The following is a 72,089-nucleotide window of genomic DNA, read 5'->3' as shown; positions in this document are numbered from 1 at the left end:
AGTCATGTGTATACATGTCAGGACTTGGTCCTCATCAAGAAAAACAAGAAGGCGATCGTCTTGTCACTGATTTTTAGTTCTGCGGTTGTTTCTCCTCTATAAAAAGAGAGAAGAGTCTAAACATTTCTCAAGTCCAGATTAAATTTAAAAATACTTCAAACCAGGCTAGGGAAATGGCTTACTACTAGGCAGCTGATTCCTGCAGCACAGTGCTATCACAGAGTTTGTATCCCACATAACCAATTATGTTGAAAACAATCAAGCATGAGTTTACTTTAAAAGCATTTGCTTTAGAATAATTAGATGCAGCCTATGCCCTCAAAGAATTTGTGCTCTTGTAGAAATAAAACTTAGAAATCATTTGTGCCCAGTAGAAAGTAAGTGTGGTTTGTAGGAAAGTAGGGGACAGGGCAACTTGAAGATAAGTATAAGTACAAGGGGCATGCAAAAAAGGCTGGATGACCCAGGTGGGAGGCTGAACTTGGAGTAAACTTATAGCCCCAGAAGGGTTGGATGGTGCGAAGAGGATAGGCTGTCTCTTAGATGATGTCATTATTTCTCGAAGGTGACTCTTGGGTGCTTGAAAGAAGCTTAGAGTTTTTCCTAGCTTCAGGTTTCATGCAGCTGAAGTGGGATTAACTACTGATTAGCTAGGAATTGCTGGCTAGGATCAGCTCTGTTCGGCAAAATCTCATTCTCCTTCTCACATCCTCATATTCAATTACTCTGACTAAAGTAAGTATTTGGTTTGTGTCTGCCAGATGGTCAGCTTTCATTTCTCTAGGAGAGCTGTTCATTAAAGTGGATTACGGAGAAAAATACTTGGTAGGAAATGTATAAATAAATGAATTACTTATTATATCTTTGTGCTATTATCTGAAGATTCTGTAAAGGAAATAGAAAAATACAGAAATACTGCTTAACTCAGATTCCTGCTGCTCTCTAAGCAGATTAGGATGACAGTCGGCCAGACTGCCTGCCTCTTCTAATGCAGCCCGGTGAGCGTGGCTATAGCACATTATGACTTATTTGGAGTATGGACTTGTTGGTGATTTTTTTTGTCTCTTGTCATAATTCAAATGGGTAGTTTTTTACAAATGTTATCACTCTCATGTGATTTTATAACATGCATTTTGTTTGCATATAATTTTATTTCAATTTTTATTCAATAGAAGACAAAATGACATTTGTATGAAATGCAATGAGAAGAAAAAACTTCTATGATGGAAACGGGTTTAAAAACATTTTCAGAATTCTATTCAAGGTATTGAGTTGAGGCTGCTCTATTATATGCAATTAAAATACAGCTGGTTGTCCAACATAGAAGAGATGGATTTTTCACATTTCCAATTAGTGGAATTGAATTGGTGACAGTTTCATTCAATGAACCAGTTAGGTCTGTGATTAGTGACAAAGAGTAGGAATAGAAAAGTGTCAATACACAAGCATTTGCAAATTAATGCTCACCTTACCAAATCAGTGAATTCAGAGGTACTTGAATTTTCTTTGAGTAGATAATTTTGATTGACCATGTTTACTGGTTCAATTTTTCAGACTTAGCCTTTTAGGTTACATAGAGGTGCAGAATTTGAAACATGGAGGAATAAGATTAGGGATGGAGGTACAGAGCCCAAGGGAGGCAGAACTTTCCAGAGGCTAAAGGTTCAGTTCTGGAAAATGCATTTCTAGATTCAGATCCCAATTCTATCACTTACTGTCTCTGTGCTTTTGGACAAGCTACTTAATTTCCTCATCTTTAAGATGATAATCTAACTCCTAACAATTTTAAAGCAATTACGAGGTGTAATATATGGTTGTAACTACTTTATACAGATTACTTCATTTAATTATTACCAAGAGGAGCAAGTTCATAGAGTTGGGGGAGATGGAAAATGAGATAGTACATTTAAAATTACCCAACAATGTTAGTGGCTGCCGAGTATGGTTCTGATTTGTGTTGACTCCTTACCTCTCATCGATCAGAGTCAGCTTTCATTTCTCTAGGAGAGCTGTTCATTAAAGTGGATTACGGAGAAAAATACTTGGTAGGAAATGTATAAATAAATGAATTACTTATTATATCTTTGTGCTATTATCTGAAGATTCTGTAAAGGAAATAGAAAAATACAGAAATACTGCTTAACTCAGATTCCTGCTGCTCTCTAAGCAGATTAGGATGACAGTCGGCCAGACTGCCTGCCTCTTCTAATGCAGCCCGGTGAGCGTGGCTATAGCACATTATGACTTATTTGGAGTATGGACTTGTTGGTGATTTGTTTTGTCTCTTGTCATAATTTATGGCTATTTATCAAATGGCTATTTATCAAATGGCTATGATAAATGGCTATTTATCAAAGTTAGCAATTTATAAAATGCTGATTGAGAAGCTATTATGTCTGTAATTGGATATATTTGAAAGATGTAAATTATGCTTTTAATTTTTCTGCAGATAGATAACTTAGAATTAAATGCCTCCTGAACTTACCATGTTTTTTCAAAAATAAGACCCAGCTGGATAATCAGCTCCGATACATCTTTTGGAGCATAAATTAATATAAGACCTGGCCTTATAAGATATAAGACCCTATGTTATATTATATTATATTATATTATATTATATTATATTATATTATATTATATTATATTATATTATATTATATTATATTATATTTAAGACCCGGTCTTATATTATAGTAAAATAAGACCGGGTCTTATATTAAGTTTTGCTCCAAAAGACGCATTAGACCTGATTGTACAGCTAGGTCTTATTTTGGGGGGAACATGGTATATAGGCACTTTGTCCAAAATCCTCCCCAAACATCCAGTTTTATTATACATTTTGAGTCCTGATATAATTGTAGAAGTGTTTGACAATTAGTTACTTAGCAAGAAAACATTGTTTTCAAACTAATAGTCATTTGTAAGAACAAAGAAAACTATGGCTCCCTTTACTTCATATAGCATTAATCTATGACAAACAACCTGAATATACATATCTAGCTATCTAAAATAAGCAAACTGTTCTGATTGCACTAAATAATAATGAACAAAATTCACCCATGCACTTAACAAGTATCTACGAGTGCCTCTATATGGCAGGCACGGTTGTAGGTTTTGGGGATAAAGCAATGAACACAGGAAAAAATGCTTCTACTCACAGCACTCAAATTCTACTAGAGGAGACAGACACACAGGTAGTAAATACATGCAGAAATACATACATGTGGTGTGTGTGTGTGTGAAAGATAGAAAAAGAAAGGGAGAGGGCAAAGCTAGAGTTTTAAATAGGATCCCAAAGAGGACCACTCTGGGGGGGTGACATTTGCTCAGTCAGTGGATTGTTAGAGGGAAAGCCTTTGCTCTCTACCAAGATAAATGACACCCAAAGTGTATTTCGTGTGCCCCGAAATATTCAGATATGTATATCTATAACTCAGCAGTAGTGGCAGGCAGCCAGAATGGGACAGTGCTGCTGAATGGGGCTGAGTGTGCCACAGCTTCTCCAGCAAACACTAAAAATTTCAACCACCTAGGAAGAATTCCTTTTTGTTTTTATATCTGCCCTTCTTCCTTCCAAACAGTGTTGGGTTTTCCCAAAGACTTCTTTCTCCCAGATCTTGAACTTGCCTGAAGGCCCTGGCACATCTGCCAGATGGGGTACTAGAACTTTTTTGAGTTTAGAAAGATGGAGCGAAATCACCTGGAAACTCTATCTGGCATTGTGAGCATACATTTTTACCTCCTTAAGGAAGTAATACAAGGTTGCCAGCTGTGTTTAAATTATATACTCATTCTACTTTTTAACCCCATCTTAGTAAACGTTTCATCTTTGTTTTGCTATATTGCATTTTTGGGTGTTTGAAATCAGAGGAAGAAATGCTAACCACTGGTGGATTTTCTGTCTTCATTTTGCAAAAGGAAAAAGGACTCATCTTTTCAGAAAAATATGTTTATTCAATTTTAGTTTTTTAAATTGGAGATAAGGAAAGTCCTGAGGATAAAAGTAAACCTAACTTAGGATAGGGAAAGGGATGGGAGGAAAGGCTGTGGATTCCATCCTTACCGCTTCTCTCACTGTGAGCTACGTGGGAAATTACCTCACAAAAGATTTGCAGTATTTCCAGTTGCTGACCTAACAGTCTCAAAGGGTTAGAGCACTTTACACACACACACACACACACACACACACACACACACACACACACCCCCAAAGCATATTACTTAGGAAGTTTTAAATTATGAGATTAATTTTATTATCTCTTAAATGTTTTCTTAAATGGGAAAACTCATATTTCTAGGAGGGGAAAATGATCAATATAGAAAGTCTCATATTCAGGTTCAACAAATTGTATTCTAGATAATAGAAAATAAAAGACAGTGAGAATTCTTCAAAAAAAAATACCTGTTTTTCCCATTCATCTCAATGTATTTTGTTTTTAAAATAATTAAAATTACAGTAGTCCCTCACCCACAGTTTCAGTTATACACAGTCAACCACAGGCTGAAAACATTAACTGGAAAATTTCAGAAATAAACAATTCCTAAGTTTTAAATTAGGTGTAGCTTGAGGAAATCTCGAGTGACCTGCTCTGTCCCACCCAGGCCGTGAACCATCCCTTTGTCCAGCATCTCCATGCTGTATACCCTCCACCCAACCGTCACTTAGCAGTATTGGTTATCAGATCCACTGTGGAGGTAGTGCAGAGCTTGTGTTTAAGTAACCCTTATTTTACTTAATAATGGCCCCAAAGCGCAGGGGCAGTGATGCTGGCAATTCTGGTATGCCAAAGAGAAGCTGTAAAGTACCTCCTTTAAATGAAAAGGTGAAAGTTCTCTACTTAAGTAAAAAAATTGTGTGTTGGATTTTCTAAGATCCACAATAAGAATGAACCTTCCATCCATGAAATTATGAAGGAGCGGGAGTACAGCACAATATGATATTCTGAGAGAGAGAAACCACATTCACATTACTTTTATGACAGTATATTGTTATAGTTTTTTTAAAGTTATTGTTGTTAATCTCTTACTGTGCCTCTTGCATTGGTATGTATGTACAGTTGACCCTTGAACAGCATGGGTTTGAACTGAGCAGGTCCAGTCATATAGAGATATTTTTCAACATAGTCGGGCCTTGGTATCTGTGGGTTTTGTACCTGTGGCTTCAACAAACCACAGATTGAACACAGTATTTTCACATTCCCAACCACGAATCGAAAATATTGTTTTTGACCTGTGGTTGGTTGAAGCTGCAGTGCCAAAGGGCTGACTGTAGTTAAGTTTTGGGGAGTCAAAAGCTCTATGTGGATTTTCAGCTGCCCAGGGGTCGGTGCCCCTAATCCCTGCATTGTTAAAGGGTCAATTGTATAGGAAAAAAACAGAGGGTTTGGTACTATCTGCAGTTTCAGGTATCCACTGGGGAGTCTTGGAGGATGTAAGGGGACTACTCTACTCTGATATTATTTTCAAATTTTATTTTATTTAGTGCCTTTATGTCTCATTTATTTTCATTTTGTCCCCTTTATTTTTTAAAGTTCTACTGGTAGAATCTGTTTCCAGCTGCTCTTTTTGTATAGAGTTATGAGATTTAAGCATTTTTATCTGTATTGAAAAGATAATAAATGAACCTACACTTCTTTGACATGGGATCCCTTATGTCCAATTGACATCATTTGCTGCCCATTAAAGTCAAAGATATCCTCAGGGGCATCAGGAGGAACTCTGCTCTCCTTCCTCTTCCTGTCCTCACACTGCTCATTCATTTTTGAGGCTCATTCATTTTCGAGTCGACCATCCCGTTTATGTGGGTAACTGACAGATCTTCTCTGGGCCTGCCTTCTCTCCTGAACTCCAATTTCACTTCTCTCTCTCTCCTGATAACTTGGTGTCCTATCCTTACTTTAATTCAGTACATGTAAACCAGAACTCATGTTCTTTCTTGAAGTCCCACTCTAAGTTTCCATATTTCTTTCAGTGTGCCCCCATTCTCACTGCAACTGGAAACTTGTCTGCCTTTATGTCTTCTTTTCCTACCATTCCTTATAGGTAGCAATCATCGAGGGTCCTATCCCATTGACTTCCGTTCTACACCCTTCCCTTCTCATTTGTATTTCCCCACCACCAGCGCCCCAGACCTAGACCCTATTCTCTTCACTTCTGGATTATAGAAAATATTGCTTCACTGATCTCCCCTTTTTGCCTCCCACTCACCTCTCTTATTTTCCATCGAGTTAATATGTGCACTGAGAATGGGGCTATGCCTTAGAACTCTTGTATCCCCGGAAGAGAAATTTCCACAATACAGCATTCAAATTCTCTTTTCTCAAAAGGACAAAAGGTCATTTGTGATATTTGCCATGTGTCCCAGGATAGAAATTTGATACTCAACGTTGTGCAGACTTTATGAAAAAATACTATGCACACACATTTACTTTCTGTGGTTATTAGTTGGCTAGGAGGGTCTCTAAGGTGTTTTTCAACTTTTAAATTTCTCAACTCTAAATTCCCCTGATAATGGTAGTGTCAGGCAGGTTGAACCACCACAATGGGGAAAATGGTAATTTAGGCTGCTAACACACATTTTTTTTTTTTGGAAAATTATTTATTTACATTGAGTAAGAGAATATTTTTGTCTTATTTTTCGTAGTTATTTAAAGATTTTTAATTTACATTGTACATTCAACTATAAAGAGAAAATTAGACTCAATGAACTATCTATATTAAGCAAATATTCAAACTCAAGAAAAAATAATTCAGTCTGCCAAATGGTCTTTTAAAGAAACCTGAGCAGGAATGCTATAAGTTGACCAATCGGGGTTCTTCGTCATTAGAGAATGCAATTCATTTGTTTGGAAAAAAGAGTCATAATTTATTAAACTTTCTCTTTTCAGTGTGAGGAATCTGGGAACATAGCACAGGTATTTTTTTAAATGTTTACCCAGAAATATGACACCTGTGCTTTGGATAGAAAACAGTACTTGTTTTGCTATGCTGCAGTTATAGGTAAACTTTGTTTTAAAACACCACTTTATTTAATAGAAAATAATGACAACAGTAACCAAACAACAAAACCCATCATCACCACCCCAGAAACAACAAAGAAGAAACCTTGTATTTTTCTTACACTAAGTTAGATCCAATGTTTTCTAGTACTGGTCTACTGGAAAAGGGAAGTCAGTGCTATCTTACTTTTTAGCCAATTTCTTTCCTCCATCCAATTCATATGTACATAGCACTCATTGTGAAAGGAGCCTTGAGAAGGCTGCTGGACATATGACTTCAAAGACAATTCATTATTTATTTTTGCACTCTGTGGAAATTTTAATTGCTGCTTCTCTATAGGACATGTGAATCTCATAAGACTGCAGCTTGCTCCAAGAAGGTGAATTCCTATTTCTTTATAGTGGATATCACACATGGTCCTTTGTGTCATGTAACTGAGAAAATCCTCAAGAAACCCAGGCCATCTTAGTGACCTGAATTTACATTCAAAAGCAGAGGAATCGTGTGGTAGAATCGTTTTCTGTCCAACCACTGATGTCTGGTTTGTACATCAATCCCTCCCCTAAAACTTTTTTTACTGAAGTAATCAATAACTTCCCAAATTGCTAAATCCAATGGACATTTTACTCATCTTATGTGAGCTTTCAGTAGTTAACTCTTCCCTCTCTTTGAAAAAAACTACCTCTTGGTTTTCATGATGCCACATTTTTTTCTTTCTTCTCCTTGGACAGCTTTTACTTAGGTTCCTTTGAAGGTATCTCCTTCTCTTACCGGCCAATAATTGTCGCAACTACAAGGCTCAGTCCTGGGCCCTTTTCTGGTCTTACTCTACACTCTTCCTCTAGGCATTTTCATCTACTTCATGGTTTAAATCCCAACTATATATAGACCAATCCCAAATTTCAGAATTCCAGAATCACATATTTGAAAGGATGTTCTAAAATTAATTTCAGTGTACCATTGAAATCACAAACAACCTTTTTCCCAAAGGTGATTTCATCAGTTTCCCGCCTCTCAGTAAATGGCACCCCTATCAAATCACTTGTGGGAGCCAGAAACTAGGAGTCATCTTTGACTTCTTTCAGTCCTTCACTCTCCACATCCTGGTGGCACTTCTAGCATATCTTTAATCTCTCTCTGTCTCTCCATCTTTGCCTTCTCAACCCTGGATCAACTCAAAATCACATTTCTCCTACGTGCTTTCATAGCTTCCTGTCTTGAGCTTCCTAATGTTTTCCTCCTCATCCTAATAGCTCTTCAACTCTTATATCTTTGTCCTCTTACAACCTTTTTCCCCATACTGTATCCAGAATGGTCTTTTACACTTCATGTTGCATTTTACACCCTTATTTGAAATTTACAAAGTCTTCTTATTGCATTTAGAATCAAATACAAACTCAACATTGCTGGTGCATAAGGCACTGTGAGAGCTGACCTCTGCCTACTTTTCTGGCCTCATGTTACTCAGGACAGGTTCTCAGGTCCTACTTGTTCTTTTGTTGTTAATCTCCCCGCCTTGCTTTATTGAAATATAATTGACATGTAACATTCTGTTGGTTTGTGGTGTACAATGTGATGACTTGACAAATGTATAGATCTTGTGAAATGTTTACCACAGTGAGGTGACTTAACATAGCCTTCACGTCTCATAGTTACCTTTGTTTTAAAATTGGGGAATACTGGGGAGCAACCTGTTTCTCCAGGGCCCATCAGCTCCAAGTCATTGTCCTTCAATCTAGTTGTGGAGGGCGCAGCTCAGTTCCAAGTCCAGTTGCTGTTTTCAATTTTTAGATGCAGCGCGCAGCCCACCATCCCATGCGGGAATTGAACTGGCAACCTTATTGTTGAGAGCTTGTGCTCTAACCAACTGAGCCATCCAGATGTCCCTCCGGAAGCTCAGCGGCAGCTCGTTGTTTTCAATCTAGTTGTGGAGGAAGCAACCCACTGTCCCATGTGGGGATCGAACCGGCAACCCTGTTGTTCAGGGCTCATGCTGTAACCAACTGAGCCATCTGGCCACCCCTCATATAGTTACCATTTTTGTTGTTGTTTTGGTGAGATCATTTAAGATCTACTCTCCTGGCAAGTTTCAAGTATATAATAACTATTGTTAACTATAGTCACCGTGCTGTACATGAGAACCCTGGGATTTATTCATCTTATAACTGGAAGTTTGTACCCTATGACCAACATCTTCCCATATTTCCCATCCTTCACCTCCTGGTAACTACCAGTTTACTCTCTCTTTCTATGAGTTTGATGTTTTGAGATTCCACATATAAATGAGATCATACAGTACGTGTCTTTTTCTGTCTGACTTGTTTCACTTAGCATAATGACCTCAGGGGCCATTCATATCAATGCAAGTGGGAGGGTTTCCACATCCTTGCTAGCATTTGTTAAGACTATAAAGATCATTTTATTTAATAGAAATAATACAGTACTGCTGTGTTTTTCATAATAGTCATTTTAGCAGTGTGAGGTGATATATCATTGTGGTTTTGATTTGCATTTCCCTCATGATTAGTGATATTGAATACCTTTTCATGTACTTTGTCCATTTTTAAATTTGATTGTTTTTGCTATTGAATTAAGTTCCTTATATATTTTGTGTATTAACCCCTTATCAGATATGATTTGCAAATATTTTCTCCCATTCCTTGGGTCTCCTTTTAATTTTGTTGATTGTTTCATTTGGTGTGCAGAAGCTTACTGGTTTGATGTAGTCCCACTTGTTGATTTTTGCTGTGTTGCTGGTGATTTTGGTGTCATATCCAAAAAATCATTGTTAAGACTGATGACAAGGAGCTTTTTCCCTATGTTTTTTTCTAGAAGTTTTATGGTTTCAGGTCTTATGTTTAAGTCCTTAATACATTTCAGGTTAATTTTTGAGTGAAACTTGAAACTTGCCAGGAGAGTAGATCTTAAATGATCTCACCAAAACAACAACAAAAATGGTAACTATAATTTTAAGGTAGGGGTCCAATTTCATTCTTTTGAATGTGCATATCCAGTTTTCCCAGAATAATTTATTGAAGAAACTCTTCTTTCCCTATTGAGTATTCTTGGCTCCCTTTTCAAATATGAGTTGACCATATGTGAATGGGTTTATTTTTGGGCTCTCAATTCTGTTCTGTTGGTCTCTGTGTCTGCTTTTCTGCCAGTACCATACTATAGCATTGTAATAGTTTGAAATCAGGAAATAACTCCAGCTTTGTTCTTCTTTTGCAAGATTATTTTGGCTATTCAGGGTCATTTGTAGACCTATGCAAATTTTAGGATTGATTTTTGTTTTTCATTTCTGTGAAAAATACCATTGGAATTTTGATTGGGATATTGAAAAACATGATTTGGGGTAGTGTGGACACTTTAACAGTATTAACTCTGATCTTTTAACAGGTATTACCTTTCCCTTTACTTGTGTCTTCTTCAGTTTCTTTCATCACTGTCTTATACTTTCCAGTGTATAGATCATTTATTTCCTTGATTAATTTATTCCTAAGTAGTTTATTGTTTTTGATGCTATTATAAATGGTATTTGTGGAGAGTGTGTTGTAGGCTGACAGGCACCTGAGGCCTCAGGACTGATGCCTCACCCCAACATCTCACCCCAGAAGAAATTAGATAACACAAATTAGAGTCTATGAGACAGATCCTTTTGGGGACTTTACCTCACCTTTGTGCTTACACCTTATGTCTCCCTGTGGGGCCCCAAAAGATGGTTGGCTAGTCAATGACGGGTAAGATTCCTCAAGAGAGGAGCGACCTAAGCCAGACACAGCCACATAGGGGCCATCTGGAGAACTCGACCCCAAAAAGATGGCTGGTTAGTCAATGACGGGTAAGATTCCTCAAGAAAGGAACGACCTAAGCCAGACACAGCCACATAGGGGCCAGCTGGAGAACTCGACCCCAAAAAGATGGCTGGTTAGTCAATGACGGGTAAAAATAACCTAAGCCAGGCACAGCCGCATAGGGACCATCCAAAAGAACTCGACCCCCAAAAAATGACTGGCTAGTCAATGACGGGTAAGATTCCTCAAGGAAGGAACAACCTAAGACAGACACAGTCACATAGGGGCCATCTAAATACTCATGGGGTTGATAGAGGTAGACATAGGTCCCCACCTTCCCCCTGGCCTAAGAGAGCTTCTGCCTCTATGGCTATATTCAATAATGATGAGTAATTCTTGATGTGATAACATCAGTTCTCCATCTACTCTTTTCAGTAAGTTTCAACATAAGGTTTTGTCCCCTGGAGAGGTACATACAATAATTACCATTTCATTCATGACTCTTTTGTCAGACTAGGGTGATTTAGTATAATTCTATTCTTCTGGATTTATGTATGAGACTCTTAGGCCACAGCTTAAAGCAAAAAGAGAAGCGGGATATATAGGGAGCGGGCTGTGAGCTGACTCTGCCGCAGCCTGCGCAGCCAGGAGGACTTGGCCTGAGGGGGAAGGGCGAGGAGATTGAGAAAAGATGCAGAGACAGGAAAGCTGGGATCGGGAGGTCCACCATCCACGGATGGCAGAGCAGTGGCGCAGTCTTTATTTCACACACAGTTTTTATACAGTGTTAGAACAGTTGTTTATACAAACAAGTATTAGCAGAACAAGTAGGTATTACTAGAACGTTTTGTTTTATGTATTGGCGAGTTTGTGTGTCTGTGGCTCCATTAGTGTTACCTTGTACTTCCTGGGAAGATGTTGAGGTGAGGCTTCCCATGGGAATGACCTTGCAGGCTGCAAGGCCCTTGTCAGCTCACAGCCCACTCCCTATAGGTATTTTTTTTAAATATGTTTTTCAGATAGTGCATTGTTAGTGTGTAGAACTGCAAATGATTTTTATATGTTGACTTTTTTTTTTTTTTTTAACCTGAAACTTTACTGAATTCATTTATTCTAACAGGTTTTTTGGTGGAGTCTTTAGAATTTTGTATACACGCGATCATGTCATCAGCAAACTAACATAGTTTTCCTTCTTCCTTTCTGATTTGGAGGCCTTTTATTTCTCTTTCTGGTGTAATTGCTCTGACTTAAACTTCCAGTACTATGTTGAAAAAGAAGAGTAAGGGTGCACGCCCTTCTCTTGTTCCTGATCTTAGAGGGAAAGCAGGTATCTGTGTAGTGGCAGGGGCAAGTTGCAGACATATGTGCGGTTGAGAAGGCCAAGCCTACCAGTAAGTGCTGTCATCTGCTGGAGTCCTAGCTGTCACCTTGTGCCTACAGGGTCTCACCAAGGGTGTTTGCACAGCAGTGCAGGTCAGTGATAAGAGTCAAGCCAGCAGGGTACAGGTACACAGCTGAAGGTGCTACCTGATTGTGAGCTCAACATTGCAGGCCAGCAACAGATGTAGGGCCAGATCTGGGCCCATAAGCAGCTGTTGGAGACACTGGCTGTTTGCATACATCCTTGTAGCTCTGGGATCTCAGCCGTATTCCCACAGTAAATAGAGAAAAATCCCTTCCTTAGTTCTTTTTAAAAATCAATATCATTTCTTTTTTTTTCAGTTACACTTGACATTCAATATTATTTTATATTATTAGGTTGGTGCCAAAGTAATTACAGTTTAAAAGGTTGAAAATAATTGCAAAAAGTGCAATTACTTTTGCACCAGCCTAATAGTTTCAGTTGTATAGCATGATAGTTAGACATTTATATAATTTATGCAGTAATCCCTGATTAGTCTAGTACCCACCTGATACTAGACATAGTTGTTACAACATTATTGACTATATTCTCTATTCTATACTTTACATCCCTTTGACTATTTTGTAACTGCCAATTTGTATTTCTTAATCCCTTCACCTTTTTTACCCATCTCCCCAACCCCTCTCCCTCTGGCAACCATAACTTTGTTCTCTGTATCTATGAGTCTGGTTTTCCTTCCTTAGTTCCTGAAACATGCTTTCCCTGTCTCATGGGCCTTGGATTCCAGTTTCTAGAACACCTTCCCCCAACTTTGCCTGACAATTCCTACTCATTCTTTGGTAATCAGCCTATAAATTGCCTCTTTAAATTTCCTTTAATCAGGAGTCCCTCTTACAATCTCTCATTGATCCCTTTATTTTTCACTCATAAGTCTTATGTAATCCTGTATTTATTTGAGGTTATCTCCCTTATATCACACTCCCCAGGAAACTTCAAGACCTGAAGTTTCTCTTTCACTCACTCTAGTTTTTGTTTTGTCTTTTCCTAATGTCCACATAAATACAGTGATTCTCTGAATGTGCATACCTCTTCTAAGCTCCCCAGTTAGTGAACTCATGTTGGTAGAGTGAAATCATCCATGGTGAGGGTAATTTACACACTGAAAGTTAGTAAATGTTACAAATCAGACACTTCTTTCTAACCACCAGACGTGTGTGTGTGTGTATGTGTGTGTGTGTGTGAGAGAGAGAGAGAGAGAGAGAGATTTATTGGCCAATTGTATTAGGCACTTTCCTTGCTAACTGATTTATGCTTTATCTCATTTGATATAATAATTATGTGGTAGATATTGTTATACTCTCATTTTACAAGCAATGAAATAACTATGGCATTGCCAGATTCTCATCACTTGTAGCACAAATGTAGCATAGTTGGCACTTAAATATTTTTAAATAATTGAAAGATGAACTTGGTGAAGATAGACCTGCAGAAGAAACATTGCTTATCATTCACCTATTCTCTTTAATAACTAAGATCCTGGTGCTGGCTCCTTGCAAGATTCAGAATGTTAATCTTCTGTTTTAAGTGTTTTTAAATTGTAGGATATATTCATGTTTTCTTAGCACACTAACCCCTAAGACCTTCTCCATAGCAACAATAAGTCATACATGCCAGTTCAGTATTACCTAGAAAGTTTAAGGGAAATAAATATGAACTAAAAGCTGTGTACCAGGCCAAATTGTCTTTCAAGGGTGAAGGCAATACATTGACATCCTCAACATGAAATCATTCTGGGAAATAGAGTTTTTGAAAATCTACTATACTATGAAACCCAGCCAACCAAAGGATGAATCAAAATAAAGAATACATTGGAAAGCTGTTGAAAAAGAACTGATGTTAATCTTTGAATCTTTTAAGTTTCAAACGTGAAAGCACTGTGAGAACTTTGCTTGTGGAGTTGGATCTGAATATTATAAGCATTGAGCATATGAAAATGATATAAATAACAAAAAAGATGTGAAGTAAGATTAATTAAAAATAAATGTAAGATATATATATATATATATACTTTATCTTTTACGAGGTGTCAATGGATATTGCTTAAAGTTAAAGAAAATTGTTCTTGCTTCTTAAAGGTTTTACATATTATGTTTTAAACACTGGAAGAATCTGTCTAAATCGTAGCTATTCTTTAATTTCACTATACTTGCTTCCGTTAGATCCAAGTATAAACAAGCTTTTTATTCAAAAGTAGAATGTGTAATATGGATCTATTTTAATAAAATGAGCTCAATCTAGTCATGAACCTATCTGTATCTTTTATTTGCCCATATTTATAGAGAGATGTCTAGAAAGTTGTCTACCACACATCAGTGGTAATTTGGGAGATTAAGGTGATTTTTAAAAAATCTCTGTTATTACTAAGCAGGCATCACTTTTACAAAAACAATACATATTCTACAATCACCTAATACTTTATTCCCTTAAATCTGGTGATTATGAAGAATTTGAATTTAGACAAAATACCTCCTAGACAGTAATTTTGTTTTGTGTGCTTTAATTAAACATATTGGTGAATATGGAATCAACCCTAAACTAGTCTTAAAGTATAAGTAATTTGGATATTGGAAATTTGCTTGAGTTCAGTTGAGGGGTTAGGTTTACACAATCTCTGCTCTCTCCATTTGTGAGGGCATGTCTTTGGGAAGCAAATCATATGATTTCCCCTTTTAGTTACTGTTGGCTAATTGTGCTAATTATGAAACAAGCTGCAGGCAGCAAGCAAGCATGAAGACTTGAATTTTACTCTTAAGAATTAGTTTTGAGTTGCTAAACTGAGGCACAGGGTGTACTATTAAAACCATTTCTGTAATAGATACCTATGCAAATAGAAAAGTTGGTTGGATGTGTTATGGGGCTTGATCCTATGTTTAAGAGAGATTCCTTTTAACAAAAGACTTTAGAAGTAAGACCTAAAACCAATGTAAACTTGATTACTTATACTTGATATATTTTGAGTGGCGTACCAATACTTCGAAAAATATTATCCTTGTTAATTGGTAAATGGTACAATCTTCCTCCTCTTGCTCCAGCTCCCAAGGCTGCAGTCACCCCAGAATTCCTTTCTTTTCTCCAATGCAACTGCCATGTAATTTTTTTCTTGGCAGAGTCACACAAAATAAAATTAATTTATTTGAACTGGTTATCACCATTCTTTAGATGAAAACTGACATTGTGTGGCCAGATAAAGAATGTTTTGGTTGCTAGTGAAATAAATACTTCTTACCCTACAATGGCTTAAAATATAACATTATTATAGCATAAATAAATGAAATAAGGTGGCATTTGGGGTGAAATCCAAAATGATATAAGAATTCTGATGTCTAGTGCCTGGAGATCTTGGTCTCATGTACCCGAAGAATGAGAATACACTTGGAAGGAGAAGTTGAGGAGCAAAGATATTTATAAAAGTGAAAGTACAGCTCTCTTGTGATAGGGGGTACCCAAAATTGGGATGCCCACTGGCTAAGGCAAAAGGCTCTTATTTTATACTTTCTCTTGCTTGCTTGGGGAAAGGAGCTGGTGTCTTCTGATGGATTTTGTCTATCAGATTTGCTCTGTATGTCCAACCTAAAGGGATTTGTGAAATAACCCATTTCTGTCTATCAGATTTGCTCTGTTTGTCCAGCCTGAAGGGACTTACAAAATAACCCATTTATCCCCAGAGAGCAATTGCATTGTTGCCCTGGAGCAAATGAGTCATTTCAGAGCCTGGAGTTCCAAGACATGGCTGTCTTTATTTTACCAGGGACTTCCCTGCTTACCTAACAACATACTAGCTATCCTATCTCAATTTGTCTTGGGGTGGGGGGGGATTGACCCAAATTTCAAGTTTACAGATAAAATATTGGAACCAAATCATTTAAAAACTGTGGATTGCAAAAAAAAGGTGGAATTCTTTATTTGACTTAAGCTGAGCACCTATGATTAGCAAGGTATATCAGGAGGAAATTTAATGCCTATCCTGCGGGGGACATATAATATGTCAGGGTACTTCTAATTTAGTGAAACCATTAATAAGATACAACAATGTATGTTTGAGTGTTAAATGCACGGTATCAGATGCACATGTCATCCAAAGTGAGAACCTGTAAAGTTATTCAACTGAAAGAATACACTGCAGTTTGTCCAGACTTCCCTGTGTTTGAACCACTGGCTGTGTTCTTTCGTGTATCACAGAGGAATTGTAGATAGGAAATGTTTAAAAAATATTTTCCAATGTTGAAATTAAGAAAAGTCTTTCTCTGGAGGAAAAGAAAGGAACTACACATCTTACTTGTTTATGCTATAATAATTTTATATGTTAAGATATTATAATGTAAGAAGTATTTATTGATTCGTGGTGATGGGAAAGGATATGTCGCAGTTTTCTTTTTCTGTTTTTTTGAATTTTTATAAGAGTTTATTGGAGCCAAAACTGACGATGATTGCAGAGAAGAAGATCTCAAATGCTCCAACCCTTTTGTAATAATAGTTTTTAGAAGTCATTTGGATCTACATAGTTATTCAGCACAAATGTTCCGAGAGTTTCCCTAGGAGAGAATGGCATTCTTGGTTCTTCTCTTCTGGCCCCTCCAAGGGAGTATATAATTTACATTTTTATGGTAGGGCCCTGTGAACAATAAGGTAGTCATTGTTTTGCAAACTGGCAGGGCCAGTTGTAGATAACCTCACAATAGGTGGCATGTGTTCCCTCACTAGTTCCTCTCTGGAATCTTCTCCATGACCTCCTACATTTTTACTGTGAGTATTTTCCCCTGTGAGTATCCAGGCCAAGCTCAGTTCCTCTGTCTTTCCTATAATTTATCCCTTTAGTAGGAGTCAACATTCATTCTCCTTGCCATCCTCTTTCCTAAGAGACTCCTGATGTAGCTTAGACATATACCCTTTTTCCCATGGCCATGTGCTTCAGGAGAGGCTAGCCCATCCCTAGTACCAGAAAGTAGATTCTGATTGGCCTAAGCTAGTTGTGGCAGTTTCAGTTTGCTTGCTGGTGATTGGTTCAGGCATTGGCTTATACTATGTTTTAGGCCAATGCTACATGAATAAAAGTCTTCTATGGGCTTCTGCTGAAAGCTTCCTTTTTTCTTACAAAAGATAGAAGAAAAATATGGCTTTCCCCCTACCTGGGAATATTGTCATATTTGGTTATAATACTTGGAATATTTACCTTTTGACCTGAGGTAGGCATAGATACCGAGCATAGAGTCAATCCAGGCAAGAGAGCAGAGCCTAGAGAATTATAGGAAGATAAAGGTATTTTAGGCTTTGTGGTCTTAGGATCTCAGTCACAACCACTCATTTCTCCTGTTGCTGCACAAAAGTAACCCCAGACTATATACACAAATGGCCAAGGCTGTGTTACTGTAAAACTTTATTTACAAAAGAAGAAAAAAAAGCAGTAGGCCAGATTTGGGCTGTGGGTTGTAACTATCAAACCCCGAACTAGAACCCAGCTTGGTATGTATTCTGTGATCTGTTTCTACACACAACACTTCTGCCGCCAAACATGTGAGTGTTTTTCCTCAGGCCAACCAATTCTCTAGGTCTCCAGACTCCGACTGGGTGTCTTAATTCAATGCTGGTACTAACTACAGGGAGTTAACCCAGACCGCATAGGTCGAGGACTCCGTTCCACAAGACTGCTTCTACTTTAGATGCCAAAGGCAAGCCCCAGACCACCAATACTTCTGACTAGCTGCCTATAAATCAGGGACTTCCCACCAGCCCCTGATCAGGTTCAATAATTTGCTAAAATGGCTAACACAACACAGGAAAATGCTTATTATTATGGGCATATTATAAAAGGTACAATTCAGGAACAGACAACTGGATGAGACACATCAGTTAAGGTATGTGGTGGAAGGTTTCACAGAGCTTCCTTCCTCTTTCAGGCATAATGCCTACCCAAGGCTTTGATGTATTCAGTGACCCAGAAGCTCATCAAATCTCATTGTTCAAGAGTGTTTATAGAGCTTGATTTCCAGCCTTTCATCATGTTCCAAAGGTTGGTGGGTAAGGTTGAAATTTCCAACCTTCTAGTAACTTGGTCTTTCTGGTGACCAGCCCCATCAGGAGGCTATCAGGGGGCCCCACCCTAAGTCGCCTAATTAGCATAAACTCAGGTGTGCTAGGAAGGGGCTCATTATGAATAGCAAAAGATGCTCTTATCATTTAGGAAATTCTAAGGGTTTTACTCTTAAAGAGCTCTGTGCCTGGAGCCAGTGACAAAGATGAAATACATTTCTTATTATACCACATTATGTGTCTAGAACTCTTCTATATTTGTACTTTGTTATATGTGAGATAATAAGTTTTCTAACTTACTGAGGCAGTTGCATCTGTGTTATTCATTACTTGTAGCAAAAAGCATCCTCAGAATCATGATCTTGGGTAATAGGGAAAGACCCATCTCCTTTGCTCCAAAGTCGAGCCTATATTGTAAAACGAAGCCTTCTGAAAACATTATCATTGTCTTTGTTTAATCTCCTCTTGTTTCCAATGATTCAAACCTTAGGCTTAATCAGAGGTAAGCAGAACTCTAAGCTGGTAGGAGGTTAGCTGTTCTAGAGCAAAGGAGGCCTTGTGGAAAATTCTGAATGCCATTGTGTTAAGAGCTGCCCACCTTGTTCATGGATCTAGACGGAATGTATTTTTGCTGGATGTGTTCTCTGGTTGTGTTGTGATGACTGCAGACCATGCTAAAGTGTGAATGCTCCCATTAACTTTTTTCACGGAAAGATGGAAAAGATGTCATATTCAGATTTCCCATCAACGTCTCTTGTGAGCTTTACAACTTTTGAAAAAGTTTATGTGAATGCTACTCAGAAATGGTGAAAAATGCTTCCGAGAGAGAGGAGACAAGTGGTTCCCTGAGAGAGAAATAATTAAGATGCTCTGTGATTAAGTCTTTCTTGGTTTGGTCACTTCTTGCTTCTAGCCTTGGTGTAAATCTTCATAATGTAACTATGAAGTTTGTAATTAAATTCTTCTGGCCACTTTGGAGTATACCAGGAATGGTTTAATTACTTTTTATGGGTTATTGTCATGTATTTCCTCAGGGAGCTGCCTGTTTTGAGTAATTCCATTCTTTTGGATTACATATTGTTATTCTTAAAATAGATTTATATTTCTTTCCTTCTCATACAGTACTTTAAATAAACAGAATGCAGAATCTCTTTGAGGATCATTGTGTAGGAGGTCCAAATACTGGTACTTATTTTGAAAAGACTGAAAGCTAGAAGTAAGGAAAGAGGACACATAAGAAAAAAAACAAAACCAAACACAGGCTTAATGCTAGAGGCAATAAAAGAAAGCTATTACAACTTTCAAAGCTCAACAAATCCTGCTTGAATAAAAGGTCTGATGAACACATTCAGACCTTGACCAACCTTCAGGAGACTTGAGGTTAACTCACCCCTTCTGTTCTTGGAGTTGGACCCTGCTTTTGTTCTGCTCTTTAGATCTACCTTTGTCCACCAGATATTCAGTTAAATTGTTTTTCTTGGATACAGTGTATCTCAGATGATTAAAAACAAAGTAAATGATGTTTGTATCTGTTTGTGTTAGCAAGTAACACATCCCTTTATGAGGATGATGCTTTACCATGCCACGTCTTCTGTCTAGGACTTGCAAAATTCCAGTCAACAGTTTCTTACTTCACAGCAGTCACAAGAGGAATTCCTTGAGAACCACTAGTTTGTCTTCTCATGGAAGAAAGTCCTTGTGGGGGTCCTAAATACACGTGTGCAGTGAAATTTAGATTTTTTTTTTCGTATCCCATTTATTGAATCTTTATTACCTTCTCTGCTTGTACCTACCCTTAGGTTTCTGAGTGGAAGGGGTAGTTTGCAGGCCAGGGTATGACTCACAGATATAAAAACAAAAACAAAACTTCAAGTGTTATCTAAAACTTGACTCCATCTTTATATTTGATGAATTAGAGTTTAGTGAGTTTGAATCTGGTCTACATAGGGAAGGTGAAAAAAAATAAATAAAGGATCAAGTTAAATGTCAGAGAGCAAGAAAGCAGCCTTGTCTGACTGCAAACATTTTTCTTTTCCAAAGCTTCTAGGGATATCCAAGGAAACATCCTTCTGGCATTGCTCCTTCTTTATTGTTCCACTCGTTTCTGATGCCTTCTGAGAGGTTTGAATTAATTGAATAGAACAAAAAATAACGAGACTTTGGCTCTTTGTAATTTTTTCTTAGATATCAAAATATAAATTTTGCCATTAGAGACAGTGGTTATGTGAAGAGATTTTTGTTTTCTAAGCACAGGGAGCAGCTGGGGCTGAGGTGGGATGGGGAAGAAAGTGGTGGTAGCCCAGGGGATGTTCTTTACCAGAAAAGAGACAATCTCTCTGATTGGTCAATAAAGGACAGCTTTCAATTCAGTCGCTCTTGTTTTTTCCTTGTTAAGCACGGAAGAATTTGGCGTGGAAAATTCTTTTTCTGTTATCTTAAGGAGTATCTTAATACTTTTTTTTTCATATTTTTATTAAAATCTCATTTTAGTATCTGGATGGAAGTTGCAGAGATATTTGCCAGGATAAGGAAGCTTGTCTTCTAAGATTCACTCCAGTCTTTCTTCTATCCGTGCATCTCCCAGTTCTCTGCTGTCTCTCTCATCAAACACGGCAAAACTTTAGGTACACTATGTACCCGGAAAAGAGTTAGGTATGTATTTTGTGTGTCACTTGAGAACCTGATGAAACAATTCTTGTTTGGATCCAAAACTGACTTGACATTGTAAGCACACATCTTGTCAGTTCCTGGAGAGAAATCTCTTGTTGCTGAAGATGCTTGTTTATTTTCATCTGACCTGTTTGGATTGTTCAGATTAGAGTACAAAATAATAAAAAGAGAACTGAGGCCCTCAATGAACAAAGCCTGTTGCCCAACCCTTCTTACTGGTATTCCCCAAGGCTCCACTTTCTCACTTTCTTACTCTCAGGACCCTCCCTGGGCCTTCTCACCGAATCCCATAGCCTGAGTTTTCTAGTATATGTGCTTATTATTCCAAAATCTATATCTCCAACCAAGATCTCGCTCCTGAAACCAAGCACTATATATACAACTATAAATATAATATGTAGTTAGAGGCCCAATAGGACATGTTTAGAACTCAAATCAGTACCTTTCCCCTTCATTCAACTGCTCCTTCTGTGCTTCTTTAAATTGTTAATTGTAAATTGTTAATTGTTAATACCCAATGGTCCAATTGTCGATTCCGTGCCAGAAGGAAACCTCATATGCATTTATGCTCTTCATTTTCCCAAAGTCACCGCTCTGGCAGTGATCTTTGTCATTTTTCTACCTATCTATTGTCATTCTTTCCTAGATGAATCCCTGCCTCTACCATCTCAACCCTGAACATCATTATTTTTTCAGATTTACTAAAATATAATTGACATACAATAAGCTGCACACATTTAATGTATACCATTTGCGGAGTTTTGAAACTATCATAATAAAGACAATGAACATACTGTTTGTCCTCAAAAGAGTCCATGTGCTCCTTTGTACTCTCTCTCTTGCTCCTTTCCCCACAAATCGCCATTCCTCGGCAATCACAAATCTGCTTCATGTTACTATACATCAGTATACATCAGTGGAATGTTCTCTTTTTCTGACTTCTTTCACTCAGCACAATTGTTTCTTCCTGCCCCTGTGCCAGCTTCTTTTAAGAATTTCTATCACTGTTTTTTAACCAATTGAGTTGTGATGAAATTTAGTGTTATTATATGCATGTTTCTTGTGCTTGGGGTTCATTTAGATCCTTGAATCTGTGGGTTAATCTAGTTTATGTTCAGTTTGGAAAATTTTGTCATTTTGTCCATTATTTTTATTTTTCTTCAAATATATTTCTGTCCAAACTCCTTTTTTTTTTTTTTTTTTTTTTTTTTTTTTACTTTCTTTCAGGGATTCAGGTCTCTATATATGGAGCTTGAAGTTTTTGCACAACTTGCTAATATTCATTTTATTATTTTATTTTATTTTTTTGGTGGGGGAAAGAGAGCTTTTATCTCTTTGTGTGTCATTTTGGATAGTTCCTATTACTACGTTTTCACATTCATTGGTGTTTTTTCAGTAGTGTCTAATTTTTACTAACTTTTTCCAATTTATTTTTCATCTCAGACATTGTAATTTTTTTCTTTTTGGTCTGAAGAAGTTCAATGTAGGTATTTAAAAAATATCCTTTATATCTCTCCTGAATATGTTCAAACATTACTTTGACATTTGGACATTTGGAATATAGTTATAACTTTTAATGTACTTAACTACCAATTCTGTAATTTTTGTCATTTCTCAGTTTGTTTCTGTTGTTGATTTTTCTCCTCATTATGGCCTATATTTCACCCTTTCTGAAACCTCTCTCTGTACAGAAATCTGGGTAATTGAGCTCATGTTTTTCCCTCTTCTATCTGGAGTCATTAGTACTGCCTGTTGTCAGTATCTGCAAATCTTCTTTTATGTATTTTGTCTAGTTTTTTATTATTGTTGTTTTTGTTGTTGTTTCATAAAGAAGATTAAATCTGATTCTTATTATTTCATCTGGGCCCCAAACCAAAATTTTATTATATTTTTTTGTACTATTGCATGAATTATTGTTCTGAATCTCGAGTATAATTTTGTCACTCTCTTACTTAAAAACGCTTTGTGATAACTTTTTACCTTTAAATCAAAATTCTAATTTTTAATAAAGGTGTCTAAAGGCCTTCACATTATGGCTCTTTCCACACTCATTTTTGGCTATTAATGCTCCCCTTTCTCACCCCACCTCCTATGTACATAGGTACCATGTAATGAAGACACATTATATTGAACCCTAATTCCTGGAATAAACCTTCCTCGTGTTTTGACCATGCTTTTTTTCTTTGTGCATACCCCTTTTCCTTTGCAGGCTGAAGTGATCTTGCCTGCTTTGCAAGTCTATATGTCGTAGTTTAAATACAAACTCTTCAGTAAAGCCTTCTTTGATTTTCTCCCCACTTTTCCCATCAAGATTAGTAACCTGGTATTCTCTCATCAGGACATTTTTGTTCCTTATGAAGCTCTTACCATAGTACTTACTGGTTTCCCTCACTAGACTGAGAAGACTTCCAGAGCAGGACTTGGCAAATTTATTCTGTAAAGGGACGGATAGTAAATAGTTTAGAGTCTGAGGGCTTTGCTGATCTTTGCTGTGTATTATTTTTTGTTTTTCTTTGCAATCCTTTGAAAATACACAATTTATTGTTAGCTTGAGGGCTGAGCAAAAACATGCTGCAGTTTGCTGACCTTGGCCTTAGAAGAGAGAGATTATATTTCATTCTTTTACTCAGTAGAGTGACTGTGACTGACTCTGAGAAGAAGCTCAATAAAATGTGCAGATCTTTAACAATGAACATAAAATAGCCTATAATATTTGAATGCTTCACACGTGACCATAATTCTTCCACAAACTTAATGTAGGTTATATCATTCGATTTGCACAAAACCAGGTCATATTGTCAGCACCGTTTTATAGGTGAGGCTGTTGCGGCGTCAAGAAGGCTTTGCCCAAGATCATGCAGCTGCATATCTTTAAGAAATTAGAACAGGAGTAGAACTGGGACATAGGCAATTGCATCTGTTCTTCTGTTGAGTTAGGCTCCCAAAAAGGACAGAATGTCTTTGTGATTGATATAGTCAACATCCTTTTCTCTGATGAAAAACAAAAGTAGATCGACATGTATCCACAGAGTCTTTAACCTAAAGATTACATGAGTTTCAAGGACAATCAATCACATCTGCTCCCTTTTATGTTTATCATATAGATTGGAGAAAATGACAAAATTGGGTTTCTAAGAAGATCGTTATTACTTATTCTAAAACGTGAAAAGTCTTGTATGTATTACCCTCATCATATTTCTTTTTTTCTTAAAATGTAGAGAAGTTCTGTTCCTCTTTAAACATAATAACATCCTTCAAACAAAGCACTGCCTAAAGTAGTTATCTTCAAAGCATATCTGGTTGAGTTAGAAGCTGAAGAAACATATTATTTGAAGCCACACACAAATGGTTTGTTTATTTTTTATTTTTTAATTTCTTGACCAAAAAGGAAAAGATAATTGTCTTTGTGTTTTATAAAAATAAGTTACCTCACGGCTGACAGTTTGTGACAGAGTGAACTAATATAAGCTGATAATGAGAATTTCGATGATGCCTTTTGGAATTCCCTACTGAGTAGACTCTTTAGCATAGCGGAATTGGAACTCCAACAATCAATCGAACCATTATCAGGAAACAAAATACTTGCCAAGCAGCTGCCTTTTACAATTATCTGATGATGATCTTTATAGGAAAAAATTACAATGGCATAAAAAGCACCTGCTGTCAAAATTAGCTTTTCAAAAAGCAGAAACTGTTTCACTGGCATAATTTTAAGCAATAATAATTTATTAGGACATTTGAAAGCAAATGAGTAAATTAGTAGGTGGTTTGGAATTAAGTGTACAGTATATTTACATGAAGAGAAATATTGTAAAGACAGTTAATTTTCTCCACTGGGAATTACATGTGTTTTATTAAATGGCCACCATACACTTCTCTGCGCTGAATTCTTCCAGCCGGAAGACATGCAAGAGGGCTACAGGGAAACAGACGTGCCGAACCTGAGGCTGCGCCAAAGCAAGGCCTATTCTTTGCAGTTATGTAACTGGCATTTATTTCAGTCTCTAAATAGCAACCCCTTTGATTTTTAATCACTGACGTTTCTCCTTCCTTCCAACATTTTATGTCGCTTATGTCACTGTATTCCTAGGCACTGTTATTGACAGCCAAACAAAAAGCAAATGGGAGCAGCATAATGTGAGCTACAGATGAGTTGTTCCGGGGTAGTCACTGCCTATTCTCGCAAATATCAGGGTTACCTCTGAGAACTAAGGAGAACTGGAGTTGTAGATGTGCTTCTACACTCCTTGAAAATTGAGTCCTGTCCTGTGTCCTTCTCTGAGGACACATGATTCCTAGTCACGGGTTCAGTTTAAGTTGGGTCTTATAGCTGAAAGCCGAGAGGACCAGAACTGAGTCAGCTTGACTGGTCAGGGAAACTTGGTCAGGGACAGCCATCGAGTGCCCATCCGTGGCTCACCTGGCATAACGCCACACTCCTTCCAAGGTACAATTAGCCGTCACACAGTGAGTACGGAAGTGGGAACTCTTGTCCCTTACTACATTCAAAGAGGAATTTCTCACATGTTTTATGTGGGCAACAACAGTGCATGCAATAGCAGGTGGGGCTGAGAGGTCCACAGATGCTCTCTCTGGTGAATGAGGGCATTGAATAGCTATACAATCAGTAGAGCTGATCATTTAGTAACATATTTCTAAAGGATTGAGCACATGGTATAAGTAAATTGGGAATGTTTATTTTACTTATTACATATGTGATTTACCTGTTTATTATTTTTTATGTGTGGAAGCAGAGGTTCCCTGAAAGAATCAAAATCTAGGTAATGATTTTCCCATTTCTGCTTCTTTAGCATGAATTACATTCAAGGACAAATGCAATTTCCTCCGTGTCCTCGATCGTAGTTTAAGCCCCTATGGAAATGACATTGCTTCTTTGGGGTTACTATGAAATAGCCAGCTCACTGGAAAGGGCTTTCCTAAATGGCTTCACACATTGCTCTCTCCTCTCTAATGCCACTGACATTTTCATTTTCTCCCTCTTAGAGTCACTTGTTTTTTAGTTTCCATGGCCTGTCCTCTCCGGTCTCATTCCCTTTCTCTGTGGGTAATCTTTGTTTTTAATCCCCTTCTAGTTCTTCTTTTCCATTTAAATGTTTCGCTAGGACCCGACTTTAGGCTCTTCTCACCACACGCTGCCTGGGAAATGCCATGACATCAACTTTTACCCTATCACTGGTCCCCAACTTTCCCTCAAATTCCTTGCCTCTATTTGTTTGTTATTGCTATTTACCTTTATTTATGGCTGCCATTTCAAAGTAACAGGCACTAACCTCATAATGTTTCTTCCAAACTTGCCCCAACTTTTTCCTCCTCCATCTTTTGACAATTGCTTTTCCATATTTCTTGCAACTAGGCTTGGAATCTCAGCAACTCTGAGTCTTCCTTCTTCCTTGTCTCTCATCAATCAATGGTCTTGTCATGTCAATCTTATTTCTAAATGGTTAAGAAACGGTTTTGGAACCAGGGGTTATGTCCCTCAATGGAAGACCTTAGACAGTTTTTAACATTTCTGTGCTTCAGTTTCTGCATCTGTAAAACTGAAAAATAGAACTCCCCTCGTAGCATTGTTGTGAGAATTAAATGAGTTACTTACTTATTTTCAGAACAGCACAGGGTGCACGGTAAACGCATGATAGACGTAAGTATTATTATAATTATTATTAATTGTTGCATGTGCCATCCTGTTTCTGTTCTCACTGTAACGATGTTAATCCAGGCACTTGTTAGTTCTTGGTTGGACATTAAAGTAGTTCCTAATCGACCTCTGCATCCCCAGGATCTTCTCAGTCCAATTCACTTTACAGTTTGCTGCCAGATTCATCTGCCAGGTGGCAAACATTTTTACTTTCTTGCTCAAAAACATTTAAATTAAACAAAAAAGTCTTTAACTCTTTCGTTTAGCACTGAAGATTCTGTTCTGTTTTCCATTGTTATTTACTACTCGTCCTTTCCATTCAGCCCAGCCAAGATGAATGTCTTACTCTTCTCCATTTGTTTTCTGCTCCTTCTCACCTCCTTGTATTTGCTCACGGTGAACCGTCTTCCAGCATTCCTTTTCTCTTCATATTCTTCTCTATGTGACCAAGGCTTCCTGATTTGTGAAGCCCTGTTCAGAAGGCTCTATCTATGGAGACTTCTTTTACCATTTCTATGGCCCCACAGGAAGTATTATGCCTTTCCTTGTACCTCCCATGCAGTTTATCTGTATAATTCTTAATATTTTTTTTTTACTTTCTATTTTATGTTTTAGTTACTAAAGTACCTTTTAACAAAACTCATAACTTTATAGAAAATTTATACTTGATACAACTTTCAATTCTTCTCATATCTACACAGTGCCTTACTTATGGCCAACATGTACATACTCGTACGTGTTGAGTGAGTCAATGACTCTCCTTGTATCTCTGGGCCCAATGAGGAACTTTCAGCTAGTGACCGACATGTTTTAAAAACATCTTACATAATTTGAAACAAAGAAACAAAGGAAACATTTGTTCTTTATTCAACATTATTTACTACTTATGGTAAAACCTTTCTGACTCTCTCTAGTAAGAGTTGGCATTTGAACTCTTAGAAATCACAACATTTGGGAGTCAACATGTACTTTAGAGGTACTGGCCAACCCCCTATCAGGAAAACGGAGGCCCAGAGGGAGAGAGTGACTAATCGGACGCATATCAAGTTATCAGTAGCTCATATCTTGGTAGCAGAGACTGCTGATGTGTTCTGTACTTTTGGACTACTGTGTTTCCCTGAAAATAAGACCTAGCCAGACAATCAGCTCTACTGTGTCTTTTGGAGCAAAAATTAATATAAGACCTGGTATTATATTATATTATGTAAGACCCAGTCTTATAGTAAAATACACCGAGTCTTATATTAATTTTTGCTCCAAAAAAAACGCATTAGAGCTGACGGTCCATCTAGGTCTTATTTTCGGGGAAACAGAGCACCATGTTTTCCTTTCTATTTGTTCTAAAATAATCTCTTTGTGGTGTAGGAAAAGTAATTAGAGTTTGAATAAAGTCGCTTTCAAACTCTAATTTCCAAACAGAAAAAATACCATTTATAAAGAGGTTATAATTAGTATAATGAGGCATCTTGAAGAATGAGATGGTTTAAACTGATGAATGTGTGATACTTAAATATAAGAATCATTGGGAACACTGGAAGCGGTGGGAAAGGAAGACATTAGTGTTCATAGGTTTTTCCTGAATGACAAGAGCCAACTCACAGATTTTCATATATAAGACTGTAATTTGCACGCTGCCTTCCCTTCCCTCTATCACAAAGTTATTGTTTCTTTCCTTCTTTCTCCACATTTTGCTCAGAGAATGGTTTTCCTTATGTGTAAAATGTAGATTATAATGTTAACCTCATTGGATCTATGAGAATTTAAATAAGAGAATGTGCATGAAGCAGCTAATGCAAAGCAAGTACATAGTGACTATTAGTCCCCATTTCTTCTTGGTCCCATAGCCAAAAGATAGCAGATGCAGAGCATGTATGTCACCATTCTCAATTTATCCTCAAATTAGACATACCAAAATCTTCCTAATCCTTTTAGGTCAAGCCCAAGGAGAGCCTTAGAATCCTTTTCAGCACAACACTACCGTGTTTCCCTCAAAATAAGACCTAACCAGAAAATAAGTCCTAGCATGATTTTTCAGGATGATATCCCCTGAACATAAGCCCTAATGCGTCTTTTGGAGCAAAAATTAATATAAGACTTGGTCTTATTTGGGGGGAAACACGGCACAGGCATCTGCTATTAATCAGATGGAGTTCATATGTGAGATAAGACTTGTCATCTTGTGTTGGATAAATGAAAGATGATTTTTTTCCCCCATTTCTAAATATGGTGAAGCTACATCGGTTTGCTTATTCCCCACTGCATCTGAATCTAGCACTTTGCCTTCTGATTTTGTTTTTGTTCAGGTTCTAGTGATGTTCTCTCGTGATTTCTGTTTCTTTTCCCGTACTCTAAAATGGTTCCAAGAAATCAATGATGTGATTTACTAGGGTTTGGATATATAAAGTTATACTGTGCAAAATTGATTGTAGTAACTTGGTTACTTTGGTTATTCATCAATTTTCTGAAAAGAAAAAGTATCCCTTTTGTTTTGGCAAAAAACTATGAATGATTTTAGTTCAAAACACTTTTTTTTTGAAAGTTTGAAGACCAGACTGAAAAACAAAAAAATACAGTAGAATCTAAATGTGCTATTTTGTACTTGTGGACACTTTCCTATAAATCAGAGAACCTTAGTTTGAATATATTCTCTTTGTAGGTTTTGGAAATTCCTTGATTAATTTCTAGTCCTTAACTGTGTATTGTGTAAAAACCAGAATAAGACTTTCTGTTTGTTATGAAGATTTACAGGAGATAATTCATGAAGAGTGCTTACTGAGCACAGAGCCTGTTCCTGAGTTAGGATTTAAACAATCACAGAAATTATCACTAACTTATCCAAGTGTATCTTCAATGCAACAAAACCCACCAAAAACAAACAAAAAAAATGAGAAAAGCAATTCTGTAAACTTTCCACTGGGAAAATAACGTCTTATTTCCTTCTTCTGAAAGAATGCATGACCTTTGACAAAAATCTCGAACTTGAAAAAAAAAATTGCTTAATGAGCTAGTTTATCAGACTTAGTGAGAGATGTAATGAAAGGTTTTCTACATTTGAATTCTTTTTTAAATAAAATAATTGCCTTTAAATAGTCTATAGAAAGCTAAGATGTTTTTTTGAAAAATAATCTTAACCCAGGTAAATGGTATAATGAAACTGATTGTAAAAGTTTTGACTCAGTTAGGATTATACTTTATATTTAAGTGTATCTCAGTGGAAGGATATATACTAAACTGTAAAAATAATGTTGGGGATTGGACAACAATATAAACATAATGTTGATGATGTTGGGGATAGAATTCGAGGTGAAGGTTTTTCTTTTATGTACATATTTTTATATTACTTGAACTGTTGTATAACCATGTACTATTATTATTATTTTTAATTGGGGAAGGGGAACAAGACTTTATTGGGGAACAGTGTGTACTTCCAGGACTTTTTTCCAAGTCAAGTTGTTGTCCTTTCAATCTTAGTTGTGGAGGGTGCCGTTCAGCTTCAAGTTGTCCTTTCAGTCTTAGTTGTGGAGGGCGCAGCTCAGCTCCAGGTCTAGTTGCCATTGCTAGTTGCAGCGGGCACAGTCCACCATCCCTTGCGGGAGTCAAACTGGCAACCTTGTGGTTGAGAGGACGCGCTCCAACCAACTGAGCCATCTGGGAGGCAGCTCAGCTCAAGGTGCCGTGTTCAATCTTAGTTGAAGGGGGCACTGCCCACCATCCTTCGCGGGACTTGAGGAATCGAACTGGCAACCTTGTAGTTGAGAGCCCACTGGCCCAGGTGGGAATCGAACCGGCAGCCTTTGGTGTTAGGAGCATGAAGCTCTAACCGCCTGAGCCACCGGGCCGGTTCCTATACTATTATTTTTGATAGTGAATTTTTGAAAGGCCGTTAAATTGTTACTACAAGTCACTTTTACTTTTAGCCCTGGTAAAATTATGCTTTAGCTGAAGATTGTGGTCTGTGTTTTCTGCCTCGTTATTCTGTGAGATTTGATTCAGTGTCCCTCTCCTCTTATTGCAACATCTGTGTTATTTTTCTATTATAATTTACTGCCAAAAAGGGTATACAAAATTTATACATACTTAACTATAATTTTTAATAGCGTACGTACTTGTCCTTCTAAAACACATTTGTTATTCAACAAAGATGAAATTCATAAGGCCAGACTTAATGTCCCCTTGCTTGAATTTCTTTCTCTTTTTCTTGACACAAAGAAATGGAAAGACATTCCGTGCTCATGGATTGGAAGAATCCACATAGTTAAAATGGCCATATTACCCAAAGCAGTATACAGATTTAATGCAATCCTCATCAAAATCCCAGTGGCAGTTTTTAAAGAAATAGAACAAAAAATCATCAGATTTGTTTGGAACCACAAAAGACCCCGAATAGCCAAAGCAATCTTAAGAAAAAAGAACAATGCTGGAGGTATTACACTGCCTGACTTTAGCTTGTATTACAGGGCTACAATAATTAAAATAGCATGGTATTGGCAGAAAAACAGACACACAGACCAATGGAATAGAATTGAGAACCCAGAGATAAACCCACATAAATAAGGACAGGTAATTTTCAACAAAGAAGTCAAAAGAGGAGGGTTTTTAAGGGAGAGAGACTTTCTGTCTCCATAAAGTTGTATCATTTAGATGTTAGAAGTGTTCTGCTCTGCTTTGTGCATAAATATGAACCTGGTTACTGGACCACATGGTGATTATTGACTGACTGATACTGGTGGTTCTACACCAGTATATGTAGATCATATACACCAGTATGAGAACTGAAGTTTTTTTTTTTTTTTTTCCCCCAGTGAAATGAAAAGCCATTGCAGCATTTTGCGCTGATGAGTGAGAATATCTGCCTAAGTTTTAAAATGATTACTCTGGCTGTTGGGTTAAAACTAGGCTGTAGGGAAGTAAGGATTGAAAACAGAAAGGTCCCTTAGGGACTATTGCAGTAATCTAGTTGAGAGGTGATGGCAGCTTGGGTAGAGTAGGAGCACAGGTGTTAGTAAGAATTGGCCAGATTTGGATATGTTTGAAGGTAGAGCCAACAGGATTTCGTGGTGGATTGGCTATAAAAGTGTAAGAGTCAATAAAATTAGAAGGATGTTTTTGGCCTGGCAATTAGAAGGATAATATTGCCATCCTCCACGATGCTAACTAGTATTTCATATCAATTCTCAACAAGGGACAGGTGAAAAGTTCATCTATAAGGGGCCCAGGAAAGATTGATCCTAGTCTTCATTGCCTCTTTTATCTCCTAGGTCTGAGCATTCTTCCAGCTTCTTCCAATTTGTATCTGATTTAGGTCAAATGAATAACCTCATATTAGGATTAATAGGTGCAGAAGAAAATTATTTTTATCACTTTCTTAAGTTGCTGAAAGTTCAAATTTCAAGTTTAGAATCTTCATACACTGCCATAAGAAAACTGTTAGGATTCATGTTGTGATTAGTATTCACACAACCATAGAGCACTAGAATTTGAGATGCCGCTCTCTTGTATCTGCACAGCAAGCAAATGTCTGCTGCAGAGCTCAGGAGATTTTAGGAGTGCCTGTTCTTATTATCACTGCAGTGCATCAGTGTCACTGTATTAAATGTTACCACTGGCCCAAACTGCATCAGGTTTTTTTTTTTTTTTTTTTTTTCCATTTATGTATCTCCTGCCCACTTTTGCATGGATGACATCAGATCAATTAAGCCGTTGTGAGAAATCTGCCAGCCATACATCATCATTTACTTATATTTCCCTTACGAATAATATTACGTGTTTCTTATCCATATAATTCATAGGAAAGACTAGAGAAGACAGTTGATGATTTCTCCTTTTTGAAATGTTTCCTATCTGGCCATGACGATAGGACAAATGAGGTTTTTATTTTTGTAAGAATATTATTATGTACTTTCTCTTTGCTACCCCAATGGCATGAGAACATTCTGTAATCATTATTTTCTGAGAACAGTTAAAGAAATCAATAGAAACCAGGCTGAATGGCTGTAAATGTTCTGGAACAACTGTTAAAGAGAATCAAGGGACTAAAGAGAAGAAGATTGGGTATGCTTTATGCTGCAAGCCCTTTAAAAAAGGATATTGATAGAATATTTTTCAAGGACTAGGATAAAGCTGTTCCCTTTAATGAATTATTTATTTTAGTCATTGCATGGTCTTTCCTCCTTTTTCTTCTTCGACTGGTTAGTATTCCCACTAATCACAATGTGGTAAACAACCTTTACTAAAGAAAGATTTTTACTTTGATGCATCATACAATGCCCTTAATGAAGAAATACAACAAGTGATGTAATTGGCCTGAATAGGACCTGAACACCATTACTCTAACTTTCCATGGAAAAGATGAAAACAACTTCATGTGCCTATTAAGGTCAATGGCAAAATGCATTTTCTCTTTATCACTTTCTTCCCTTTCCCTCTTCTTATTTACTCACACGTGCACAGCATATACACAATGGTAATTCCTGCAGATAGAGTGAAATGGTCTTTCAAAACATGACAGGAGTGTCAGTGGAGTTCTGTGTTCATGGACTGGAAGAATCAACATAGTTAAAATGGCCATATTACCCAAAGCAATATACAGACTTAATGCAATCCCCATCAAAATCCCAGTGGCATTTTTAAAAAGAAATAGAGCAAAAAAACATCAGATTTGTATGGAACAACAAAAGACCCTAAATAGACAAAGCTATCCTGAGAAAAAGGAATAATGCTAGAGGTATGACACTACCTGACCTCAGCATGTACTACAGAGCAACAATAATCAAAACAGTATGATATTGGCAGGAAAACAGAAGTACAGACCAATTGAATAGAACTGAGAACCCAGAAATAAACACACGTAAATATGGACAGATAATTTTCAACAAAGGAGCAGAAAGCACACAATGGAGAAAAGAAAGCCTCTTAAATAAATGGTGCTGGGAGAATTGGAAAGTACCTGCAAAAGAATGAAACCAGATTGCTACCTGTCACCATGTACAAAAATTAATTCAAAATGAATCAAAGACTTAAACATAAGACCTGAAACAATAAATTGCATAGAAGAAAACATAGGTACTAAACTTATGGATCATGGATTCAAAGAGGATTTTATAGATTTGATCTCAAAGGTAAGGGAAATAAATGCTAAAATAAATGAATGGGGCTATATCAAACTAAAAAGCTTCTGTACAGCAAAAAAAACATAGACAAAATAAAGAGGCAACCAACTGAATGGGAGAAGATACTTGCAAACAATACCTCCTATAAGGGGCTAATATCCAAAATATATAAGGAACTCATGCATCTCAACAACAGTAACAAAAAACAAACAAACACCCAATCCAATTAAAAAATGGGCAGAGAACCTGAATAGACATTCTCCAGAGAAGACATACAGATGACCAACAAACATATGAAAAGATGCTCAACATCACTAATCATCAGAGAAATGCAAAGAAAAACCACAATGAAATATCACCTCACCCCAGTCAGAATGGCTATCATCAACAAGACAAATAGTCACAAGTATTGGAGAGGTTGTGGAGAAAAAGGAACCCTCATACACTGTTGGTGGGAATGCAGACTGGTGCAGCCATTATGGAAGGCAGTGTAGAGGTTCCTCAAAAAATTAAGAACAGAACTACCATATGACCCAGCAATCCCTCTCCTGAGTATCTACCCCAAAAATCTGAAAACATTTATCCATAAAGACATGTATGCTCCAATGTTCATTGCAGCTTTGTTTACGGTGGCCAAGACATGGAAACAACCAAAATGTCCTTGATAGATGAATGGATAAAGAAGTTGTGGTTTATATACACAATGGAATACTACTAAGAAAAGATGAAATAGTGCCATTTGTGACAACATGGATGGATCTTGAGATTATCATCTAAGAGAAATAAGTCAGACAGAAAAAGTCAAGAACCATATGACTTCACTGATACGTGGGATAAAAAACTGAGAGCAACAAGGGAACAAGACAAACAAAGAAACAAAAACTCATAGACACAGACAATAGTTTAGTGGTTTCCAGAGGGTAAGGAGGGAGGAGGGTGTTAGAAGAAGGTAAATGTAGTCAAATCTATGGTGATGGAAGGTGAACTGACTCTGGGTGGTAAACACACAGTGTGATACATAAATGATGTATAACAGAATTGTACATTTGAAACCCATGTAATTTTACTAACCATTGTCACCCCAATACATTTTAATTAAAATATGACAGAAAATACACTAAAGGAAAGGAAAGTGAGAACTGGCCACTTGAACTAATAAATTTATAAAATTCCTCAGAACTTGTTTTCTTCAAGCAGAAAAGTAAGTAACAGAGTTTCCCATATCATGCTGAATATAAGAGTTACAAATAGCATCAGAACCACCTTCCTTTCTTATCTCTACAGATCCAGGCAAGAGACTGTTTTCTGACTACTTTCTCATGAACACAATATAAACAGGTGATCATGTGTCCAACTCATGGAGTAGGACTCTTGTCCTTGCATATTTATTAAAATGGTCAAAGCTTCCCAGTTTGAATAATAAATTATAGGATCATCCTAGCCATAAGAGATTCTGATCTCCCAAATAGTTGCACTTTGATTAAATGAATGAGCTAAATGTTGCTTTAAAGGTTTTTAGAGATTCCTGTCTGTAGAGCTGATAATCATGCTCAGGAACAAATTTAGACTGGTTCAGCAATCCAGGTGGTCATACTTCTATAGTCCCATGCCATATGAAGCCGTGTTTCCAAGGTATGGATTGGTTTTTTGCTTCTCCTCGTCTTCCTAAAACAAAGCAAGAAGTGTGGCCACCAATAAATGCCTGCTTTTTAAAATTTTGTGGGGGATGTATAATTTAATCATGATTGGAAATATGTAGGTCCCACATTTCAAGCATTGGGAAGTTTTAGCTATTTAAGAGTTTCTGTTGACAGGTAGATGCTGAAGTGTGTGTGTACATGTATACATGTATGAATGCCTTCCTTCTGCTTGGGAAAAGAGAAGCTTATAACCTCTAGTAAGAATCTTATAGTTCCATCCAGGACATAGAAATTATTAGCAACTTTATCTCTCCTCCATTAAAGAATATAAAACTTGAAATATTTGAAGCTTTCTTTAGGCATTGGAAAGCAGACAGCACAAGTCTGTGACCCTTGAGAGAAGGGACATAGACGAGGGGAGCTCCACATTCACCCTTGCTTTCTGTGTCAGGGTATGTTCCAAGTGACTACACATGAAAGAAAAGCCCACACAGAAAAGAGCTGTCTTGCTGGACAAAGGAAATAGATTTCAAAGTTTGTAGGGTATTGAAACTTATAGGGTAGAGTATCAGAGTGTAGGATACTGTACAGAGAAGGAATTTCAGAAATCTGAATATAGGTCTTTCTGGGTCTATAGCTGACTGCACGTATGGGTAAGACTCTGACACTCCTGGCAGAAAATAATTACTGAAGGCTCTTAGATGAATGGGTAGTCTGAAAGGAGCATAGGATTGGGAGTTGTTGGAATTCCCAACATTCAGAGGGGAGAGACCTCAATGAACATATTAAATGTTTGGTTGAAATGCCAGAAGGCCATGCCTTAGGAGTGGGCTACGTTAGCCCTGTAGTGGAGGTTGATTTAGCCCTGTCCTAGCAAAGCTCTATGACCCTTTTCAATATTTACAGAAGAGAAATGAAAGCAATTGCCCCCAGAAAGGTTTCTTAGGGTATATTTATGGCAGCTTTATTTTAACAGCCTATAACTGTAAACAACTCAAATGTCCATTAACAGGATAATGGACAAACAATTGTGGTATGTTCATATAGTGTGATACTATTCAGCAATAAAAAGAAGCAAAATACTAAAATACCCAATACCCATGGATGGATCTCAAAAACGTGCTGAATGAAAAAAGACAGACACAAAAAAAATGTATATTGGATGGCTCCATTTTTATGAAATTCTATCACAGGCAAAACTATTCTATGGAGAGAGAAATCAGTGCTGTTGCTGCTTCTGCGGGAGATGGGCAGGAATTGACTGAAAAGGGGCCTTAGGGAAAGTTTTCAGGTGATGAAAATGTGTATTTTGACAGGGGTAGTGGTTATGCAGAATTCTACATCTGTCAAAATTCATCAAATAAATATGAGATAATAATTTTTAAAAACGGTCACAAAAGAAGCATCTACTCCCACCCCACAGAGTATAGCAGAAGGAAGGGCACTTCCTACGTTTTGAGGGATGGGAAGACAGGGGCGGGGGAGTTCTCTGCAGTTCCACACAGGAATTCACCAGTTCAGCCTGAAAGACGCAAGATCTATGAGATGTCTTAGTCCTGGGTCACTCTAAGTTGAAGGGTGTGGTGGCACTGAATTGAGGTGTTTTGGATCAGTTATGAGGTGACTCAGAGTTCATTTCCTTTCTGATTTATAGCTCCTTTTCAAAAGTGCTGTCCACAACTAGGTTGGAAATAGAATGGTAGGTTGAGCACTGGGCCTTAAGTTTAGCTCCATCTTTGCTATCCTGAGTTAATGTGTTTGTGTCAGACTCTTAACTCTTGTAGACTTCAGTTGTGGAATAATAAAAATTCTATCAGATGATACTTGTCTAAGATATTGGGATATAGGAATGAAAAAATGGTGAGAAAACTATTCTTCATTATTTCATGACTATAAAAGCTCTCCCTCTCTCTCCCTCTCTTTCTTTCTCTCTCTCAACCTTCCTTTTCCCTTCCCCTAAATGAAGTTGGGCTCTTAAATTAACTGATTCATATTATTTACCCTCATGTAAATGTCTGTTTTGCTGGTAGTTCTGTGTGCGTTTGCTAAATTAACCATAACTGTTAAAGTCCTCACTGTACTCTGACTCTTTTTCCACATTTGTTCTTAAGATTTAGAATTTCTTTTCTGGAGAAGATATGCTTTTAATAAAAGCAAAATTATATAAGCCTTGCAGCTCAAATTGAAGATGGGACTTCTAGGAAGCTTTTATTTAGAGAGTAACACATAAAGCCCATAGTCAATACGTTTCTAGAGTCCTCCAAGATTTTGTCAGGATAAAAAGTCTTATTAAATTAATATATCATTATACCAAGCTCTAAACATGAAAGTTCCTTCATTGCTCTCCCCTAAACCTCTGAGCTTTTCCCTTCAGCTGTTATCTAGGTCTGGTATGCCCATGGCCACATTTTTGGCCCAGTAATGGCTGGTTGTGTTCTAAGACCCACCTCTATTGAGGCTGTAGTTAAGCTTTGGGTGGTGATCACTTCCTCTTCTGTGCTTTGATAGCTGGCCTGTGGACACCTTGAGGGACGGGGCTATGCTTTGTCTTTAACTGAAAATGTACTGTATAGCATGCCATGCCAACTCTGCTGAATACACAAACAAATGAGGGAATAAATCAGTGAATAAATGAAGTAAGCTTGTTAATTTCTTAAAGTTCATTTAGGCATTCAGAAAAATATGAGTTGCCTTTTTTAAATGTATCATAAAGTTTTTATAAAGGAACCCCCATTTTATATGGAGCCCTGGTATATTTAAAACTATCTATTAATAAGTTTGTTTTTATACCTGGAATGAATGAACCCAGAGTGGATTACCTAGAATGGATATGAATACTTTTGCTATGTGGCATAAATGGAGTCACCTTCTTGTATATCCTGCAATCTTGGTGCTGTGTCCCAGCTGAGTTTGTCTTAGATACCCAATACAAGGCCATTTTCACAAATAGGCTGAGGGGCTTGGTATAAAACATAGTACACTTATCTGACTTTTGTGAAGAGGATTATCATGTCTAACTGAGAAACATTACCTAGTAATTAGTGTTAGGCTACCTGGTTAGTTAAATGACCAACATATGTTTGATTGCCCTACTTTTATTTCTCAGTAGAGATGGGGTTTTTGGGAAATAAAACGGCAATATTGTCTGTGATTCATAAATGGATCTTTTGTATCATAGGTAGACATTTTCAACCCCAAGTCTTCCTGCCTTGGAATGGGGAAGCACAAGGAGGTCTTGTGGGGAGTGGGGAGGAGGAGGCAAGACTTCCTAGGTATTGTTAAGTTATAAGACCTAGAGCTTTGCTTTGATGATTCTCTGTGTTTCTGCAATTACTTATATAGCATGTGTTTTCCTGTTGAGACTGAGCTACATAGACTCTGGGTCACTGTGTTTTCTCACTCTCTATTCCCCACATCCATGCACTTTGTGAGCAAGTAATAAGTAATTGTGTAATGCAGGAATGAATCGGGATATGCAATACAGATAAAACGCTACTTAAAAGTAATCTTACTATCCTGATATTAAAAAAGCTATACAGGTAGTGTTTTTGCATCACTTATTTTTCAGTTACATTGTAGTTAAGTGCATATTTAATCATAGTAGTAGATTGTCAATTTCTTGTCCAGAGGAAATACTTCCAATACTTACATTGTCCAGAGGAAATACTTCCAATACTTACAACAATACTTACATTTCCTACAGTGTCGATATGCATGTTCATTAGTCAATTAGGTCATTTATTGAGTGAATGAATGAATCCTAAGGAACCCTTAAAGTGATGTTTACCGGTACCTTCTTATTAATAGTCAATGAATGGACTATTGAGAAAGCAAGGGATTTTACCTCTGTATCAAATTCATCCAACATTTAATCAGTGACCAATGTTTTTCTTCCTGGGCATGAGACATGTAGAGGCTCTGAAGGATGCCTTTTTAAAGTAGGATACTCTGGGCAGGCACATCCCTCAGTGAGCTCCTAACTCCATTATTCAGAACTTCTTTAATTATAATGCCCTTTTATCAATCACTCTGATTCCCCTAGAATGCAGATGGGCAAAAGATGCTTTTAATTATATATCAACTTAGTTTGTGACTGATCAGCAACAAGATTCTGGTTATTAGAGAATCACATTAAACATGTGGCCCTTGGGCTAAGGACCTTGAGTCCTTGGCATGTGGTCTATAATGATGGAAATAAAAATTTTTACTCTTTTCTCCCACCTTGGGGAAGACTTTGGCAGAGAGATCTGTGAACTTTCCCTGACTCCTTGGACAACCTCATTCAGTCTGTTATTATCTATGTCTCAACCCAAGGAAAATACACTGTGCCCCATGCCTTCTTCCAGGGTCTTTCCTGAGCTAAACTCTGAAAATACCTTACATTTGCAAGTAGAAACAAGTGGCCTATCTTTCAGATGGACTGGAGGTGGTGAGCAACACATAGGTTTTTAATGGTTTTATGTTGTGGGAATGGGAATGCGAAAAATAGCCAAATAGAATGAGGGACAGAGATTAGCAGAATGTTCTGCATGGAGAACCAGAGGGAAAAAAAATGTAGTAGGTGGGAAAACAGGGAAGAACTAGGACCCTGATATGTCCTGAAGGCCAAAGGCATGGAGAGTTTCAAAAAGGGGGAGTTAACAGGGTAAAGGGTCATCTAAAGAATACAGAAAACAAGAACTGAGTAAATAAGCAATTTGACTTGTTAGGAAAGGGCTTTTGGAGACTCTAACATATGCCATTTCACTTTAGGAGGAAAGCTGATTGTAAAGACATAATGAAGAAACAAGTGATGAAAAAAATGGAAGCAATGACCATAACCCACTTATTCTAGAAATGTGGCCATGTTCTTTGGAAATCACTTTTTATGTCTGTTATCATTACTTTTCCATTATATTGGCTCAGTTTGAGTTATAAAAACTTTTGCCTTGAGTAAGAGAGGGAAAAGAATTTCCTGTAGCTGGGGAATTTGGGTAGAGTTGGCAAGGCTGCCTCTTTGGCCATCTTGACGGTCAACTTTTTTCTCCATTTTTAGTAACACTGAATGATGATGAGTGGTTCTGTTTTGACATTAGACATACTTTCATCATTTTCATATTCAATAAAATGAGATCTGAGTTACTACAAGGGCAAATTTGTTGAAGTACCAGGGTGACAGTAGGGAGGGGGTGAAGCGGAGGAAGCTTGTGGAAGACAGCTGAGAAGACTAAGATTTGGGGGGGGTGGTGGAGGCCAAAGGCAACAGGTTTATTTTAGAAACAGAGATTCAAGGTCTCAGTGCTTGACATTGGCCTTGGGTTAGATGGATGGGCTTGTTTGTTGATGCTCTCATAATGAAAGTCAAGAGAAAAGTTAATTATGTTAGCGATTTTTCTCCTTCTGAGTTCCTGTGGCTGTGTGCAGCTCTGATTTAGCCTGGAATGGACTCAGGGGTGTTTTTTGTAGAAACTCTTGTTATGTTGTTGAAGGAAGGTCTGTTTACCATTTGCCTCTTGTATTGCTTCAAGGGATGGAGGAGGGGGGAGGTCACTGACTTACAGCCCAGAGTCTGGTGACCATTCTGTCTATTATTTGCTTATGCTCTTCACCAAACTTCCCAACATCTCTAGATCTTAGTTTTCTTGTCTGTAAAATGGCTTTAATAACACCTGCCTATCTTCTAGCATAGCTATAGGCTCAGATGAGATATGTTAAAAAGTACTTTAAAATCAAAGAATGCATTGTGAATAAAATGCAGTGTTATCAAGCAAGGAAAGAAGGCAAGTGGAAGACAATGAAGTCTGAGGCAGGGATTAACATTCCTTCCCTCTCCCATCATCCTCATTCCTATGGGGATAGCTGTGAACAGGCCTCCTTTGTAAGGCCCATAATTCAGCCAAACTTATTTCACACCGAGCCAAGAAGTGAGGGGGTGGGCTCCAAAGTAGGAAATCGAAGCTCGGATTCTGTCAAAGCTTTAGTTTGTACAAAATGCCTTTGACTGGGTGTAGCATATTTAGCACTCAGTAAATATTGATCATTCCCTTTTATGAGTTCCTGTCCTTCCAGCCATATGCTGACCTTGTTAGTGCTACTCAGCAGTAGATCCAAGTAGGTGGGGCCAAAAGCATACACAACATTGGGCCATCTCTTTAAGTCGAAAATTGCAATATCTTTTTTTCGCAAATTTTATCAAAACATATGGTCAATTATGCAGATGACTAGGGACAACTGAAGGCCTTGGAAGGGGTCTACACAAGTGAAGTTTCTTGAAGCTTAAATATTAGTAGTTTCATACAGAATCTGGCTCAGATGGTGGTAAACTGCCCACTGCTGTGTTTTGTGTGTGTGCATGCATGTTCGTGCACATGTGTGTGAATTCACTCATAGTCTGTACAGATGTGTACCCACGTGCAACCTCCTAAAAGAACTGCATGGTGTGTATAGTTTTTGACATTTAAAAAATTAAAGTGCATTATAAATAATTTTACTTTGAGAGTTTTATGACATCTATTGAAATCATTCAAGACCTTTGAACTTCTAAAATGGGTAAGGATCTCTCTGTCACAGGTCAGTTTTAACTTAAAACTGCTTGTAAATCCCAACTTATAAAATGTATCATTTAGGTTACAGAGTATTTTGCTGTATTTCTGTCTATAATGAAACAGCAGAAAAGAACTTGAGTCATTTAGTCCAGCCCCTGCCTTCAGCAGACTACATAGACATCATTGCTGACAGGCAGGAAGTGGTCCCAGGGAACAGCACTCCTCACTTTGCTTTGAAAGCTACCATATCTCCCCGAAAATAAAACCGGGTTTTACATGAAGTTTTGCTCCAAAAGGCACATTAGGACTTATGTTCAGGAGATGTCATCCTAAAAAATCATACTGGGGCTTATTTTCCAGTTAGGTCTTATTTTTGAGGAAACATGGTATTCCTCCTGGTAGAACTTTTCACTTGTGACTAACCTGCAATCTCCAGGGTGTAACAACACTGTTACATGAGCTGCCATGCAGAATGCACCTGTTTATTAAAGTGAAGAAGAGGTCTAGTGAGTGTTTGCTAATTTTGCTGACTATTGAGAAAAACTCTGCCTTTGACTGTCTCTAGTTCGCTTCCCCATTTTGTTTGTTTTGTCTTTAGTAAAATTGACAGAACTTTCCAGCTTGAGTCAGATCACTGTCAGTTTCAGGTTGGTGAAATTGTTGTGTATCATCCACCATGCGCTACCATCCACCATGCGCTACCTTTGCGATGAAGAGAAGTAACAGAAAGGATATTTTCCTGGGAATTGATGGCAATGTATTGTGCAGTTGATGAGAGAACTCAGTTTTTGGTTTGGCTTTAAACTATTTTTACCTTTATTATAAAATATACAGAAAATGTGGAAAGTAAACAAATGTAAAAAGAAAACAGAAATTATCAGTATTTCACAACCTAGGTGTAACACTATTAATATTTTGATGTGTTTTCTTCTATGTTTTTATTTATGGATATACACAGATATTTGCAGGAGAAATATTTTATCCTCTCTTCTTCTCTGCTTAGTTATATGTAATGAACATTTACCCATATCACTAAAATTTATGCAAAAACATGAATTTTAATAGATACACGTGCTTCATCTTATGGATGTGCTTTTGTTCATTGATATGTTCTTTTTTTGTTTGCTCATTTATTTTGTTTTTTAGATTCCACATATAAGTTATATCCTATGGTATTTGTTTTTCCCAGTCTGACTTATTTTACTTAGCATAATGCCTTCTAGGTCCATCCACATTGTTGTAAATGATAAGATTTCATTCTTTTTTATGCCCGAGTAATATTCCATGGTGTACATTTAGCACTTTTTTTTTATCTGATCATCTCTTGATGGGCACTTGCGTTACTTCCATATCTTGACTATTGTACATAGTGCCTCAGTAAAAATAATGTTGCATATATCTTTTCGAATTAGTGTTTTGTATTTCATTGAATAAATACCCAGAAGGGCAATCACTGGGTCATAAAGTAGTTCTATTTTTAATTTTTCCAAACCATTTTCCATAGTGACTGCATCAATTTGCAATCTCCACCAACAGAGTATGGAGGCTTTCTTTTCTCCACATCCTTGCCAACACTTGTTTGTTGATATCCATCCTTACAGGAGTGAGGTGATACCTCATTGTGCTTTTAATTTGGAGAAATGTCTATTCAGGTCCTCTGCCCATTTTGTAATTGTTTGTTGTTTTGGTGTTGAGTTTTATAAGTTCTTTATAAATTTGGGGTATTAACCCAAATTTATAAGTTCTTTATAAGTTTTATAAGTTCTTTATAAATTTGGGGTATTATCAGATGTATCATAGGGAAATATCTTCTCCCATTCAGTAGGCTGTCTCTCCTCTCCTCTCCTCTCCTCTCCTCTCCTCTCCTCTCCTCTCCTCTCCTCTCCTCTCCTCTCCTCTCCTTTCCTCTCCTCTCCTCTCCTCTCCTCTCCCTCCTTCTTTCAGAGTTGATATCTAGCTTGATATCACTGTGGTCAGAAAAGACATTTGATATGATTTCAGTATTCTTAAATTTATTGAGACTTCTTTTGTGGCCTAACATGTGGTCTGTCTTGGAAAATTGTTCCATTTGTAGTTGAAAAGAATGCATATTCTGCTTCTTTAGGGTGAAATGATCTAAAAATATCAATTAAATCCATCTGTGCTAGTGTGTCATTTAAGGCTCCTGTTTCCTTTTTGATTTTCTGTCTTGTAGATCTGTCCATTGGTGTCAGTGGGGTGTTAAAATCCCCTACTATGACTGTATTACTGTCAATCTCTCCCTTTATGTCAGTCAATATTTGCTTTATAAATTTAGGTGCTCCTATGTTGGGTGCATAAATGTTTACAAGGGTTATATCCTCTTATTGGATTGATCTCTTTATCATTATGTAACGTCCCTCTTTGTCTCCTATTATAGCCTTTGTTTTAAAGTCTATTTTGTCTGATAAAAGTATTGCCACTGCAGCTTTTTTGTTTGTTCCCATTCATATGAAATATCTTTTTTCCATCCCTTTCAATCTGTGTGTGTCTTTCGATCTGAAGTGGGTATCTTGTAGACAGCATATGTATGGGTTTTATTTTCGTATCCATTCAGTTACCCTATGTCTTGATTAGAGCATTTAATCCATTAACATTTAAAGTGGTTATTGATAGATACATTGTTATTGCCATTGTATTATTCATTTCAATATTCTCTCTCCCCCACCCCCTCACCTTCTTCTTGTTCTTAAAGAAGTCCGTTTAACATTTCTTTAATACTAGTTTGGTGGTGATGAACTCCTTTAGCTTTTTCCTTGTCTGGGAAGCTCTTTATTCCTTCTTCAATTTTAGATGATAGCCTTGCTGGATGGAGTAGTCTTGGTTGTAGGTACTAGTTTTTCATCAGTTTGAATATTTCTTGCCAATCTCTTCTGGCCTGCAAATTTTCTATTGAGAAATCAGTTGACAGTCTAAAGGGAGCTCCCTTATAATTTACTGGTTGCCTTGCTCTTGCTGCTTTTAGGATTCTCTCTTTTTCTTTAACCATTGACATTTTAATTATAATGTGTCTTGGTGTGGGCCTGTTTGGGTTCACTTGTTTGGAACTCTCTGTGCTTGCTGGACTTGTACATCTATTTCCTTTGCCAGGCTAGGAAAAGTTTTCAGTCATTATTTTTTCACATAGGCTCTAAGTCCCTTGCTTTCTCTCTTCTCTTTCTGGTACCCCTATGATGTGAGTTTTGTTATGCTTTATTATTTTTTTCTTTTTCCTCTTCCATTTGGGTATTTTTAGCTACCTTGTCTTCCAAATCACTGATTCAGTCCTCTACTTTATCTAGTATGCTGGTGATTCCTTCTAGTGCATTCTTCATTTCAGTTGCTATATTCTTCGTTTCTGATTAGTTCTTTATTGTGATTTCTATGTCCTTTTTTATGCTTACTATCTCTTTGTTGAAGTTTTCACTGAGTTCATCTATTCTTCCCCTGAGTTCCTTAAACATTCTTCTAACCATTGTTTTAAACTCTGTATCTGGTAGATTGCTTGCCTCCATTTCTTCAGTTGTTTTTCTGGAGTTTTCCCCTGTATTTTCATTTGGACTTAGTTTTATGAAACACTCTATGTTTCTTTATTTCCTTATTTTGGCTTCTTCTCTGTGTTTGTTTCTGTGTATTAGATAGATCTGCTACATCTCCCTGTATTGGTTGGGTGACTTTATGTAATAGGTGTCCTGTGGGGCCCAGTGGCACAGTCTGCCTGGTCACCTGTGCGGGGTACTCCTGGAGTGTCCCTTGTGTGTGCCCTCCTGTTATAATTAAGCCTTGATTGCTAATGGCATATCAGTGAATGGCATTGACCCTCAGGCTGACTGGATGTGAGGTTTGGCCATGTCCACAGGTTATGTTCTGCTGTGTGGGGGGCTCATTCCATGAAGTGGTATTTGCCCTTGTGGGCTCTGATGCCTGTTGAGACTGCTTTTTGGGTGTGCCACTTGTGGGGCTAATTGGGTGGTGCTCTGCTGTGGTCTGAATACTTTCACCAAGTATGTTGGTTCTGGGGCCTCTTATGAGGGGCTCAGGTGCAGGCCCAGGTCAGACACTGTTTGTGATAGGCCAGGGACTACCTGGTAGGAGATACAAAGTGATCCATGATTGGTTGCTGCCTGTACGAGACCAGGAGGCATGTGAAAGAGGCCACGCTGTGAACTGAGTCTGGCTGCAGCAAGTGCTGGACCTAGGGTAGGTCTTCAAAAAGCCCCAAACACCACAAGACTCTCTGCTGGCTCTTATAAGGCTCATGTGCTGACAAAGGCTCCTGTGTTAAATATGAGTTAGGTGAGGTGGGATCTCAAGGAGTCACCAGAGTGAAGGGAGTGGAGCTCTCCAGCCAATTCAAATTCAGATTTAGCCATATGGGGGAGTGTTCAACACAGGAAATTGGAGCTCACCTGCAGAGGAGAAAGATTCTACACAGGCAAAATGGTGACTCTCCCTCCAGTCCTTGCCTTGAAGCCACACAACTCAGTCTTTCCCTGTCTCTCATGCCTCCTGAGTCACTGTCCCTCTTCCGGAGTCCAAAGTGAGTGCCTGTGAGTGAGTGAGTCTATGTTCAGGCCCTTTAATAGGACATGTGGGTTTCCTGCAGCCTTCCACCTCACCCAGGTGGTCAAAATCTCCACTGTTTGTCACAGCCAGATGTTGTGGGGGCTCCTCTTCCCACCACTGGTACTCCAGTCTGAAGAGAACAGAATGGGGTTGGGATCCTTTGATTCTCTGGGCAGGACCTCCATGGCTCAGATGTCCCTCCCGATTCTTAACCACCCCTTGGAAATGTGGGGCTAGCCCATTCTGCCTCTCTGCCCTTCTTACCAGTCTCGACATAGCTTTTTCTTTATATCCTTAATTGTAAAACTTCTGTTCAGCTAAACTTCCGATGGTTCTCCAGTTTGATTGTTCTTTAATTTAGTTGTAATTTTAATGTGGTTACTGGAGGAGGCAAGCACAGCATTTATCAACTCTGCCATCTATTGGGATTGTTGGTTGCCTCAACAATCCCATTGCTATTTTTCTTTTATTTAGTTTTTATTTATGAAGGGTTTGTAGAACATTAATAATAGTTTATTATGTATTTTTAAAATTGATCAAGTAATATGCCAATGTATTTTCATTTTAAAAGTCTCAAATAATTAAATTAAACCCTTCAGTATATTTTATCATCAGAGGTAACTGTTGTTGTCAATTGTACATACATCTTTTTTAACTTTTTTCCTATGCATTTGCATTTATATAGGTGAACATTTATGAAACAGTTTTCATGGTGTATGCTTCACTATAATTTATTTAACAGATTCTTTACTAGTGATTATTTATATTGTTTCTAATTTTTATTATCATAAATAATAACCAATAGCTTTACACATAAATGTCAAATGCATCTCTGTTTATTTCTTCCAAATAAATTTATAGGATTATTGGGCCAAAGCATATAGTTGATATTATCGAGATTATTTCAAGAAGGTAATATATACTGATATACAACTTTCATTATTACAAACCAGGAAATTTTTAGTGATGAGTGAATGTACTCATCTGTCTAATAAATAAGGGGGAAAAAAGCAATTGGAAATTTGGAAAGAAAGTTATAGAAGAAAATCACAAGACAGCCTAAAACCTATTCTGAGTTACTGATTGTGTGTAAGACAGTTGTTGATGAAACCACAAAGTTAAATCTTCACAGGACAGGTAATTCAGGAAGGAGGAGACAGACTGATAGTCTGAACACATTGTGTAATTTCTAGATAGTTAAAATTGCTATAAACACTGCTAGCTTCAGGCATCCCCATATAGCTATTTCATTTTATATATTACTTTGCTTTTAGTTTAACATTCCATTATTATTTCTTTCTTGAAAACTCATCCTATTATTAAGCTTGTTTTAAAGTGTTTTGTGTATGTGAAAAGTAGGATGTGATATTTGTGGTTGGTTTATGAGTTTGTTTAGACTCCTGCATTTTATCAAAGAGTTCACTAAATTTTACTATTTGGAAATTGAAATAGATGCTTGTTAATAAAGACATATTAAAAATACACATAGAGACATATAATAATCCCAGTTCATAATATTTTACCTAATATTTTTAATTTGGAAATCTCTTGAGAAATAATATTGCTTGCTACAAATAAATTTTCCACAGATATTTAGCAATTCCTTCAATTTAAAGACACATTCTTTTGGTAGTTTCAAGGAAAACTGAATTAAATACTTTTATTTTAAAACCATGTTCAGTGTAATTTATTTTTTAAATTATTACTTTCATCTGACCATATGCTTAAAATGTAGTCTGAAATATTTGCCAAATGTTAATAGCTAAAAAAAAAAATTGTTAATAGCTATTTCTTGGTAATAAATTTTATATGACTTTTTGCATGCTTCTTTTTTGTCCTTTATTTCTTGAATTTTACGTTCCAAGCATGTATCATTTTTACAAAGCTGTTAAATGGCTTTTAAGAAATATTGCATCAATTTATACTTCCAATATTGTACAAGAGCATAGGTCTTATTATACCTTCACCATATCTTTTTTCATTTTAATATTAACTCTTGATTGGTGAGAATGTTTTACTATCTTAATTTGTATTTCTATAGTTATTAGTTACATTGGATATTTTTCATTTTTTTATTATTCTTCACTGGTAAATATACTCTTTGTCAGTTTTTCTGTATTTGTCTTATTGACATCTGTAACATGAAGAGAATTTTAAAGACTTTTCATTAATCACTTTTTAAGTTGAATTTTTTATTGAGGTAATTGTAGATTCATATGTAGCTATAATAAATAATACAGAGCAACCCCTATACACTTTTTTCATTTTCCTCAGTGGTAACATTTTACAAAACTACAGTGTGATGTTATAACCAGCATATTGGTATTGATAGCATTTAGAATTCTTAATTCAGATTTTCCCAGTTTTCTTGCATCGTATGTGTGTGTGTGTGTGTGTGTGTGTGTGTGTGTGTGTGTGTGTATGTGTACTGTGTTTCCCCAAAAATAAGACAGAACCGGACAATCAGCTCTAATGCATCTTTTAGAGTCAAAATTAAAATAACATCAGGTCTTATATTATTATTATTATTATATATATTATTATATAATATATATTAATTAATATAAGATATGGCCTTATATTATAGTAAAATAAGACCGGGTCTTATATTAATTTTTGCTCCAAAAGACACATTAGAGCTGATTGTCCGGCTAGGTCTTATTTTGGGGACAACATGGTATTAAGTTTAGTAAATTTTGTCACTTGTGTGAGTTGGCATGTCCACTACCATAGTCAAGATACTCAACAATTCCAGCCAACACCATAGGGATCCCGGGCCCTTTTATAATCACAACCTTCTTCTTGTTCTCTAACTTCTTGTATCACTAACTTCTACAACTACTAATCTGTCCTTCATTTCTAAAATTCATTCCTTCAAAGATGTTATAAAAATAGAATCTTATAATATGTAACCTGGACATTTTGTAGCATTGAGGAAAATGTCACATGACAATGGTTTTTTTGTTTTGTTTTGTTTGGTTCTTTTCCCTCCTCTCATACCTGAGAGTAATTACCCAGACTTCCTTGGCTTCACTTTTCTCTTCTGTAACTTTTGGCTTCTGGAAACTCTTGGCTTTTCAAAGACTCTCATTCTCATCTCAAGTGATTTCTGGCTGTTAGAAATAGGTTTTGAAGTATAGTAGAGCATGGAATGGCTGTGGCCAATGATGAGAAGGAAATGAAATAAAACCTTGCCTCAAGTTTTGAGAGCGAGAAAACCCCCCGAGCAGTGAGGGCAAAATGAGTATTTCAATCCTGTCATAATTCCTCTCCATAACGTGTGCCCACAGAGACACTATAGCAGAAGTCCACAATTCTTCCTGAGGCTCCTTATCAACACAGCATGGCAGAGTTGTCACAAACTTGAAGGAAAAGAAAATGCTCCTTTTTTGCTGCTATCTTTCATAAAGGAAACAAACACCAGGGCCCTGTACATTTTCCCATTTTTCCTAATTTTACCACTGTGTCCAGATGTCTGGTATTCCCTGCGTTCCACAAGTCCTACTCTAGAATATTCCCGGAAGAAGGGGCCCCTGCTTGTAATGCCCACCATTTTCAAAGCTTTAGATAGCTTACTTCAGTATGGTTGTCATATGTCGATAAATTAAGCTATTTTCCCATGCTGGGGTTGTAGCTTTTGAAATATAACCAAGCTTAAATAAATTCATAATAAACATTTGCAAAATGCGATTCAAATATATGTTTATAGGAGAAAAATAGGTGAATATTAAACTACTGGAGTAGATATTAACATTAGGGTATTATTATTATAGTGACTAGCATCTCATACTATAAAGTTGGTCAGTGGATGAAATACAGGTTATTTTTTCCAATGACACTATTTATCATTTGACCTCTCATTTGTCTGGTATGTAAGACTAAATCCCAGCCAATTCTGGTCCTCTGACACCCCCATTTTCCCTTAAGTTCTATCCAAGTTTCAGGTTTTATCTCATGCCATGCATGTGTCAGTGTGGGTGTATAGGGGAAGGAGGCATTAATAAGCATTAAGCATTAATGAGACTTTATCGATTAAGACCTGATCAATATTTAAAAAGCTTTTTTTTCCCCTCCTCTTTCCCCAATGCTTTATCTCAAATATCTGTTAGGAAGAAAGAAAGGAAACTAACATATATAGAGCATCCACTATGTGCCAAACTTAGACTTTGTTCTTCCTTGTTTATTTCCTCCAACCCATCAGCAAGTCCTGTCCCCTCCACCTTGACAGTATCTCCACAATCCAGGCATTTTCCCATCTGCCTGCTGCCATCCTGGCCCAAGCCACCACCTCTTCCCTCCTGGGTTACTGCCTTGGCTACCTAAGTGGAGTCCCTGCTTCTGCCCCTGCCCTAACAGTTTAGTCACAGCATGGCAGCCGCAGTGATTCTTTCATAACAGAAGTCAGACCATGTTCCACCTCTGCTTAAAGTTTCCAGAGGCTCTTGTCCCATGTGGAGTAAAACCCAGAGCACTTGTACTGGCCTGCAAGGCCTTACATGACCCTTAGATTTCCTTGTTTTCTAATCTCATTTCCTACCACTCACTTCCTCGCTTGCTTTGCTCCAGCCACCCTGGTGTCTTCATTGTAGTGTGAAAATGTAAACACATTCCCGTATCAGAGCCTTTGCACCTGCTCTTCCCTCTGCCAGAAAGGCTGTTCCATCAAATATTTGTATGACCAGCTGGAAGCCATTGCTAATCACCTTATATAAAAATGGAGCACTCTATAGTACCACCAAACAACTATTAATTATTGATTGATTGTCTCAAACCCTGCCCACCCCCACCCCTACCTATTGTCTATTCCAAGAGGGCATGAATGAATATTACCTGTTTTGTGCACTGTTGTGTCCCCAGCTCTTGGAACAATGTTTGTCATAAAGGTCTCAATAGATGTTTTGGGATGAATGAATGAATGAATGAATCTATATGATAATTTGGGAAGGTAAGTATTTTCTCTTATTTTAATAAGTGAAGTCAACAGTGCTCAAAAAGCTAAAGTAATTTGTGTACATAGCTATTAAGAGATAGAAACAAATACAGACCCAGGAAGCTTTTCTAGTCAGGCTAGAAAAGAACCAGGACAATATTTACAAAATGGTCTTGCTGATAAATAATATATTATCATATTATCCTTTCTAACACTTGGATTGATTGAAAGAGAGGTTATTTAGGAACAGGCAGTACCTTAACTGGAGGGAATATGTTTTTAATAGTATCTCAGACACACTGGCAGGTCTGCTGGACAATGTCTGGGGCCAGGGACCAGCTATGGGGCTAGTCCTACAATCGGGCTGTGCTGGCATCTGCCTGAGAACTCGGAAAGAATAGATTCTTGGCCAAGCACACTTTAAGATAAAATACGTTTGTATGGCATTCTGGCCCTGGCTCAACCAAACTTCTAACACTTTCTTTCATTCAACTTTGGAAAGAAGCGATGGTGTGAGCATTTACCAGACACCCTCTTTGCTGAGTCTGGTCTGCTATTTAAGTCATTTCCATATAGGAAAATGGGTATGGTGGGATGTTTAACACTTCTTTTAGAAATGTGAGAATTGAGGGCAAGAGTCTATAAAGGGATAAGTCCTTAGAAATGAGAAAACATTATAAATCTGAAAGAGAACAAGAGGAGATCAAAGCGAAAGGGAACACTTTGATTTTTTTACTATAGGTTTACTTGTACATAATAAATATATATGTGTACTCTTTTTCACATAATTTTATCTTCTTTTCAAAAAATAAAACATACTGTTGTTTTTTTCCTTTCAAGTGTTATATTTGGCTGATTTTCTTTTCATCCTGTTTTCCTATTTCATAGAGGTAGAAATACTTCAGTAGACCTTGGTGGAAATATAATTGGGCTTTCAGTCTAGTGCTGTTAAAACCCCCATGTTGCAAAGTCTTTAGCCTGACATATTTGGCTGTGATTAATCACTCAACTTGATTCTATTCTTTTTATTCATTTTCAAAGAGACTTCTCAAAGATCCATGAAAATACAGTTGCAATTCTTTGCTGAATGGAAAACGTATTTATTTACATGCACATACATACATAGGGTTGTGCTGGCAGCCTTGCTGAGACAGAACACTGATATTCAACCACATATGTGGTCTATCAGTAAAATATTGGCATAGGTACTTGTATGAGGTATAGGGAGTGTTTAAAGACAAGCTAAAGGGAAGGATTTTACTTGTTCTTTAGCTTTAAAAGGCACCACAAATGAACTGGTATGGATACAGAAAAGGCATGAGGCCTGACCTCGTGTAGGAGTTCTGCAGAAGTCACTGGAAACTTGTCCAGTTTAGGATAATTTATGCTTTTCATACTAGGATGGTGGGATATCCCCAGGAGCTGCAAAGTAACCAGGAGTCAAGGGGAATGAAGAAACAAGATGAGCTTACTTCTGTTTCTCGTAGAATTTTGGGTAGCTAATTTACAAATAAAGGCTGTCATATTAGTAATAGTTAGACTGAACAGTGGGCAATTATTTTATAATAATTATCTAATTATAAAAGTTCTCATAAATCTATTAAATTCCTCCTACTAAGCATAACCAAGGGACATACAGTTTGTTGTTTTAATAACTGTGAATTACTAACACCTTCCTTCTGGTATCTTTTCTGGCCTAAAGAAATATTTTAAGTATGGAGCGGAACTCTGTACTCAGTAGGTATATCCACAAACACCTATTAGAGAATGAAACAGATAGTTTATTCCATTGTAGGGAAGATATCCAAGACAACAGTGCAAATCTCAACTGAGTAAATTCTATAGCCAATCAGTTGAAATGGTGGTTAATCTTTCCCGAAGTCAAAAACTTGTTTTATGGAAGATTGCAAAAACATTATTGTAAAAACCGAGGGATATGAAGCCCTTCTTTCAAATATATCTAGAAACATTATAAACCTGTCCTGCCATCATTTCATCCATTGGCTCCCTCAAGTTTTTGTTCTAACTGACAGAAGAGGGTAAAAGAAGCTAAGTTATCACAGTACTCCACCATTTGAAGAGGTAGTAGGCAGAGGTAAAGTTCATTTCATCAAAATAAAAATAACATGGAGGAGCCAAACTAAGTATCAGTTAGGCAGAGTAAATTGGTCCCAAAATTCACCATCATGCTTGGGTAGTAATGTAATTATCAGTCTAAGTCACAGAAAAGCAGGTAGAAAAGGGGAATAGCAGATTTTCTCCCTCTCTGTCAATATCCGTTTTTTCTTTCTATTTTTCAGTTTCTCTCTCTCTCTTTCTTTTTCTATTATTCTTCATTCCATTCTCCTAACTTGGATTTCAGCTGCTTAACCCTGACTTCCTTGGGAGGCTTTGTTTCTGAGGTTTATTATCTGCTTGTGGTCAGAGCCTCATCTTTAACTGTTTCCCATTCTCTGGATCATTCTGTTCTCTCTTTAACCTCTTGGAATCTCCTCTGGTTGAACACAAATCCTAAATGAAGAGATTTTAAGCTGGAATGGAACTTGAGCAGGAAGTAAGGGAGAGGTTATGGGGTTGACCCCTCTTATGGCGTTGACCTCTCTTGCTAATTCCTCTTCTCTCCTTTGTTCACTTCTCTTTTGTTAATTCCTCTTCTCTCCTCTGTTCACTTAATGTATTCTGAGGTTCCAAAGTCAAACCCTGGAATTACAGAGTGCAGTAAGTGACCACGCAGGGAAAATGGAAAGGATAGGAAACCTCACTGAACAATGATAGGAAAAATCATATACCAATGCAGTATTATGGATGATTTAAATTTTATTTAAAAATTTTAAACTAATGTTGATTTCAGTTGTTAAACTTGGTTAAAGTGAATTTTATTTTTTTATTTTACAGTTTCCTTTCAGAGCATGCCTTTTTGTAAATAGAAAAAAATTTGCTTACATTGTTAAGTGAAAATGAAGATTCAGCATTACATATATAATCTAGTTACAAATATATACAAATTATGACAGAAAAACAAAAATAGAGGGGAATATGCCAACCTGTTTGTTAGGAGTGACTGTTTGAATGATATAGATCTAAGGCTTATTTTGATTGTTGTTTCAAGTCTTGTGTTGTCCAATTTTGTTCAAATACACGTTTTAGTTTTAGAACAGAAAATATAAAGCATACTTTACTAAATTGGTGTCCCTTCTTTCCCTTTTTATTAATGACCTAGCTTTCCAAAAAAAATAAACAAAACAAAACAAAACAAAACACCCAACAACTTAATATAAATCACAAAAGGAGCATAAGAGCAACATTCCTTGCTTCTTAGTTACTTTCATTTGAAAAAATATATATTTAATTAAAACACTACATTTAAAATATAATTTTATCCCTCTTTCTCTTGTGTAAAACAGCACTATGGAGCACTGTAAAAACAGTATTAGACGAGAGTCAGGCAATTGAAACATCAGTTCTACACGTGCCCCTAACCGTCTAAGTGACCTTAGGTGACACAAGATTCTCCCTCTGCTTCAGCTTGCCTACATGTGAGGCTGAGAAGATTGGGCTAGTTGATACCTTCTGGTACTTTCTGCCTCTAAATACCTAGTCTTGCAGTATCCCCTCTGCTTCTAAGGCTTTTTACCTTTTCTCTCTCAATCAATCAATCAATCTCTCTCTCTCTCTCTCTCTCTCTTTCTCTCTCTCTCTCTCTCCCCCCCCCCCAAAAAAAGGATATAATGACAAAGGTCCAAGATTGTAGCCTCAAGGATTTTACCAGTATGTGAGAAAGATATTTTTAACATAGCAACATTACATATGAGAGTTTTTATGACATTTATGAATCTGTGATATGACTGCATTTTTGCTTGTGCACATAGCATCATTTTAATTCTTTTTCCATCTGTAAGCCAAAGATTTTAAAGTTCAGCAATATGTTCTTAAAGAAATGCTTTTTTGCCCTACCTACAAAATGATTGGCCATGATAGGAAACAGTAGTATTATACATTTACTGCTGCTTCCAGGGCACTTTTGATGGGATTATACAGGAAGAGTCTTGTGTCAGGGATGTGTTTTTAGTTTATAATCCAAACAAACAGTGACTCTTCTAACATGTTGAAAGAATGTCCGGATACATTCTCGATGAAATCCTTTTGGATTTTTGAGGCTTACTCTCTTGATCTTACTTCTTCGGTCAGTTCGGCCACTGATGATATACATCAATGTATACTCATTAATAGTACAGAAGATACAAAGCATGGAGCAGAAGGATGAATGGAATCTCAGAACTAGTTGGTTCGCATATCTGTAAGAGAACCGGTTTCTTGCAGTTGAGATTCAGTCCATGGAACAGAACAGCAGGACAAATAAGGAGAGTGTTATTGATGATGATAATAGTAGTAGTTAACAGTTAGAACATCCTATGCTCTAGGCATGGTTCTAAAACTATTTAATGTTATACTTTATTTAATCCTCAGGACAGCCTTATGAGGGAGGTGTCATTTTTATCTCTGTTTGACAGAGGAGGAAAAAGACAGGATGAATAACACGTCCAAATCACATGACTAGTCAATAGCAGAATTGTGATTTGAACTCACACAAGTCTGTCTGTAGAGCCTATTCTTGTAACCACCTGACTATTACCTCTCTGCTAGTCAATGTTTAGCAATCTGCAGAATCTAGACATGAATAAAGAGCAAATTAGATATTCTGGATTATGTATGTTCCTCATTAAACTTTTTTCTTTAAATTGAGTTATAGTTGACATATAACATTATATTTCAGGTGTACAACATAATGATTCAATATTTGTATAGGTTGCAAAATAACCACCACAATAAATCTAGTTAACATCCATCACCATGCTTAGTTACAATTTCTTCTTCTTGTTATGAGAACTTTTAAGACCTACTCTCTTAGCTGCTTTCAAATATATAATACAGTACTATTAACTATATTCACCATGTTCTACATTATGTCCCATTATTTATTTGTTTTGTAACTGAAAATCTGTACTTTGTGATCCCCTTCACCCATTTCGCCTATCCCCTTCTCTCCCTGCCTCTGGTAACCACCAATCAGTTCTCTGTATGTATGAAAACTTTTTTTTTGATCCCACATCAAAAAGTGACATATATATATACGTATATATATTACTAGCTTATACCATACAAAAAATTAACTCAAAATGGTTTAATAATGAACATAAGACCTGAAACTATAAAACTTCCAGAAGAAAACACAGGCAGTAAGCTCTTTGCAATAAGAGAAAAAGAGCAATACTGTCACAATACTGATAAAAAAGAGAGGGTGAAATATTATTATAATTTACTTTTAGGTGACTGTGCTTAAGGGTAAAAGAGGATGAGGAAGTAGAAACTGTCGAAGATTTTAGATTTGTCAGTGCTTTAAAGGGCTTTGGAGATAAGTGTTTTGTTATGTTTACTTTCATTTAAAATATAAAGGCTTCCCTTTATTTGATATAGTTGTGCTAGTAGTAATGTTTTTTATACTTCTACAAGGAGAACTCCAAAACAGCAAGAACTTTGTTGTAGTTACCATGTGCATATATAACCAAGAGAAGATAAGAGATTTTGCGGAAGTAATTAGGCAAGAGTTATAGAAAAGGAGAGAGAAAGAACTTATAGTGAATATATATGCTTGTTTTGTAAATAGAGATCATTTGAGCTATAATTACTTAAAAAAAATAGAAGTAGAATAGATGGTGCATGTACATGCCTTTTAAGTGGAGAAATGACTGAGGAAAAGAGTTTGAATGAGAGATTTCCTTCTGCTGGTTAATATGTAGTAGCACCATTAATTCAAACTAACATGGTGGATGGAAGGACCAGGAAACTGTGCACGCAGCTAAAAGCTGATGTTCCCCCATGGACATTTGTAATTTAACATGTGCTTTGTATTTCTCTGATGTAAAGTATATTCTTTCAGGTTAAAAATGGATTACGCATGCTTTTATGAAAATTACATTAAAATTCTTTTATAGAACACAGAAATGAATGCTCTGTGTAATTCTTATTTTTTCACTGGGAGTGTTTTCTCTTCTCTTTTTTTATTTTTCATGGCATTGCCAATGTAGCTGTGCAGGGCCTCTTCTTTTAAGTCTGTAGATCTCATGATGAGAGATGTAAGGAGCATTGCAAGAGTGATTTCAAATAATCTGCTGTTTATTGTGGCTGGGACAAGGTTGCCCAGTGATTTAGGCTCTGTACTATTCCTGTTCCACCTTTCCTATATTTTATTTCTTTGTTTCATGACACAGTTAGTCACTGGAGTGGACATACATTTTTTAACTACCATAGCAGAAAGCTTGTTTCTTATTATCCATGGAGCTGGAGTTTAAGCTCAGCCTTGCTTGAAGTGAAGAGGAAGTCCTGGATTTGACATTGCTAAGGGATTAGAAACATTGCTGCTTTCAAAATATGTCACCAGGTTGTTAATTAAACGCTAAGGCAAGTAGCTGGAATTGAATCAGTTCAAGAGAACCCTTCCCCCAACAGTGCTCCCATTTTGACCCATATAAAATACACATGATTTAAATCTTATTGAAAACTTCTAAGGGCTCCAATTTTAATAATTTCTTTTTTTTTTTTTCAATTTTTGCAAGGAAGAACAAAGGACCTGAAAAAGATGGGTTTATTTTCATTTTTATTGCCTAGCTAATGATATTGGCATAATTGATTTAAAATACCTACTGATTTGAAGTGTTGATGGTGTAAAGGTTTATAAGCCCTGCTTATGTGATTCCTTTGAATCACACAACACTTTGTTCTTAGCAGATGTTAGAAGAAGCTCCAAAATGGACATTTGTTTCCTAGAGGGTATAAAATCTGACTTGTCTAAAATACTTGGAAAAGTAATAAATACCATGGCATCCTATTTATTTTTCACTTTCTACTTGGAACTGCAGCTTTGAAATATTTCGTTGAAATTGTTCAATTGCATCACTCAACTCAAATCAGTGGATGCAAAGCTTTTTCTCCTAATTTCTGAAATTATAGGTCCCAAGTGAACTGAAACTGGTGATTTCTTTCTGCTGAGTAGCAATTTGGAGAGGATACTTTTGAAATTTTGTCTAAGTAAAATTTCAGAGAAGCTCCTTTGGATCTCTTTTACTAGGAAATATTAAGCAGAGTGGAAAAACATGGCTAGCTTTACAATCCCTTTACTGGATACATATTAAACACCCTAATTCCACACTGATGTTTCAGAAAGTTTTTGTGTAAGAATCTTGATAAACACTATATGTGCATACATTGTCTACCCCCCTTTTAGGTTTGAGATAGGATTGAACATGACCACATTTTAAATACTCATTAATCAAATATATTTTACTAGTAAAAGTGAAATTAATAAAGAACATTTTTCTAGTTTCTTTGTTACTTGCAGCCACCCTAGTGGATATAGAAGTAGAAATGCAATTTTTAGTCACATTAAAAAAATGTTTATTTTTTTTTTGAATCTCTTTAATAATTCTTATTTAATCATACCTTACTGATTTCTACTAAACAGTCTATTGTGACTCACTGGAGAAGCCACTTAAAGAATAAGCTGTGCTATATAGGAAACCTTTATTATAGAGTTAAACTGGGTCTAATAGATTGGGTGTATGTCTTGCTTATGTAGGGTATATACTGTGGCAGGTAAAATATGACGTATTTTGATGAGTAGCTTATTTGGGGCACATCTGGTTAGTAGCATCACATTAATTTTTTCAGAAAAAAAAACAGAAACAACACATAAGTCTAATGTCAATTAGCAGAGATGGAAGGATGCAGAGGAAAGGGCTGTAGACTCAGATTCAGAACGGTTACCTAACCATGTGGCATAGAAATACCAGAATGATCCAACATCTCTGAACATGTTGTTCCAACTATAAAACGCAGACAATGACCATTTGCTATGAAAGTTAAATGAGTTACTCTACAAAAATATTTGGCAGACAGTAAGATCCTGTAGGATTGCAGCATGCCTAGAACTTCATGACTTTTCAACTTTGATCAAACTGATACTGATTTCTTTAGGAAATTTTACTTGTTAAAAAATGTGACTTTTAAATGAATAATTGTAGGTTTGTAGAATTGAAGCCTGAAATATGGGTCCATATTTGTAAGGATAACACATAGTAGCCATGTAGACCTGTACCCCATCACTCTAGATAGAAATATTGAGGACAATTAGACCCAGAGAGACGAGGCCAAAGTGTAACTGTGTCATTCATTAGCTATGTGACGTGGGATTAATTCCTGTACCTTCCTGAGGCTTTTTTTTTCCTTCTGAATGGTCAACCACAGTTGACCTGGGTAACTGAAATCATAGAAAGTGAAACCTGGGATAAGGAGGGACTACTGTAAATAGCTTTGGCAACCTCGCAGGTGCTATCTAAATACAAGAATCATTATTAGTGTCAAGAGAGTTCCAGGATTTCATATGATTGCTCATGAAAGTGCCTAGAGAGCTGGAATGTGAAATCCACATTTCTCAATCCTAGTCCTTGGCCAGTCATCTGAGATATCGGCCCACTGGGAATACATCTGGCTTAGGCCACATTGCTTAACTAATTTCCATGGGAGGTGTTGGCTCATTAAGCAAGATGTTTCTATGAATCAGATAAGAGCTGGCCTAGTTGACTTCCATGGTCCCAATTCCGAGAATTTAGAATTCCAAAATTAAAAGAGAAGAAGCTCTTCTGTGACATAAATGAGCTTGAAAATAAAAACTTCAAGATTATTTAGTATTAGCATTTTAGAGTAGAGCATTTGCAAAGAAAATCAAACACAGTCACCAGCAGTGTTTAGAGCAGGCTCCAATTTTCTACACGAAAAGGAGAACTCTTTTTCATTGTAGCCATAGGAATTGGAATTGTTTATTTCCACATCCATATGTTTTGTGTCTGGAAATGTCCCAGGATCCTGAAGCCAAGCAGGTCATCCTGACCCCCCCGCCATTATACCCTCAAAGTTCACTCTCATCCTTCTCTTTACCATATCTGGGGGCTCCAAACCATTTTCCTCCTCTTACTCAGTTTTCTTCCTCACGTTCTCCCTATCCCCATCTTCCAATACTCTCCCTTCTTCCTCATTTGCTGAGTTTTAATTATGTTCATCCAAAAGCATTAGGAACTAAGGTCAGTAACTCCAATTCTTCCATCTTTTTATTCAACACCAAACAAGTATTAACCTGAGCAAGTGTGGGCAGAGAGGGACGGAAGGGATGTGTCTGATATCAGAGATCAACCAATTTGGATGGAATAAACAACTTTCTCTATCAAACAAGGGACGGCAGAATGCTCTTGGCCTCTTTGGAAGAGCCCTTTCCCATCATGCCTTGTGTTTCCTCCCAGAACAATTCTCACTTCTTTTTGGTCACCCTTTCTCCTGGACGTCCTTCAGCCCTCTTGCCTCCCTTGTTTTGGAAGCACTAATGCTGGCTGCACAGCTCTCCTTGTGCTTTTTTAAATTCTTTACACTTCTGCTGCCAGTTTTGGAATGATTCATGACATCTGCATCCAAAATATTAGTTCTTGAAAAAGATCTCCCTGGTTTCCTGGTCTCATTTGGCTGAAATGTTCACTATCTTAAGCCAAAGAATGGGACAGGAGAGAAGTTGAGATTCTTGCAGAATCTTGCCCTGGTTCACTCGTGGTTTGCCACGTTTACTGAGGTTTCCAAACCTGATATGGAAGTCCTGGTCTGAAACATAAATGTTCCCTCTTGGTTGTTCTATGCATTTCACATTCAAATTCAAGTAAATGCGCGCTATTATGTATTTTACAATGCTCTTGCTTACAGCTAAAAATTGCATTAATGCTGTTCGAGGAATTGTAATTCTTCCTTTGGCCTCATCACATGATTTTGAGTCACTGATTTCCTTCACTTTCCTTGGATAATATCATATTAGCTTTTGGTGTAGTTAGAAAATTTTTTTCCCCTCAGATTGAAGTCTGTCTTTCCTCCCCCTCTGCAATGCCATTCCTAATTATGTACCCTGCCCCTTTACCAAGACCACCCAGAATAATTTCTCCCTCTGGAGTGTTTACAACCTTCAAAATCTTGCACATCATAAATGAAAAATGGTGGGGTACTTAAACTTTGCAAATACAAATCATTAATATAGAGTCAATAGAGTGTATGACAATGATGAATAAAACTCTGTTTTTGGCATTATTGTTCTGATAAATTTAAGTATTCTTGAGCCACTAGTAGTGCAGCCTGAACTAGCAGGAATCCCCTAAATGTTTTGATACTGCCACATGTTGTATTCTGTCACATTCTCTGTAGAACTTTGCATGACTGTAACAATGCATGGAATCTTTTATTCAAATTCATAGTGTTTTTTTTCTCTGCTCTCTTTTTAACAGATGGAAATGGTGCTTTTACTGGTAATATTTACATTAAATAGTAAGATTTGAAATTTTTTGTTTAAGCAAAGATCTTGGCAGATATGTTTTATAGAACATCATAATTTGTTCAGATGTAATAAGAGGGCTGTATAATTTTACTTCAAGGAAGAAAAATTAATAAAAGCAAGTTAGCAGAATTAGTGAACTATGTAACAGAGAGAGAATAATAAAAGCCCCGTGTACATAAAATGTGAATATATTTGTTTGTGTAGCTTGATATGGCATTACCATTAGGTCTGCCAATAAATATTCCAAATTTACTAGGTTTTGCAAACATTTCTTAGCACGAGGGCTTCATGTAGAAAAGAATAGCAAAGTAATAATGCTTTTTATAATACTTACTGTATGCTAGGCACTGTATTAAAGACCTACACATGTTATCTCATTTTATTCTCTGGACAAATTAGTGCAGTAGATATTATTATTATCATCATTCTTGTTTATTTGGGGCTCTGGTTATAAAGATTAGGTAAGTTGCTTAAGAAATCCAGCAAATGAAGGCAGAATTTGAGTATATTTCTCTCAGGCTAGAGACCCTGCCCTCAAGGATGTTGCTAACCTGTGGAAAACTCACCTTTGAGGAAACCGAGAGCCTTTCACCTTTGAGGAAACCGACAGCCTTTTCGGTCTAACTTATTTTGCATGATAATCTCCAGATCCAACCATGTTGTCACAAATGGCAGTATTTCATCTTATATAGTATTCCATTGTGTATACCGGAGGGTGCCAAAAAAATATATACACATTTTAAGTGATGTTAGCACTTTGATCAAGCAGTAGTTTCCCATAATCAGGAGTTTCTGGATGCTGAAGGTAACCACTTTGAGCACCTCTTGTAATAGCAAAAGTCAAAAATGACTTGTATTTACCTTTTGTTATAGGTTTATATTGAGCATTACAATTTTAATACAGTTTTTTCCTTTCTTAAAATGTGTATACATTGTTTTGGCACCCTCTCTATATACCACATCTTCTTTATTCAATCATGTATTGAAGGACACTTTGATTGGTTCCATGACTTGGCTACTGTTAATAATGCTGCAATGAACTAGGGGTACATATATCTTTATGGATAAACATTTTCAGATTTTGGGGGTAGATACCCAGAAGAGGGATTTCTGGGTCATATGGTAGTTCTGTTCTTAGTTTTATGAGGAACCTCTATACTGTTTTCCATAGTGGCTATACCAATTTACATTTCCACCGCAGTGTATGAGGGTTTCTTTTTCTCCACAGCCTCTCCAATGCTTGTTATTAGGTTGGTGCAAAAGTAATTGGTGCAAAATAATTGTGGTTTAAAAGATTAAAAATAATTGCAAAATCAAAATTACTTTTGCACCAATCTAATACTTGTCTTGTTGATAACAGCCATTCTAACAGGTGTGTGGTACTATTGCATTGTGGTTTTGATTTGCATTTGTCTAATAACTGGTGAAGTTGAGCATCTTCATGTTTGTTGGCCATGTGTATGTCTTTATGCAAAAATGCAACCAAATGAATGGAAGAAAATGTTTACAAACAATACCCCTGATAAGGGGCTAATATCCAAAATATATAAAGAACTTACACAACTCAACAGCAAAAAACAAAACAAAACAAAACAAAAAAAACAGTCCAATTACAAAAATGGGCAGAGAACCTGAATAGACACTTCTCCTCTGTTTCCTTTTTATCAAAACTATTATCCTGATTCTTTTTAGGGAGGGATGAAATGTCCATTATAATCTGTCTTAAATATTGCTTTTTCTTGAACAAACTGGAATTTACTATCTCAACCCATCTTGTATTATGGTGTTAAATAGTTAAACTGTTTTTACTTTATATCCGAATAAGACCCAACCAAATTTCCCCTCTAGCTGACAGTGAAACTAAAAGATAGGCAGAAGACTCCGGTTGGGATAACAGTATGAGATAGATGAGAGTAACAAAAGTGATGATATAAATGTAGAGTGGTGAAACAATAGTGCTGTTTCAACATTCTATTGATTTCAACACTTGGGGTGTAAGGAAAGCCAAGATTTTGGTGGAGCACTCTACTTATATTGTTAGTAGAGTAACTGCAGTCTGTAATAACAATAATTTTAAAAAGCCAGATTTCTGTTCTATGAAAGTTGGAAGACTATATATGATTCTCATATGGAATTTTACAAGACTATTACAATAAACAGTGGAGGAGAGTAGTAGGATCGTTGAGTGGGAAAGAAACAGAATCATCGAGGCCCGATTCACTAACGATTTCAGATTGATCCAGTTTAGGATAAGTTATCCCTTTGACTGATTATAACAAAAAGATTCACATTAGAAGAGTTTCTCTGGTTAATTGTCTAACGCTATTTTATTCTAGCCTCCATAAATACAGTCTGAGGTTACTTACACAATAACAAACAGAAGTGTTTTCACTTGCAAAATCCTGGTAATTTACATATTTTCTGAACAGTACCAGTAAATGATTTGCAAAACCAAAGGAGAATAAACTGATGCTTTGTTACATTGCCTACCGTATGTAAAAAACATTGTATTACTTTGTCTTTTTTTAAGTATACGGTACAATCCTTTTCTAATGTAGAAATAGTTGAAACCTATTTTATTTCTTTGAAAAACATTCCTAGAATAGAGGGCATTGACACACACTCAAATTAAGACCTTAAAGTGTTGGAGAAAATTTCTTGCTAGTAAAATAACATGCCAAAACTTTTGGGTCCTTAAAATTACCTGCATCTTGATTAGATGATCCTTGGAAGGTGGAAAGAAGTTCGTTTGGAGTCTCTGTATTACGAATCTATCCTACACACACTATTAGATTAAAAGTTTGTTGTATTGATTCCTTCTGAAAATTTCATTAATAAACTTAGAAATTTAGGTTTAAGGTTTTGAAGTGAAAGGACCTGGTTTAAATTGTAGCTTTGTCACGAATGAGTCATGTGTCTTTAAGAGAATTGCTTAATTTATTATCTGTTCACTTATCTGTTCTCAGTTTTTTCATTAAGAGCAGAATTTCCCTTGTAGTATGGTTGTGGAGGTTAACAAGTTAATGTGTACAAAATACTTAACAAATTGCTTATATGTAGGAATCGGTGTTCTTCTTTCTTTTTTTTTTAAGATAGCACATGTTTTATCATCAGCAGCAGCATTAATGAATTCTGTTGGAGGTATAAATTTTGACCTAAGATATGTTATACTTTCAGCTATGTACAGAGAATTAGACCTCTTTTTGTGGTCTTCAGTTTTAATCTCGATGTGTATGAAGGAAGGCAACCCCAAACTGATGCAAGCTGAACATCATGGTATATGTATGTCTCATTCAGATGGTTCTCAGGTTTGGATTGGATCCTAGAGTGAACCAATTTCCAAAGAAGAGAAGTGCTGGGCGTAGAGAAAAGAGAAAAGGCTCCTGTGAGCAGGGCCAGCCTCCCAGGAATCGCTCCAGGCTGGCTCCCATGTGCTTTGCTTTGCTGTGGTAATTCTTCTCAATACCCCTCACTGCTTCAGTTCCAAACTTTAACTGGGGTTTTTATTTCACCCTCAGAGGCCTAATACATGACTCACTCTCAGAACCTCTCTGGGACCAAATACCCTTCGTTTTACAAATCTGCAACTGGATTAAGTGGTCTTCTACTCCTGTACCACTGCAACCCAGAGGTACCTGCCTTGGCAGAACATGGGAGATCAGAGTTATGGCCAGAAGCAGCCAAAACATTCACAGAGGCTCTGGAATCATCTCTTCCTAAAGGGTACATTGCTTAATAATGATCTGGAAAAGGAATCAGAGTAGGAAGCTTAAAATAACTCAACCCACATGTGCTATTTTTAGATACTTAATATAAATGTTCTGTGTCAGGGCCGTCTTTCTTTCAGAGTTGGGAAAACCCTGCCATTTGGGTGGTCTTGGGGGTTTCACTTGAGGATGAAAAACTTGTCCATTCATATTTCTATCAGACAGAAATTTCCTTTGTTTCTTACTCTCACTTGATTAGAACTGTACTCTGCATTTTTCTCTGATATCAATGAGTAGCCTTTACAATTTTTTTTTAAACCTGTCTGCCAAAATGGCCATGAATGTCATTGATGGCTCATGTGGAGCTATGATCTAACACAAAAGATTCCAATTCATATTTGGTCCACAGGATACATGTGATATTTTACACTGTGCATTTCAAATACATGGGGCTTATTTTCATATTGCACAGGTGTAATCAAGTGAAACAAATTTCAGTGGTGCAGGGAAGGTAACAGAATAGTTGTCTAAATTCAATCTCTCTCCTCTATTTCCATCCTTCTGGGTGGTTTCACCATTAGCATAACGAGCCAAACAGTTCCTTGATTAACTGGCAGGAGAGTTCCTAGCCCTCATGACTAGTAGCTTTATAATCCTTTAGTAAAAGTCAGCAGAGCCCTGTGGCTATTCCAAATAACTCCGGAATTGAACAAACTCTCACACAAAGTAGTTTTCCTGTAGAAAATGGCAAGGGGAATATAATAGGGCTGAGGGTTTTCCTTCAAGAATGAGGGTAATTTGGAATTCAAGCTCATGTTTTAAAACTGATCTATTTGGAGGGTGATCATATGTCTCAGCGTATACTTACTGTCCTGGCATGATCACTTGTGGTTCTTTGCATGACTCTCAAAGGTGCCTGGGTTTGGACAATTAATTTTATGGCTACTATACTAATAAGGGACATGGGGATTTGGAGCCTAAGCCCTGCCTATGCAATCTTAATATGAATATTAGAGGCTACCTACAGAATGTACACCTGGCAGCACATATGCCTTGCAGAATAATTAATGTTCTTATAAGTTCTATGATAATATATGCTCTTGCTCAGGTATCTAGTAGCTGAGTATTTAATAATGTTCTTTGTATAAGCTTGAATCAATCACAGCTTAATGTTTATTATTTATACCCATTCTCATCTTAAACTGTAGAGATATCTTATAAAAACAAGCCTAGCAAGAAGAAAAAGTGAGAAAAATTGGTGAAAGAAAGAAATGAGGTTAGTGAAAGTAAGATGAAACCTGGGATACAGTTATTACTCCAAATGTATGCTTTAAAGTCTTGTAGCAACAAGCCAATTTTTTTTTTTTGAGCTTCCTGGCAGCCAGTGAAAAGAAACACAATGAGTTACATGATTCACAGTATCCACAGGGAAGAAAAAAGAATGGTAGGAATATGAGAGACGTTCATGCTGTTCAATACCAATACTAAACACAATGGAAATTTAGAGGTGCTTAGGAAACTCTACCCTGTCCCACTTGTCCTACTCCTTCCTCTGTAGCCCTACCGCGGCAATTCCAGTCAGCTTGTTCCCCAAATGCTGCTCTCATGTTATCTTCTTTTGCCATTTTTCCACCTGACCACCAACTGCTCCAGAGTGCCCTGGACAACTTCCTTATGTAAGCCTCAGCAGTCACTGAAATCACTTATCAAACAGAGTTCCATCTGTATCTAAATTAATCTGACTCAGTGTCTGTCATCCTTGGCTACTTCCCAAAACACCGTCTTCTCCAGGAATCCATCCCCTGACTCATGTCCTGTATTGCCTTGTGTATTTTCCTCCCCACCATTTTTTTCTACTGTCTTTCATCCCAATTCTTCCCATCAGTCTTCCCTTCACCAGTCTCCCCAATACACTCTTTCCTGAATTTTCCTCCCGGTATTGCCATAAAAGAAAACTGAATGGTCTCTGAAAGCAGCACTTCCTTTTTATCTTGCGATGCTCTCTCTGCCACATGCCACATACCATCAGACCAGGATTGAATAGGGTCCCCCTGAATTCCTATTTCTACTTCCAGGTCAATGCATCCCCATTCTTGTGTAGAAATGCTTATTCTGTGAGGTCCATTCTGGGATCATCCTTTTCTTGACCCATCATCCTCACATGAGTCACACTCTTACTCATTACTCCGGTGTCCAGATGGACCACACTTCTAATGCCTTAGCCTCCAAATTTCTTAATCTCCGAATCACATTTGCTTCTACTTTAGCAATGCACTCCCATGGCCACATTCCAGAAGAATTAATTGTCTGAAATCATAGCTGCTATGTCATGCTTTGAAAAAACCTTCTTTATGTCTATCGATATTACCTTTTGCCTCCCTCAACCTTCTCTTCCAGATCACTGAGACCTTCAGTGTTTTGAATTCTCTGTCGTATACAGGTCGGTCACCACTTTAAGAGGCTGTGCTTCCTCCTATTTAAAAATCTTCCTGACTCAAAATACCTTACTTTCTAATTCTCTCACCAATATCCTCTTTCCCCCTTATCTTTCTGCTGCACTCTCCTCATAATATCCAATTCAGGATCCATTTAAGCCTCTGCATTTTACTTCTACACTTAGACTTCTGGTTTGAGCTAGAGAAAATCTCACTCCATTCTAGTGTCCAGATTGATGGTATTAGTGATTCCCAGCCTGGCTGGCAGAGATTCTTTGGTCTGCAACCAGTGAGCTCTCGCTCAAATCCTGCTGATGGCTGTTCTAAACCTTTCTCCTACCATGGTTCTGTGAGCAACTTGAATTCAATTTCTGGCCCTGGATGGGACATTGTAGTAAGTGTTGTTGAATTGAGTAACTATTGAGTAAATGTTGAATGAATGAAACCTTCACACTAGTCTCATTTTCCTTATCTCATTTCCTCCCCATTCACTGGCACCTGATACCCTTGGCTCTTGTTTCATGGAGAAGATAAAAGCCATCCTAAGAAGACCTCTCTCAACTTCCTGTACTTCTCCTCTCCTTTATTTCTCATCAGTGAATAAGGTATTCACATTTGTGAATACCGGGCTAATCTCATCAACTGTGTTCTGAACCCTTTTGCTGACTATATTCCCCAACATACACCCATTCTGTGAACTTTATATACAATTTTTCTTGTGTATCTTCAGTTATTCATTTTTAATGAGCTTCACTCTCAATGAATAAGTTTGTCCAAAGCTTTTATAATTTAATCCTAAACTCCCTCCCTTTGTTCTCTTTTGAAACTACTCTTGCCAGTATTCCAAAGTTGTCAAATCTAGCAGATCATCTCCCATGCCATTGCCTCAATCTTCTCTCTTGATTATTCCCTCTTTCTCGACACTATCCTGCCTTGGTTTGTGTGATGCTTTGTTGCTATGTCTTGTTGCTTCTCAGATACCTTTATGGACACCTGCCTATTTATTCATACTTCTAACAGTTGTGTTTCCCAGAGTTAAATTCTCTTTCCTCACACTATGTCCTCTCATTTGGTGACCTCAGCCAAACTCACAGCTTTAATCATGAACACTGCGATAAACCTAAAGCTGCATCTTCAATTAGGGTCTCTCTCTCGGAGGCTCTGATTACTAGAAATTATTAATTTCTGTATGATCTATGGACACTCCACAGTTAAACATATCTAAAATGAAACTCACCATCCTCTAAATCCTTTTTATATTAATTATTTGTGATTGCTGCTACTTTCCATGCTCATTAAACCTAGAAACATGCAAGACCCTCTTTTTTCTCTCCCTGTTGCATCTAGTCAGTCTTCAAGTGCTGTCAATTCCGCCTCCACATTATTGGTCATTTTCATGCTCTTCCATTTCTATCGTCATTGTCTTAGTTCAGGTTCTCTTCATTTCTCATTGAATCCCTGCAACACATTCCTAACTGGTCTCATTGTCACTTAAATGAATCCATTATTTGATGAGCAGTGTGATTTTTTTTTTTAAAGGAAAATTTGAACTCATTGCTCCCTTGCTTAAAATCCCTCCATGTCTCCGACACCTTTTAAAATCAAGTTCAAAATTCCTAATTGGGTACATAAGGCCTGCGGTGATGTGACCACTCTCTGCTTTGTAGGCTCCTCACTCAGCCATAGCAATATCATGCATTTGCCATTTCCCTCAGTGCCCCATACTTTTTACATTGTGACTTTACCCAAGTCGCTCTTCTGCCCAACCTACTTGGTTCCCATTTATTCCCCTGACTCAGATCACCCTTTCCAGAAAGTCTTTTTTAAAACTTTCCAGAATAGTCAGTCCCCATAGCGTGTATCTTCAGATGCTGCTGTTTCTCATCCACTAAAAGACTGCAGGCACCTCAAATAGGGATTGTTTCTCTCTGACTTGTTATCTTTAAGCCAACCCTACCTTTTGCCCTGACTTACCAGAGTTTTCACAAATAACATTTCAATTCTGTAACAGATTCTAGAGACCAGTTTAATTCTTACCCAACAAAAGCACAATCTTAAGGCAATAGCTTGTCACTACTACTATACATAAACATACATGGTAAAATGCAGAGGTGAAAGGACCATATCTGTGTAGCTTTTGCCACCAATGCACTATTAGAATACCTGTGTCATCCATGACCTCTTGCTGTGTCTATTTGCAGCAGCAGATAAGGAAATTGAAGTTTGGGAATACTAAAAGTGTGTAAATTCAATTTTCAATTATGTATTATATATAGAAAGGTAAAATATAGCATTATATATAGAGAGATATAATGTCATGCTTAACCAAAAATTTTCATTATTTCAGAAAGTATTCTCTACAGAAGCTTTGTTTTAACTTTACACACCATTACTGTACAACTTCTAGCACTTTCACAATTTTACTGTATAATTAAATTCTTCTCAATTTCTCACTTCCTAAATGCATTGTGGCTTGTGTTAGATAATACTTACAGTTCCCCAGAACTTTAGTATTTACAGGGCCTACCTATCATGAAAGGCTGTGATTCAGGCAGATTGAAATCTTACTTTGAGTGTCTGCAACCCCGTTTAACTTTGGATTTGTGAATCTATGATCTGGGACTCTGAGTCACCTGATTTGCATACAATATGTACAATTTCAAGCTCTTTGGAAGTCCAGAATCACATAATCTTGGGGGGAAGGAAACTTAGAAATATGCTAATTTTTCATTGCACATTGTACCTATAGTGCTTAGTTTGGTCTAGCTTTCTTTCTTTGCTTTACTTGAAATTGTATTTCCTGTTTATATGAACTGGGGTTATCCAGAGGCCTCAACAGGCAATAAATCCTGCAGAGCAAAGGCAGGCTAAGATAGGAAAACATTCTTTCCCTCAGTGCAATGGACAGAGCTGCTCTGGAGCCTGCAATATCATTTTTTTTTCCTTTTTTTTTTTTTTTCCCTAATTCCCAGTGTGGGTTGTATAAGAGAAAGAAGCAAGAGCTGTAGACCATTTCTCTCTATTCCAGTTCCGACTCAGAAAAAGCTCTAGGAAGCAGATTGGAGATTGTGAGTAGGAATAGAATCATACATGAGCTGATGATGATAGTTTAATTATGAAGAGAATCAAGGATAAAGTTATTTCTAAAATCTCTTCTCGCTCCCTGTATTTGAATTCTCTAAGATAGAAGTATGAGAAAATGTTTTTCTTTGATCTACGAAATGAAGTGTATTTGGAGAAGTGATTTTCTCTGCCTTTTGGATTATTTGCTTAATTTATTAAGTTGTCCAAATAACAGAATATTATTGTATTAGGCTCTCCAGTCAAAACTCCTGTGTTATGGATAAAGAAACTGAGGCCAAGATGACAGCTCTTCTTTTTTTGTAATATACTGGCTTCTCTCTCTTTTCCCATTCATCTTTAATTTTTTATGACACACATTCCCATCCCTTGACTACCCTACCCTGCTCCTCCTTGCCAAACATACTTCCATTCAACAAATCCTAGTTTTGTTCAGAGTTTCCTGGCAATAGCAAGCTGAGTGTAAAGCTTGGGTTCCTGAAGTGCCCTCCAATAGTCACTGAACAAGTAAAACTCAAATCACTTTCTTTTCAAACATTTCAGAAGAGAGTGAACAGAGGGGGCTCATGCTCCTCAAGCTCTCCTGAGCATAGAAGGAGAAATTTTTAAGAAAGCACATCTCAAATCCTTGAGACTGTCCATGATACTCAGTGAAAGCTATCTAAGATCCAGTTTCTGGAGAAAAATCCAGGAACTTCCTAGAAGAGTTAGGTTTTTAGCAACTTCCTAGAAGAGTTAGGTTTTTAGCAAAGAAAGGGGCAAGGGGAGATAGGAAGATATAGAGGGAAAAAAGGAAGTGTATACAGAGAAGGGTTAAAAGAGAAGAAACTCCCTCAAGTGACCAGATGGCCAAGATCTGGACAATAAATCTCTTGACAGTTTTTCAAAGTCTGAGAAATCTGTGTTTATAAGTCAGCTAAAACACCTGCTCGAGTTTCACTTTTGGGTTACTTATGTTCTACAGAACTTAGCTTGAGTTTTAAAGGGTGATGAGTGATTAGTGAAGCTGACCCTGATCCCTTTTGGGTTTTTCAAATTAAAAGAATTGTATTTTGCACAGATTACATGTATGGGTAAAGAATCTGCCATCAGCTTATTTGAAGAGGAATAAACA

This window comes from Rhinolophus hipposideros (assembly GCF_964194185.1).
Source record: "Rhinolophus hipposideros genome assembly, chromosome: 7".
Taxonomy (NCBI): domain Eukaryota; kingdom Metazoa; phylum Chordata; class Mammalia; order Chiroptera; family Rhinolophidae; genus Rhinolophus; species Rhinolophus hipposideros.
The sequence above is the reverse complement of the archived record's forward strand: the minus strand, read 5'-3'. Positions refer to the sequence as shown.